This window comes from Zingiber officinale, chromosome 7B (genome assembly GCF_018446385.1).
Source record: "Zingiber officinale cultivar Zhangliang chromosome 7B, Zo_v1.1, whole genome shotgun sequence".
Classification (NCBI taxonomy): Eukaryota; Viridiplantae; Streptophyta; class Magnoliopsida; order Zingiberales; family Zingiberaceae; genus Zingiber; species Zingiber officinale.
In genome coordinates this window covers 114,697,123-114,769,211 of record NC_055999.1, presented here as the reverse complement: position 1 = coordinate 114,769,211, position 72,089 = coordinate 114,697,123, and the positions used below count along the sequence as shown (strand labels likewise).

At 36.8% G+C, this 72,089-nt stretch overlaps 2 protein-coding genes and 2 pseudogenes across 2 annotated transcripts in view; 3 read left to right on the top strand and 1 right to left on the bottom strand.

The window, feature by feature from the left end:
- The window catches only part of LOC122004691 (beta-galactosidase 11-like), a 4,313-nt gene extending 948 nt beyond the window's left edge, over nucleotides 1–3,365 (bottom strand). Inside the window, exons 1-16 of the mRNA XM_042559538.1 lie at nucleotides 3,198–3,365; nucleotides 3,022–3,117; nucleotides 2,820–2,932; nucleotides 2,671–2,737; nucleotides 2,280–2,372; nucleotides 2,062–2,202; nucleotides 1,882–1,976; nucleotides 1,671–1,776; nucleotides 1,502–1,586; nucleotides 1,307–1,425; nucleotides 965–1,132; nucleotides 713–888; nucleotides 507–616; nucleotides 323–432; nucleotides 130–237; nucleotides 1–23 (exon numbers count right to left, since the gene is read on the bottom strand). The exon at nucleotides 1–23 is cut by the window's left edge and continues 79 nt beyond it. Of these exons, the coding sequence (XP_042415472.1) occupies nucleotides 1–23; nucleotides 130–237; nucleotides 323–432; nucleotides 507–616; nucleotides 713–888; nucleotides 965–1,132; nucleotides 1,307–1,425; nucleotides 1,502–1,586; nucleotides 1,671–1,776; nucleotides 1,882–1,976; nucleotides 2,062–2,202; nucleotides 2,280–2,372; nucleotides 2,671–2,737; nucleotides 2,820–2,932; nucleotides 3,022–3,117; nucleotides 3,198–3,365 (1,778 nt within the window). The remainder of the gene's footprint in view (nucleotides 24–129; nucleotides 238–322; nucleotides 433–506; nucleotides 617–712; nucleotides 889–964; nucleotides 1,133–1,306; nucleotides 1,426–1,501; nucleotides 1,587–1,670; nucleotides 1,777–1,881; nucleotides 1,977–2,061; nucleotides 2,203–2,279; nucleotides 2,373–2,670; nucleotides 2,738–2,819; nucleotides 2,933–3,021; nucleotides 3,118–3,197) is intronic.
- Nucleotides 3,366–24,802: 21,437 nt separating this feature from the next.
- LOC122004089 (GATA transcription factor 15-like) lies at nucleotides 24,803–25,920 on the top strand. Its single transcript, XM_042559019.1, has 3 exons — nucleotides 24,803–25,030; nucleotides 25,121–25,228; nucleotides 25,318–25,920. Exons 1-3 carry the CDS (start codon nucleotides 25,007–25,009, stop codon nucleotides 25,588–25,590), a joined length of 405 nt encoding a protein of 134 aa, XP_042414953.1. The 5' UTR covers nucleotides 24,803–25,006; the 3' UTR covers nucleotides 25,591–25,920.
- A 16,153-nt stretch (nucleotides 25,921–42,073) lies between these two features.
- Nucleotides 42,074–59,110, top strand: LOC122004690 (annotated as a pseudogene).
- A 5,087-nt stretch (nucleotides 59,111–64,197) lies between these two features.
- LOC122004689 lies at nucleotides 64,198–65,813 on the top strand (annotated as a pseudogene).
- Nucleotides 65,814–72,089: the final 6,276 nt, after the last annotated feature.

Sequence of the window (72,089 nt, the reverse complement as noted above, 5' to 3'; positions counted from 1 at the left end):
AATGCCTCTCCTGTTAGTCCCACCTGATGAGAAACAAAAACAACAAACTCACTTAAATCCATTCATAAAAAAGGACTGTCCAGTGCACGAAGCTCCCGCTACGCGGGGTACTCGACATGAATTACTAACCTGGTGCTTCCATACTGCTTGTGACAGGTCTAGCGTGCCGGCATTGAGGCCTTGGATGACTACGCTATGCACACCGGAAACTCTATGTTCCAGGTACGCTCCGCTATCCTGAGTAATGGTTACTCGAGTTTGTAGAGCAATTGTAGGAGTTCTTAGTATTGTTAATAAAGAAATTACTGAGGTTTCATTTTACCGGCATTCCCACTGTCCCTCCCAGTATAGCAATGCGATTGCCGCCGGTTTTCAGATCCGCGGGTTTCTGGAAGACGAAACTCTTCTCGATCTTGGTTCCGTGAGCAGATCCTGAAATGATTGTGTTGAGTTTATGATCCTCAGCCAGGAAGAAGTTTCATGCTTTTAAAAAAGCACAAGGATACCTATGTATTCGCCGTTAACAAAGGTATGCATGATATGACCAAGGCTAGAAACTTGGATCACAGGGTGGATATCGTGTCGGAAAGGCAAGTCGTCGTCATTGAGCTTGAAGCTGCATTAGGAACACACCATAACAATCGAATCAGCAGCTATTACTTCAATTTCATTTCCTGTTTTTTTTTCAGAATGAGCATCTCGAGACTTTTACCTTGTTGCGTACCAAAGGTAATCTGTGGTGTCCTTAGTCATGTTATACAGTTCCATCAGCCCATTCGACTTAACACCCTTGGACGTCGGTACCACATCCTGGTACATCTCCCAATTGTTGTTCGCATTAGCGTCCTTGGAAGGGTCAAATGTCCTGGAATTGTGCTGAGCATTAACCTGCAAAAGTCGACAAAGGTGTTCAAACTACCCGCAAATAGTTCAAAGTTTGTGGTGTTGTAGTCTGATTAATTACCTGCTGGGTATTGTATACTACAGTCTTACAATCCGGAAGGATGCTGATGGAGTGGCGGGGAAGGGCGAATTCTGTGCCTCTAAAGTTTATTTTTCCATCGATCTTCGTATGTGTGTTTGTGAGGAAGGCAACACAGATTTTGTTCTCTGGTATCTCGTAAATCCGTGCCTGCAAAGTCCAAGACTTGATGTTACTTGCTGGTGGCATATCTTCAATGGAGCAAAAGCATTTCAAAGGTGGGATAGTTCCGATCACTGAACACTAGTCAGCTCAGTTGTTTGGATAGAATGCCCATCGAACATATCTCAGATGATCGATAAAGTGTGCTCTTCGTAGTTTTACCTCCAAACCAGCCCCAAACTTTTGCAAGGAGTAAGATCCCCAAAGCAATCCTTTCCTGGACAGCTTCAATGCAGCATGCAAGTCCCTCAGATGACCCTTTTTAGGCTCCTTGGGCAAGCCTAGATCACCATAAAGCTCCATCTTATATCGATCGAAAATATTCAAAAGATTAGAATCTAAGATATCGTTACTTACCATATTCATCGAGTGGGGCCTCGTCATAGTATCTGGTCATCACAAAAGAAGCTCCTGTCCTTCCAAAGTTTGTTCCGCCGTGATACTGAAATCAAGGTGAAAGTGCAATGTTTCATACATCAATGGCAAGCTACAGTGATGTTTGAACTATTTGGGATCAGCTACATACCATGTAGTAGTTAACGAGTGTGCCATTTTTCGAGAAGAATCGTGCCACGGAGTATGAAAGATCCTCTGCTGATCTTTGAGATGGTGGATCACCAAATACTCTATACCTGAAGGAATCGAAAAGGAGCTTCAGAAACACTACACGGCGCGATAAAAGTGTCGAATTGGATTGAAATTCTAGAGGACTAAAACACAAATGAGAACCAACTCACTGAGCAGTCCAGTTCTCAGTCCAAAGAGAAGGCTTGGTGGGGTGGTTTGGCCCCATAAACGTATCCCCACAGTTCCTTCCATTGCAAGCGTTGATCTAAATGTTCAAGAACACGTTTACATCGGTCAGAAACTGAACATGGAAGGGGACCTTCATCATATAAACTGTATTGGTCACTTACCACAGGGCCAGGAGCATCGTTCTGCTTGCACATCACCCAGGGAACGCCGACGTTGAGGCCAAGGGCCATGTTGGCTGCCCACTTTATGTATTCAGCCGAACCCGGAAGCGCTCGTGCTATGTTGTTGTATTCGTTCTCGATCTGATATAGTAGCCATTGATAAATTTTGACGAGAAAGAAACAAGAAAGAAAAAACCGTTAAATTGCATTTAGTGGACCTGAGCAAGAATGATGGGGCCTCCTTGAGGAGCAAACAACTTCTCATCCTGTAGCTTTTGCACAATCATCTTCACAAATTTCTCCATGTGATTCTGCAAGAGGTGAATCAAACTATTAAAATAATAATTAATTTTTAATTAAAATGATACTGTTTTAGTATCGTGTTGATATTCCAATATATAGTACCTATGTAAATTGGAGGAGAAACGAGAAAAGAGACAAAGAAGAAAAAGATTAACAACTATTAAGTTTATTGTTTGCTTTCTATCTGAAATACAGTCCGATACACAAAGCACCCATTAAAAGAGATTGTTTCCATGATTAAAGACACAAAAGGTATTGTTCCGATGTTCAATAATATCGAGTTTTGATAATTTACCGATCGAGTACCTTGAAAGCTTCATTGTCTGTTCGAAAGGTGATGTCCGGAACCTCCCTGAGCCAGTAGGGCAGCCCTCTGCGGTAAAATTTAGTGAGAACAATTAGAATCTAAAGCCATTGAATTACTGACCTACCGTGAAAATCACACAAAACCATACCCATGATTCCATTCGCCCTGTACGAAGGGCCCCAGCCTGAGAACCACATACATGCCTGCCGCTTGCACCAGCTTGATGAATTTCACCAAGTCGCAATTCCCTTCGAAATTGTACTGTTGGTTTCATTCAGTTAATTAATTATAATATAGCAAAATTATTAATTAATTAATTAATTAACTAATTAATTAAGCTAATTAATTACCTGACCATGCACGGGCTCATGGGCGTTCCAGAACGTGTAGGTTTCGATCACATTCAGTCCTCCATCCTTGGCCGACTTGATCAGATCAGGCCACATCTAGTCACAATGTACAAACAACTAGTCGTTCAACAAGGGCCTCTCTCACAATCATCGTAATGCAAGGTAAGATGACATACCTCAGCAGTGCTTCGAGGGTAATGAATTGATCCAGAGAAGAATATATCTCTTTTGCCGTTGATGAACAAAGAACGGCCATCGTAGGTCACTTCTTGATCTCCGCGAGCGGTCCTCGTGAGGAGCGTGAGGAGGAGGAGGACGGCGAAGAATGATCGTGAAAAGCCCATGACTATTCGACTTGGTAGCATAAGAAGTGTGAATTAAGTGGATGGACAATATGATATGGCTCAGCTCGTCATGTTTCGAGGAAGAGATGAAGAGAATTGGTTGCTCTTGAGGAGGTTTAAGAAGGAGGAGGAGGTTAAATCGATGAGGATTTTAAAAATAGCAATGTGCTCGATGTAGTTCCATGTTTCTTGGGACTTAGAATTCTAGGGGTGGGGGGAGTGGTGATGGTTCATTGTGACTGCCGAATTTTCCTCCCGTTCGTTGTTCCATTCTTTCTCTCGATACCGGTTTGAAATATATATATATATATAAGCCAATTGAATTTGACACATTAATTATTAGAAGTCTTCTAGCATTAATTAAAAATTTATACACAATAGGATCATATATTTTTATTAAATTATATCATACAGAATAATAAAGTTGAAAAATATAAATTATATCATACAGAATAATAAAGTTGATGATAATGATCGTGTCAATTCGGAATATCTAAGTACAAATTTGCATGACCAATATAGTCGAGGAAGAATTTCAAAAACCATCTTACAAACAATCTAGAATTGACTTGCCTTGTGTATTTAATTTAGACACAAAAATAAGTGAGATGTTATGAGGATATTTAAGTTCAAGATGCATCTAGTTAAGCTAAGTATCATATATACATATATATGGCATATGAATCATAAATTGATTAAAATTCAGGAAGACTTATGTACAAGTATGTCTCAATGATTATGATTAAAAATTATTTTCAAATATCATTTAGAAACAGCTTTTGAAAATCTAGCGTTACTTGGCCACTTATATAAGTAATAAGACACTACAAAATAACAATGATTTAGGGACGAAAATATGGGACGAATATTTTTCGTCCCAAAATCGCAACAACTTTGGTGACAAAAATAAAAATTGACTTAAATTACCAACAAAATCTACAACAAAATATTTTGGTCACCAAATTTCCAACAAAATATATTTTAGCTCCAGATTCTGGGACGAATCTCGGATTCGTCCCAGATTAGAAATTTTTTTTAAAAATAATTATAAGACTTAAATATGGACCTAGAGATATCGAAATTTTATGAAACAAGTTCCTATGAGTTTATATTATTCTTCTAATCATGAAAACGACCTCATCCATAATTTTGATCCAATAAATTGAGTGTGGTATTTTTTTAACACAAATTAAATTTTATAAAAATAAAAAATTATCACACTCAATTTATTGAGTCAAAATTATGGATGATGTCGTTTTCATAATCAGGAGAATAATACGAACTCATAGGAACTTGTTTCGTGATATTTTGATATCTCTAGGTCCATATTTAGGCATATTATTTTTTTTGTAAATTTTTTTTGAATCTAGGATGAATCCTCATATTCAAATAAAATAAAAAAATATTTTAAAAAAATAGAAGACCTAAATATATACCTAGAAATATCAGAATTTTATTAAACAAGTTTCTATAGATTTGTATTATTCTCCTAATCATGAAAATGACGTCATCCATAATTTTGACCTAATAAATTGAGTGGGGTAATTTTTTTAACACAAATTAGATCATATACAAATAAAAATTTATCACGCTTAATTTATTATGTCAAAATTATGGATGATATTATTTTTATGATCAGGAAAATAATACAAACCTATAGAAACTTATTTCATTAAATTTCGATATCTCTATCTCCATATTTAGCCATTTTGATTTTTGTAATGTATATCTAGGTTTCATGAACAATCTCTTAGAGTTTTGCTCTAACTCATAATGTATATCCATAGCCCTAAATATGAATATAAAGATATCAAAATTTTATGAAATAAGTTTCTATGGGTTATTATTCTCCATCATAAAAATGACATCATCCATAATTTTGAAATAATAAATTGAGTGTGGTAATTTTTTAAATACAAATTAGGTCTTATACAAATAAAAAATTACCGCACACAATTTATTATTTCAAAATTATGGATGATGTCATTTTTATGATCAAGAGAATAATATAAATCCATAGAATTTGTTTTATGAAATTTTAATATCTCTAGGTTCATATTTAGACCTTCTATTTTTTTTTATTTTATTTGATCAAGAGAATAATATAAATCCATGGAACTTGTTTTATGAAATTCTAATATCTCTAGTTTCATATTTAGGCCTTCTATTTTTTATTTTATTTTATCTGATTCTGGGATGAATCTTGGATTTGCCCCAGATTCAAAAAAATTTTAAAAAAAATAAAATACCTAAAGATGGACATAGAGATATTAACATTTCATAAAACAAGTTTTTATGGATTTGTATTATTCTCCGGATCATGAAAATGACCTCACCCATAATTTTAAGACAATAAATTAAGTATGGTAATTTCTTTTAACACAAATCAGGTCATATAGACATTTCATTTTTAAAATTTTTTATTTTATCTTATTTTTATTTTTATCCTAATCTGGGATGAATACAGGATTCGTCCTAGATTCAAAAAAAAATTTAAAAAATAAAAAAAATAAAAAAATAAAAGGCTTAAATATGGACCTAAAGATGTTAGAATTTCATAAAACAAGTTCTTATGGGTTTGTATTATTCTTTGGATCATGAAAATGACCTCACCAGTGTGGTATTTTTTTTAACACAAATTAGGTCTTATACAAATAAAAAATTACCACACTCCATTTATTATGTCAAAATTATGGATGAGATCATGTTTATAATCAGGAGAACAATACGAACTCATATGAATTTGTTTCATGAAATTATGATATCTCTAGGTCTGTATTTAGGCATTCAGATTTTTTTTGTTTTTTATTTTTTTAAAATCTAGGATGAATCCAGGATTCATCCCAAAATTCATCTTAGATTCAAAAAAAATTAAAAGGTCTAAATATGGACTCAGAGATATCATAATTTTATGAAACAAGTTCCTATGGATTCATATTATTCTCCTAATCATGAAAATGACCTCATCCATAATTTTAACATCATAAATTAAGTATGGTAATTCCTTAAATACAGGGACGAAGCCACCTAAGGGTTGTCCTGGGCTATAGCCCAACCCTACTCACAACGTCAAGGGAAAGAAAAACTAATTGATCAATTCCCTAATGCAAGTAAATACAACCAAGCGGAAAACGAGAGGAGCCTCGGTCAGCTTTGACAATGTTCAACGGATCTTATTGCTTTGCTCACCAAGAAAACAAAGAAGAGAAGAATTATAGCTAATTGTTATGGATTGGGAAAAAAATTAATCGGAAGAAGAGAAGAATACTATTGTTCTTGCTCGTGCTAAACACAATGACAAGGAAAAATTGTCGCTTAAGGGCTGAAGGAAACTTGGAAGAAACTTGTTGTTGAGCTGTTGACCGACCAACCAAAAGATGGTTGCTGCTACTGTTGAAAGCAAGGCGCTGCTTTTGTTGTTGAGAGAGGACAACAACAACTGCTATTTGAGAGAAAGGAAGAGAGGGCAGTTTGGGCTGCTACTATTGAGAAGAGGAGAGCTGGAGAGGGAAAGGATGCAGTTTGGTGGTTAGAAGAAGGAAAAAAATAGCAAAGTTGTTGTTGTCGTCCAAGAAGAACAGAGTAGAAAAGAGAAGAAGAAGAAAGGCAGCAAAAGAGTGGGAAAGTAAGCATCGTGAGGCGGTGAGAGTGGCGGTGCAACTGCATATGTGGAGAGACAAGAGGAAAAAAATCCTGGTTAAGTCATTTTAAATTGATAGAATCAATTCATACATTTGGTACAAATCAACTTCGAACAACATAATTTTTATCTTAGTGTCTATCCAATAAATTTATATTTTAAACATATTACATTCTTATTTCATTTCGTATTTGACAATTCAATTTTCTTCTGCTATAAGATAGTAACATACTAGGAATGAACTCAGATATCTTCTACAATACCCTTGACGAACTTAACCAACTCGGGATCAGCCCAGTCCATCTCTAATTCCTGGATCCATCCCTGCTTAAATATAAATTAGGTAATATACAAATAAAAAATTACCACACTCAATTTATTATGTCAAAATTATGAATGAGGTCATTTTTATGATCAGAAGAATAATATGAACCCATATGAACTTGTTTTATAAAATTCTGATATATCTAGATCCATATTTAGGCATTTCATTATTTTTTTATTATTTTATTTTTATTTTTTTCCCAATCTAGGACGAATTCAGGATTCATCCCATAATTCATCCCAGATTCTAAGATGAATCCTAGATTCATCCCAAATTCTGGAATGAATCCAGGATTCGTCCCAGATTCAAAAAAAAATAAAAAAAAATAATTAAAAAAATAAAAGGCCTAAATATGGACTAGAGATATCAGAGTTTCATGAAATAATTCCTATGGGTTCGTATTATTCTCTTGATCATAAAAATGACCTCATCCATAATCTTGACACAATAAATTGAGTGTGGTATTTTTTTTTAACACAAATTAGGTCTTATATAAATAAAAAATTACCACACTCAATTTATTATGTCAAAATTATGAATGGGGTTATTTTTATAATTAGAAGAATAATACGAACTTATATGAACTTGTTTCATGAAATTTCGATATCTCTAAGTCTATATTTAGGCATTACAATCTGGGATGAATCCAAGATTCGTCCCAGAATTCATCCCCAATTCTAAGATGAATTCTGGATTTGTCCCAGATTTTGGGACGAATCCAGGATTCGTCTCAAATTTTAAAAATTTTAAAAAATATATAAGGCCTAAATATGGACCTATAGATATCGGAATCATAAAAATAACCTCATTCATAATTTTAACCCAATAAATTAAGTATGGTAATTTTTTTAACACAAATTAGATCATATACAAATAAAAAATTATCACACTCAATTTATTATGTCAAAAATTATGGATGATATCATTTTTATAATCAAGAGAATAATGCAAAACCTATATGAACTTGTTTTATGAAATTCTAATATCTCTAGCTCCATATTTAGGTATTCTGATTTTTGTTCAACTCATAATGTATCTCTAGGTTTCATGAACAATCACTTAGGGTGCGTTTGGTTCGGGGTTATTCTTGATAACCTTGGTTATCCATCCAAGGTTATAAACAAAAACCTTGTTTGATTTAGGTATTTGATGATTCTCAAGTAATGTTACATGCCTGACACGTCAGCAAAAGGGTCATGTAGTCCGGAATCGGAAAACCTCAGAAAACTAAGGGGGCGTTTGGTACGCGCATTTTCCATTTTCATTTTCTGGAAAACGCGCGTTTTCTAAAAAATCGTGTTTGGTTTGCATTTTTCGTGTGCGTTTTCTAAAAAATTGGCTATCGTTTTCTAGAAAAACAGAGAATGACAAAAAGTCATTTTTTGTTTTCTAGAAAACACGCGTTTTCCAGAAAATGAAAATGAAAACGGTGCAAACCAAACGCACCCCAAGGTTTTTCTTGATTCCAAGGTTAACGAATTTTTTTTACCAAAAATACCCTCCGATAAGAAAAAACATGAAAAAAAGAGAAAAAATGTAAAAAAATTTTAAAATTTTAATTTTTTTTAAAATAAATAATTTTAAAAAATAAAATTTTTAAAAATGTTAAAAAATTTTAAAATTTTTTAAAAATAAAAAAAATTTATAAAAATTTTTAAAATTTTTTTTTAAAAAAAAAATTATAAAAATTTAAAAATAAAATAAAATAAAATAAAAATAAAAAAAAATTAAAAATAAAATAAATAAATAAAAATATAAAAACATTAAAAAAATAAAAAAAAACACATAAAAAAGTAAAAAAATATATAGGAAAAAGAAAAGTAAAAAAATATTAAAAAATAAATAAATAAATAATAATAATAATAATATTATGTATAGTTGATTTTGTAACTGAGGGTAATACGGTAAAATATTAAACTAAGGTATTCATTAAAACCTTCAAACAAACAAGTTTTTGTTGCATTACCTAAGTTGAACCAAACAACATTTGGTTATGTTTTATTCCCTATAACCTTGGTTATGTGATTATTTGGTAATCACATAACCAAGGTTATACATGATGACTTGAACCAAACACACCCTTAGAGTTTTGCTCAACTCATAATGTATATCGAAAACCCTAAATATGGACCTAAAGATATCAAAATTTTATGAATAAGTTTCTATGAGTTCGTATTATTCTCCTGATCATAAAAACGACCTCATCCATAATTTTGACCCAATCAATTGAGTATGCCAATTTTTTTTTAACACAAATTAGGTCTTATACAAATAAAAATTTACCACACTAATTTATTGTGTCAAAATTATGGATGAGATTCTTTTTATGATCAGGAGAAGAATACGAACCCATAGAAACTTGTTTCATGAAATTCTGATATCTCTAGGTTCATATTAGGCCTTTTATTTATTTATTTATTTTTTAATTTTATTTGAATCTGGGATGAATCTAGGATTCGTCCCAAATTTTGTAACGAATCTAGGATTCATCCCAAAATCTAGGACAAATCCAGGATTTGTCCCAGATTCAAATAAAAATAATAATTTAAAAAATTAGAAGGTCTTAATATGTACTTAGAGATATCAAAATTTTATGAAATAAGTTCTTATGAGTTCATATTATTCTCCTGATCATGAAAACAACCTCATCTATAATTTTAACCCAATAAATTGAGTGCCATAATTTTTTTTTAACACAAATTAGGTCATATACAAATAAAAAATTACCACACTCAATTTATTATGTCAAAATTATAGATGAGGTTATTTTTATGATCAGGAGAATAATACGAATCTATAGAAACTTGTTTCATAAAATTTTGATATCTCTAGGTCCATATTTAGACATTCTAATTTTGTTTAATTTTTTCCAATTTGGGACGAATCTAGGATTCATCCCAGATTTTGGGACGAAATTGGAGACAAAAATCCTTCATAACTAAAAAAACCCTAAAATCTACCCAAGTCATGATCCCTTTCCTTACCCCGTTTTCCTTCTCTTTGTGGTGGCGACGGTGATCTCCATCGATTGACTCGATAAGACCCACTCTCCCCTTTGCCCTCTCCCCTCTCTACGGCTGGCCGCGGCTAGCCCTGGCTGGACCCTGGCTCTACAGCCGCCTGTGGCTGGTCGTGGCCGCCCTGGCTGGCCATTGCTGCCCATGGCTGGGCAGTAACTTCAGTGGTTATTCTTGTTCTTGGTAAATATTTGTTAGTGTTTGTCTTTATCTTCATGGTTCTATCCCCTTTGTTTGTTGTCTTATGGGTACAATCATTGAGCCTCATTAATTATCTCTTTTTGTGGTAGATTGGAATATGGGTGCATGCTTGTTTGCATTTGAGATAGTTAAAAGTCGCATAGTAGCATTGACTGTTGCTGGAGTTTCTAGAATATTCCTCATCTACTTTGGAGTGTATTACTGGTACCTTTGTTTCCTTTGTCTCTTTTCCTAATATATTGGGATTTATTCGGTCGACCGACCCCTTGGCTGGTCGTGGCCGACCCCCTAGCTAGCCGTGGCCGGCCCCCTAGCTTGTCGGCTGGTCCTGGCTGGCCGATTGGCCCTGTTTGGGATAGCAGGCCAACCGTGACTCCCCATGCCAACTGGCTATTTCATTTCGCTTTTGTAATTGATTTTTTAACTTCATAATATTGTTTGTGCAGGTTTCATTTTGCCGGGAGCTTAGGGTAGTTGGTCACCTGTTTTTGGTATTTCTTTGTTCATTATTATATAATTATTTTTTGTTATATAGATTTAACCACAAGTTATTATGTGATTGTTGATTAATTGTAATAGATCCAATCTTTATATGATTAAAGTTCCTGTAGATTTTCCCAATGGCATGCTATTGGTTCCTTTATGTTATATTTAGCTTTATGTGAGTAATTGTTACTACAAGTACTTTGGTGTGTTTTACTCGTATCCTCCTTATTACAATCGTCAAAGTACTTGATAGTCACACCCTTGAGATTAGATATAATCCTTTTCCTTTAGGTCAACTCCATTATAGTAAGTGAACTCAGTAAGTTTCTTGCTCTGTAAATTAAAGAGAATTTAATTCTTGACACAATATAGTTATGACATAGTTCTATCTCAAGTAGTTATCTTACCCAAGGATGACTTTTTGCATCAATGGTGTATTTAGAAACAAAGGCAACTGAAGCAGTAACTAAAGATGACAAGAATTTGAGGCATCCATAATCCAGCAAGCTCAACTAGAAAATGTCCTAGAACAAGGAATTAGATTATTATTACAATCAACTAGCTGTGATTCAAAAGTATCAAAAGAAATACAATATAAATCAAACATTTGTTTCCATAAATAACAATTATTAATAATAAAAATATACATCACACCTCAACTAATCAGAGAGTAGCAAGGAGCAAGTCCAACATAATCTTAAGCATCAATGCAAACTTGTGGAGTACATATTGTTTAAAGAAATGTATAATGAATTAAAAATGCAAGCATTTTGAAGACATAATTTATCAAAAAAAATCCGAAACATAAAAATCTATGGTACCTTCGGTAGAATGTTCTTCGTTAGATATTGTCTTTCCAATCCTAGCCAAAGCCTCCTCTTCAAAGTGTTCTCGTCCTTCTAGTAAAATACTTAGATACTTGTAAATATTACTTTGTATTATTAGTTTCATGTTTTCCAATTCATTTTGAGAAAACCTTATTTCCATTCATAAACTTAGCTTGCTCAATTCATCAAGTCATTAAAAAGAAATTAAATGGCCATCAATGATTTTAGGATTTCTCGAGGGTAGACTTTTCTAAACCACTAGAGTGCTGGCAATAGCAGAATCACTGCAAAAGTAATCAAGCAGAAGTTAGAAAAACATAGAGCAAATTAAATAAGCTACTATTTTTTTTTGCATTTAAAAGATTGAAAGGATTAATTCCTAAAATATATGTTGCTTCATTAAGATTTACTCACTTGATCAATGTTAAAAAAATATTTGTATTCCTATAAGAGTAGTTGCTTAAATGAAAGATATTCCTATTTTTGAACATTCCATATACTCTTCAGATGAATGCAGGATTAGAGATGAACACATAAACTTTCTTGAAATTTGTTTGTCTAGAAATTATACAACATGCTAATTAGATTATATTGAGTCAAAATTATTACTAATCTTGTGAAAGATCAATTTATGTAGAGGTACTTGGAGCATACGTCTTCTGGTAGTGGAGTTCGTGGGAGGCAAGTAATCGCTTCCTCGACGAAGACGGCAAGCTGCGATGGCAAGGGAGAGGAGAGGCGAAGGGGCTTAGAGTTAGAGGAGCGAAGCATGCCATGACGAGGAGCACTATTAAGGTGAAGCAAAGGAAGGCAAAGGTAGATCAGTCTGACAGTGAGAGGAGTCTCATCAGCGTCGAGGCCAAGAAGCCGAAGAACATGAGAGGAGTCATAGTGAAGGGTCGAATTCTTCACCGTTGAGTTGTTGGAGTCGAACGCCTTATCGTTGAGTTGCCGGAGAATCGTTGGGGGTGATGGAGGCGAGTCTTTAACGAAGGAAGGGAGGGTTTTTTTTATGATCAAGACTTTGTGAAATATTTAGATTTAAGGAAATTAATATTTTAACCAAAATATCTATTGTCTTGAAACCCAAAAAAATGGAAAAAGATAACGGTCAGAAAAACCGTTGTCGTAGCCCTTATAACAATAATTTAACACAACGATTTTAAAAATCTATTGTCGTAGCCCCTCCAAACAATGCTAAAAGACAATAATTTTTCAAAAATCGTTGTCTTTGTTAAAAAAAACACACAAAGACAATGGTTTTTTTTTTTTTGTTAAAACCGTTGTTAAAGGCTCTAAAACAACGATTTCCCCTCAAAACGGTTGTCTTTTAACTGTTGTTGATTGTAGATTTTCTTGTAGTGGGGGCACCCAGGTCAGCATATGACCTTTTGTAGAAATATATTATAAGAGATCTCTCTACTTCTAGAATGCATCTAAAAGGAAAAAGTATAGAGGGAATTCAGGAGTGATCCAATGAAGGATCAGAGACTAAATAAGAATCAAGGGTTGTAAACAACGTAAATGATTTGTTCGATTTATTTGTTTGTATTATTGTCTTTATATTTTATTATTCCAAACTCGGGGTCCCTTGAAATGGGAAGAAGGCAAACACCAATATATATATAAAAAAAATCCTAAAACACCCCGCAACACTCTTAAAAGTAACACCCTTAACAAGAGATCAGGTCGGGTTAGGTCAGATATCAAGGCAAATGCCAATGTAAGTAGGGCCGATGAGGATCAAATTTGAAGGCAAGAGCACGCCTCCAACACAGATTGAATCCTCCCTACTACCACACCCGATGCTCGTCCCCTTACGGGAGCTTTTCTTCCACCTTCTGTAAATACGCTATGGGGGTTTTGATATGGTTAACCAAGTTAAGTTATGTCTTGTTGTGTTTAATGTCTTATGTCTAAGTGTGCAGAAACTTAGGCGCACAAGAAGTCGAGTGGAAGATGCGATGAGCTCAATTTTAGCAAAAAGGCTAATCTACCTCATGGAAGGCGCCTTCAATGGCTTGGAAGGTGTCTCACATGAACAGTGTCGAAGATACCTTCCAGCCTGTTGGAGGTGCCTTCAATAGTCGTTAGCAGAAGATAATTTTTTATCTTTGGCGGATAAAACTTATCACATTGGAGGCACCTTGGCCCTACTTGAAGGCACCTTCGAGCAATAGATAGAATTTTTTAAGAGCTATAAAAAGATCCTTAGAGCTAGGAATATAATTAACAACAACTCCTGTATAAGAGGCTCCTCCATCTACAACGAAGGAGAATTTTAGTGAGCTTTCATCTTCCTTGGATTAACAACCACCAATGTTGTAATTAAATAAAACACTGTAGCTTGCTTACTTATTTCCTTTTGTGTTGTTCTTCTTTAAAGTTATTATTAGTTAATTAATATTGCACCCTTGCTCTGTTTAAATAGTAAGAGATTTTATTTTAACTCTGATTACAAGCTATTCACCTACCACTACCCGGCCTAACGCAGACCTACAACTAGTATTAGAGCCCAACCATTTTATAAGGACTAACCACCGAGCGAAGTAAATAAGACGATATCTAGACTGAGTATCTATCCATCGAAATTCCAGGGGGAGTTCACCCTATGGAAAAACCGAATAGAGGTATTTTTAAAACTGACTTTAAAGTTTTATTAATAACCAAATATGTTTTTGAAGCTCCAAAAGATCAAAAAGACCTTTGGAGAAGAGTACCTTGGGAAAAAAAGAGCAAGCGAACTTTATGGCGAATGGACGAGCTGAATTCTACCTGCTAAGCATGCTGCCACCTCAAGAAATTAGCGGGATCGACACCTACGAATCAGTAAAAGAACTTTGGAGAAAATTCCTAGAGCTACACAAAAGAACATTTGAAGTAAAGCTCATGAGACGAGACCTTCTCTGAAACCAACTGATAAACCTCCGGCTAAAAGAAAGACAGTCAGTAGCACAATTGCACGCTAAATTGAAGGAACTAATAATCAGACTCACGAATCTCAGAGAAAAGGTAACAAATTGAGATTTTCTAAGATACGCATTAAATGCTTTTCCAAGGGCACCCGAATGGTCCTCAATAATCGACTCCTATTATATTTCTAAAGATCTAAAGTAAGTACATTAAAAAATTTATTTTCCACTTTAGAATTTCATGAATCTAGATGTGTAGAATTAAAGGAGCCAAGTCAAACAATTGTCCTGAAAGCAAGAACAGATGATTCAAACTCTGAAGCATCCATTGACGAAGACAAAGTAGCGTTAATGGTAAGAAAGTTTAGTAAATTTATTTAAACTAATAAATATTATAAGTTGCAGGTGGAAAAGTACCTTGGGAGCAAAAGGAAATGCTACAACTGCCAAGAAGAAAGGCACATTAAGGACAACTATCCTAAACTGAAAAGAAGGAGAAAGACAAGGACAAAAGACCAACAAGGTCGAAGCACAAGAACTTGAAGGCAATATGGGACGAATCATCGTCATCAGAATCGAAACTAGAAGAATACACCAAATTAGCCCTAATGGCAGATCACCAGAGAGATGTCAGATGCCGAAAGTTCCTCAGAAATGAACATCAACGAAGGGAGAGGATCTTTAGAAGAAAATAGTGATGAAGGGGGAGCATCAAAACATGAGATAAGTGAGGTGCGTACATTACCTCCTGAAAAATCATTTCAATTTATTAAAATGCTCTCCAAAAATATAGTGAGATTAGAAAAAGAAAATACTAAGTTAAAATTAAACTTAGCAAATTCATTCCTTTTAGACATGTATGATAACCTCAAACTGGAAAATGAGGAATTAAAATAAGAGATATAAAAATTAAAATCAAAAGGAAATCTTGCATGTTCAAATACATATGCTCCACAAAATAATTTTGATTTTCTAGAAGATTAAACTAGTATTTACGATTTTATAAGGGTTAAATTAGAAAAATATCTAGAAATCATATAGAAATTTTTTTATTAATCAAGCAGAAAATAATTTATTTTGGATATCAAAATCATGCTTAATAAATTAATTTTTATGCATGCGAGAAAATTAATTTACTTAATTTATTTTCTTTGTAAATTCAATTATTTCGTTAACCTTCTAGTCATATTTTCTTCTCAAAATTTGATCTTTAGAAAATGAAAATATTATCTACAAAGAGATATTTTTAAAATTTTTTTCACCATTATGTTATTTTCTATGAATTTATGAATGATAATGACATCATGAAAATTAAAAATATCTGGAGACTTATTTTTGAAAACTTTTATTTTTTTTACAATAAAACATGATGTTCTCTATCCAAATAATTTTTTTTTGATAATTTAAAATATTATCTGAATTATTACAATTTTTCCTAAAATAAAGTTTTTATTATTAAAAATTACAGAACATTATTTTTAGAATTTTTAATTTTTTTGGGATAAATATTAAGTTTTACATATTCAAGAAAATTAACAAATTGTTTAGAGTTGAAAATATATTTTTAAGATTTGTTTTCAAAAATTGGGTTGCTTTGCTAAAATAAATCATTTCTATTATATTAAATAATATTTTTCTATGAAATTTTTTCTACTAATCGACCTTATTCTATTTAAATTAGACAATAATTTTGAAGATTTTTTGAAACTAAAAAGTAATTTTTAAATTATTTTTTTCGAAACAAAAGATTTAAATTGGTAAAAATATAATATTTTTAAAAATTATTTATGAAAAATATTAGCCTACTGGTAATACCTATTATGTACCCCTAAGAAAATTTTTCAAAATTTCTAACTATTTATTTTATTTTTTTCTATTTTTTATGTGACCAAATAGGGAGAAATAAGTATGAGTTGAGAGGGAGTTAGGATATTTTTTTTAGAAATTTTATCCTTATACTAATTTTGTAATATTCTTAATTTTGTAATTTACTTTATTTTATTATATTGTATTTTTTAAACCCTAATTTTAACTTGGGTTGATGTATATCAAAAAGGGAGAGATTGTAAGTACACTATAGTAGTTGTGATATGGTCAATCAAGTTAAGTTAGATCCTGTTGTATTTGATGACTTGTGTCTAAGTACGTAGAAACTTAGAAGTACAAAAAGTCGAGTGAAAGACATGGCATACGAGAATGATGACATGGGAATAGAGTTGACAAGCTTGGTGCTATTGGCGCAGCGGGACCGGCACGAGGGGGTGAATTACTGAAATAGAGAAATAAAATCCTTCCTCGATCTTCAACTCAGATTAGTAGCACACTTATGAAGTTAAGCAATTAATAAATAAATAAAGACACAAAGGAATTACTTGGTTACAACCTAGGCGGTTGTTAATCCAAGGCAAAGGAAAGTGCTAAAAGATCTCCTTCGTGTAGGCGGAGAAGCCTATTACACTTTTCAAAAGCTCAGGAATATGCTAGAAAATGAAAGCTAGAGTTGATACATATTTCCTAGGTCCGGAGGTCCTTTTATAGCTCTTGGAAAATCTTATCCGTAGCTTGAGGGCGCCTCCAGCGAGGCGTAGTGGATAAAGCTTTATCCACTGCAAACAACTACTTTGACTGGCCGAAGGCGCCTTCCATGCTTATGGAGGGTGCCTTCCATGCTTATGGAGGGCGCCCTCCATGCTTATGGAGGGCGCCTTCCGCCTGAAGGTGGCAGAGGCACTAGCACGCCTCGGAGGCGCCTCCAACCCTTGTTGAGGGTGCCTCCAGCAGTCTTCATCATCTTCTTTCGCTCTTCTGATGCTCCGATCGCCTGGGTGAATGTGGCCAATCGAAATAGAGCTCACCCGAACCCAATTTTTGGCATTCTCCTCAAGTAGGCTTCCGCTCCGGCTTCTCGTCGCTCGAACGTAACGTACGTTCTTCTCGTCCACCTGTGTACTCTTCCACAACACTTCGTCCCTTGGATGCACCGAGCCCGTTGGCCCCCTTCTCGTGTCATCCTTCTCGCTATTTGAGTCTTCCGCTCGACTTCCTGTGCTCTTAAGCTCCTGCACACATAGACACAGAGATCAAAACAAAACAGGACCTAACTTAACTTGGTTGATCACACCAAAGTAATCACGGGGTTCAAGAATCTCCCCCTTTTTGATGTGCATCAACCCAAGTTTAAGTTAGGGTAATAACAAACAAGTTGCAATAAAAGAAATTGTAAAACAAACATTTTAAGCATAAAGTTGCAATAAAAGAAATTTCAACATCAAGTATAATTCAAATTGATTTATCAAAATTTAGACTGATAAAATAGAGTTAGAAAATTTAAAATTTGATAAAAGTTTAAAAATCCTAACTCTCCCTAAACTTGTACTAACTTGTACTTATTGCTCCCCATTTGATCACAATAAAAAATAGGGTACAAAAATAAAAAATAAGTTTAGAAATTTTTTAAATTTAAATTTTAGGGATAAAAAAAACTTGATTTTTTTTTAAAAAAAATTAAAACAATTTCTAAGTTATGAAGTAAACAATTGACAAAGATTGAAAGCATTATCTTAATTAGTTTCACAAGCTTATCAGTTTGTCAATTAAATATTCAATTCAATAATTGACTTCCAAGCTGTGACGAGGCACTAGACCTTCTTGGTTATTGGATCATCAACCATTTCTAGATAAAGTCTCTTAAAGAATTTAAACATTTAATTTTCTGAAAGCCTTATATCCAAAAAAAATTTAATTTAAGTACGATTTTGGATCCCAGTATATGTTCCTTCCTACTGGGTTAGCTAAGAATCTGGGGGGTACATATTTTCTAAGAATTCTTCTAAGTTGTCCATGATATTTTCTAATATACCAGTTTAACTTTCCATAAATTCTAAGTTTTGACTTTTGAAAGTTATTTGGTTTTAAGCGTGCATCTTTTTTTAAACTTTTGATTTACATTTTCAATTTATCATTTTCTAACTTTAAATTGTTAAATAATTCTAAGAGACATGTTTTTGCCAAGTTCAATTTTAACTCAACATTTTCTTTTTCTAATTTTACTAAATCTTTAGAAAGAATTTTAATAAAATTAAAAGATTGCCTAGGAGATAGAGCACGTACCTTACTTACCTCATTTTCTGACGCTCCCCCTTTATCACTACTTTCTTATGATAACCCTCCCCTTCATCGATTTTCATCTCTGAGCTGGTTTTATCTTCTATTTGATGGTTGGCCATTAGGGCTAGTCTTGAGAAAGCCTCAACCTCAGACTCAGAGGATCATGATTCATCTCATGTGACCTTCAGGTTCTTGTATTTGGAGGATGTTGGTCTTTTGTACTTTTCCTTCTTCTTTAGTTTAGGGCATTCATCTTTGATGTGCCCTTCTTTGTTGCAATTGTAATAGCGAACCTTCTTTTTGCTTCGATAATCCTTATTTGTCTGTGATTTAAATTTATTAGATCAAATAAACTTATTGAACTTTCTTATCATTAGGGCATCTTTGTCTTCATCAATTGATTTTTCGGAGTCGGAATCGTTCGTTCTTGCCTTTAGGGCAATGTTCTGGCTCGGTTCTTTTCTTTGCCTTGCACACCGAGATTCGTGTAATTCGAAAGTAGAGAAATGACTTTCTAAAGTACTTATCCTAAGATCCTTGGATATATAGTAGGAGTCTACTATAGCTGTTCATTCAGGTGTTCTTGGGTACACATTTAATGCATACCTTTATACATCTCGATTCGTTACCGTTTCTCCGAGGTTTGATAATCCGGTGATTAGCTCCTAAAGTCTTCCGTGTAATTGTGCTACTGACTCTCCTTCTTCCATCCGGACGTTCGTCAGTTGATTCCGGAGCACGCCCCATTTCGCAAGCTTTGTTTCGGAAGTTTCAGGAACTTCTTCCAAAGTTCCTTTGTTGAGTTGTAATCTCCTATTCGATTTACTTCCTGGGGTGGAAGTACGCTGAGTAGGTGGAATTCGGCTCGTCGATTTGCTACAAAGTCTGTTAGCTCCTTCTTGGTCCACTGATATTCTTTTTTTTCTTCTCCTTGGGGGGGTTTTTGGAGCTACAAAATCGTATTTAATTATTAGTAAAATTTTGATGTCAGTTTTGAAGAATACCTCCATGCGTTTCTTCCATGACGAAAATTCTCCTTCAAATTTTGGTGGATAGATCATTGGTCCAACTATCGTCTTGATTGTGATGCTTCAGTCAGTGGTTAGTCCTTCTGAGGCGGTTGGACTCTGATATCACTTGTTGACGCAGCAGGGCCGGCAAGAGGGGGTGAATTACCTGAAATAGAGAAATAAACCCTTCCTCGATCTTCAACTCAGATTAGTAGCACACTTATGAAGTTAAGCAATTAATAAATAAAGAAAGACACAAAGGAATTACTTGGTTACAACCTATGTGGTTGTTAATCCAAGGCAAAGGAAAGCACTAAAAGATCTCCTTCGTGTAGGCGGAGAAGCCTATTACACTTTTCAAAAGCTCAGGAATATGCTAACAAATGAAAGCTAGAGTTGGTACATATTTCCTAGGTCCAGGGGTCTTTTTATAGCCCCTGGAAAATCTTATCCGTAGCTTAAGGGGGCCTCCAGCGAGACACAGTGGATAAAGCTTTATCCACTGTGAACATCTACTTTGACTGGCTAAAGGCGCCTTCCATACTCATGGATGGTGCCTTCTATGCTTATAGAGGGAGCCCTCCATGCTTATGGAGGGTGCCTTCCGCCTGAAGGTGGCGGAGGCGCTGGCACGCCTCGAAGGCGCCTTCAAGCTTTGTTGAGGGCGCCTCCAACAGTCTTCATCAGCTTCTTTCGCTCTTTTACTGCTCCGATTGCCTATGTGATTGAGGCCAACTGAAATAGGGCTCACTCGAACCCAATTTTTGACCTTCTCCTCGAGCAGGCTTCTGCTCTGGCTTCTTGTCCCTCGAACGTTGCGAAGATTCTTCTCGTCCATCGGTGTACTTTTCCGTAGCACTTTGTCCCTCGGATGCACCGAGCCCGTCGGCTCCCTTCCCATGCCATCATTCTCACTAGCTGCGTCTTCCGCTCGACTTCCTATGCTCCTAAGCTCCTGCACACTTAGACACAGGAATCAAAACAAAACAGGACCTAACTCAACTTGGTTGATCACACCAAAATAATCACGGGGTCCAACAAGTGCGTCCGAAGGGCGAGAAGCTGCAAAGAGTACACCGGCGGATGATCAGGATGTGCGTGGCATATTCGAGGGACGAGAAGTCGGGGAGGAAGTTTACTCGAGGAGAAGGTCAGAGTTGAGTTTGGGTGAGCTCAACTCCGGTTAGACAGAGCATCACCCAAGAGAACAAAGATCAGCAAAAAGGTTGATCTGCCTCATGGAAGGCACCTTCAATAGCTTGGAAGGCTCCTCGTATGAACAATGTCGAAAGCGTCTTCTAGCCTGCTGGAGGCACCTTCAATAGCCGTTTGTCGAAGATAAACTTTTATCTTCGACGGATAAAACTTATCACATTAGAGACGCCTTGGACCTACTTGAAGGCGCCTTCAAGCAGCAGATAGGATTTTCCAGGGGTTACAAAAAGACCGTTGGAGTTAGGAATTAAATAACAACTCCTGTATTTATTTCCTAGTATATTTCTGAGTCATCAAAGAGTGTAAGAGGCTTTTCCACCTTCAACGAAGGAGAATTTTAGTGAACTTTCATCTGCCTTAGATTAATAACCACTTAGGTTGTAACCAAGTAAAACACTGTAGCCTTCTTATTTTCTTTTATGTTGTTCTTTTGTAAAATTATAATTGCTTAATTAATATTGTATCCTTGCTCTAGACTGTTCAAATAGTAAGAGATTTTCTTTTAACTCTGATTATAGGCTATTCACCCCATCTAGCCAGCTTAACACGGACCTACACCTTCAAGGTCCCCTGATTAGTTGATCTAGCTTTTAGGGGCCTAGGTTCAGGCACCTATAGATACGAATAAAAAAGCAAACGAGCCTAGTAGTTATCATCAATCCAACAAAAATTACACCGATTTTACTAAGAATCACAATCTCAAGTCTTTCACATGTGCCCAACGATCAAATTAGGATTTCATCCTCTTACCCAAAAGCTAAACTTCCAAGACTTCATCATTTACCCAAAAGTCTCACCTCAAAGACTTCATGATTTGCCCAAAGATCTTGTTTTTAAGACATCATACATATTGGATGTCCCACATATCATTTTTTTTTTATCATTTAAGCTTCGTGTGTAACTTGCTAAGTCCTCGCAAACTCAATGATAGATCAAATACATAGGCAAACTTAACTTAAATTTTTTATTTTGCATCAAAATATCTTAACTGAACTTGATGACTTTAGTGTTGATTCCATCAATAAGTACACCATTATGGCAAAAAGACGAATACGCTCAGCCCCAGCGCCTCTATCAACCCGTCCCAATGCCAACACGGAGGAGGTAAATCACGGGCGGCTACTAGCCTTTGGAATAGTGACTAACACATAAGGGAGGTATTTACCTCGACTTTACCGAGATTCGAACCCCAGATCTCATTATGGCAACACTTCATGCGCTAGCCACTAGACCCATCCGAGGGGTCAAAACTTTACTTGAATGCTGTTGTTGGGGATCGAACCCGGGTCACACATCAATAAGTACACCATGTAACCTGAGTGGGTTGATTAGGTGGTTGGACATAACAGTAAGGTTTGATTAATTTAGCCATGCAAGCTAATCGAGCATTGTAAGAGCATTCACATCAATTTTTCTATCACTATATCTAAAATTTAGGATAAATAATTCACTTTATTAAATTTAGACAATCATTTTTCACTGCACACTATATCAATTGCCCTAAAATTTTCATCATCCTTAATTTTTTATTATTTTCTTCTCTTTCTTTTATTTTTATTATTATATTTATGGAATGAGTGGAAGGAGAAAGATTAAAAAGAATGAGTGGAAGGAGAGAAATTAAAAAATATATATTATTGTATTTTTATAGTAGAGGTTTTATTTTCTAAATTTAAAGAATCACTATTCATCAAATCTAAATTTAAGAAATGAATAGGGTAGTTGATGCAAAGGTTTTTTAGCTATCCTAACCAAAATTTAGGGTAAAATCTTTGAATAGGGTAGCTGATGATAAACTATTTTGATGGATAGAATAATCAGATTGAGAAAATCATGTAGAATGGATCAATCGTTCAAGCCAATTAGAGCACTGTTTGGTTTAAGTTATTATACATAATCTTAGTAATATGATTACCAGGTAATCACATAACTAAGATTATAAGAAACAAATATAACCTAATGTCATTTGGTTCAATTTTTGAAATATACTAATATTTGACAAAAATCAAAGGATAATTAAAAAAAAATGTTGATTCCGAAATCACATAAAACATCACACTTTCAAGGTAATCACATTCTGGATTATATCTCCCTATCTGTTGATGTGGTGGGCATGCTCTATTACTTAAGAATCATTTATTCTTAAACTAGATAAAATTAAATAGCATAACCTTAGATAAATAATTAGGGTGTGTTTGATTCAAGTTATTATGAATAATCTTGGTTACCTGATTATCAAATAATCATATAACCAAGGTTACAGGAAAAAACAAAGTCAAATATTGTTTAGTTCAGCCTTTGGAATACTCATTTTGGGAAAAAAAATTAAGAACTTTTTTGTTAATATTAGAATCACGTAAAATTTTACACTTCCAAAATAATCATATTCTAGATTATCTCCCTCATTTGCTAACATGATAGGCATGTTCTATTATCAATCACTCATTTCTTAAACCAAACAAGATTAAATAACATAACCTTACACAAATAACTAAGATTATCAATAATAACTTTCAACCAAATATCCCTTAAGTTATCAACAATAATTTCTTCAATCAGACATGCCCTAGAGCAAAATTGGTCAACCAGGTGCTTCAATTGACAAATCAAGCACACTAGCTAATTAGTTTACTCGATTGAGCCAGTTATGTAATTAAGATGAATCAAACAAATTATTCATTTATAAAATGTTATTTTATTATGAAAATTCTTCCTGGCTTATCCTCTATATAGCTAATAAATTTAATAATAGTCATTTTCTATCTATTTATTTCATAAGTTAATTATAAAAATATATATATATATTTCTCGTTTATTTATTCTTTTACTTAGCAATAACAATTCTATTAAAGAATTTATCATTTTGTTATTATCAGTATTTTGTCAATAACTTGTTAAGAAGTTTAGGTGGAGTTACATTTCCTTGAAGGAAAAAAAAGAGACAAAATTAATTTTTTTAATAAAATGATCACTTAAAATTATAATAAATAATTAATTGGATATACTATATATATATATAAGTCTATCTGTTTTTCTTTCAGTATTATCATTGCACCTTTAGTTAAATTTGTTACAATATGCTCAAAACTACTTAAATATTAATAAAAGTTACTAATGGAATAATTTTGATTAAAACTATTATAATTGAAACAGATTTAGCTAAAATGTTATAATATTAACAACTTTAATAATAAACTATTTCAACTTAATAAAGATATTATATATAGAATACTTTTATATAAAAAGTCCTTTTTCTAACTTATTTAAAATCATTTCAATACGGACTATAAATCATGTTATATTAGTATAAGAGTTATTAGATAGCCGTTACAATAATTTTAACGTAATTTTAATCCTATTAAAGTAATTTTAACTAAATTACTAAAAAAAACAATATATAATATTTTAATTTAATTAAATTAAAAATAATTTATTTTAACATATTTATTTATTGCAGTGGTATTTGGTAGCTATTACAATATTACTAAATAAGAATATTTTCAAAAGTAAAAAATATGATAAATATCATTTTATTATTATTTTTTTAAAAATACTTTTTAAATAAAAATATCTTTTATTTTCACCATATTATATATATATTTCGTTTAATTCTCTTTTATTTAAAAATAAAAATAAAAATAAAAATAAGACGTTTTGAGCGTCCACTATTTTTTACTCGCCTATAAAATACACTCTCTATTGTTTTGCCTCTCCACTGTTTTCGTTTCCCTCCACTCCGCCGTCGGATCCGCTTTCTTCTCCCTCACGTTACAGTCAGGGGAAGGGTTTCTTCTTCTTCTTCTTCTTCTTCTTCTTCCAGGCGCTCAATCAGCTGCAGTAAGCATCAGATCTGAGCCACCTTGCCGCTTGTTTGAGCTCCACGGTCACTAGGTTGAAGGCGATGGACGATTCGAGCCTGGAGATGGTACTCTGTTCGTGTTCTTTACCTTTTTCTTTGGTGTTTTGGTTCGCGCTGAGGCGATTCATCCGTTTCTCGCTTCGATTCGTTGCGCAGAGTCCGGGATCTGTAGATCCGAGCAGCAGCGGCTGCGAGCTCAAGAGCTGCGAGTATTGCCGGACCACGACGACCCCTCTTTGGCGAGCTGGCCCTTCCGGCCCCAAGGTGTGATTTTGAGGCTTGATCTGTTCTTGCTTCCTCTTGTTCTTCTTCTCCCCCATTCCTGACGAGCTGATTGATCGATTTTCGGTTAGTCCCTCTGCAATGCGTGCGGGATCCGGTACAGGAAAAACCGGCGAGCGCCGCCGGCGATGAAGAAGGAGAAGAGAGAGACCACGGCGAGCTCTGCAGCCGCTGGCGGCGTGGAGAAGTTGAATAAGGTGCCTCTCAAGCTGCAGGTGCTAGGGTTAGGTTTGTGGGACCAGAGGTCGACGATCCAGAAGAGGCAGAGGTGGAGGAGGAACATGACTGGGGAGGAGGAGCAGGCGGCGGTCCTCCTCATGGCGCTCTCCTCCGGCTTCCTATAAAACCCTAAATCGCTTCAAAGCAGCTGCTTTACGGCTCCTAGCCGACAAAGCGATCTCCTTTTTGGTGGAAGCAGATGCTGCCAAAGGGCAAGAACACCTACTCGCTTGCCCCGCTACTAAACAACAACTCCTTTTGCAATTTGCATGGCTCAACCTGTAGATTTTTTTCCCATGTAACCTTAAATTTAGCTTTTCTTGATCTCATGAACAAGCAAGTGTTGGGGAATAACAAGCTCCATGTATACACCATGTTTGTTTTGATCTCGAATCCTCTCATTGTTTCCTCATGTGCTTCATCTTCTTGTTCTGAACTGCTTTCTGTGATGATGATATCTGTTTGTTATGTTTGTTTGTGACTGGGGCAGCAGATCTAGCAAATTGACAGTTAGTTGAATCTGTTGGAAGAAACATTTATATTCTTTGTGACTGTGGCACCATCAGCACTGATGCTTTGCTGTGCACAACATCCTCCATGCTTGTCCAGGAGCATCCTGTTTCTCTCTTCGTTTGAGGTTAAAACTCCCACATGATAGAGATGGTGATGATGATGCCAGACGATGTGTGTATTTCTTTCTCAACGCATCAATGAAATGATGAATTTTTCAGTTGTAAATATCCATTTTTTTTTGGATATTTACAACTGTTGAAATATTTTAATAGAGACTAATTGTGAAGGAATGAGCCCTCATTTCATTAGAAAAGCAATTTCACACAAACTGATATTCTTTAAGCCACATCCCCTTCACCAATTTGCACTAGTTGACTCAATTGGGATAAGTTTATATAACTTTATTTACCATTGGATAATGCTTCTAATTGACTGTAGCATAGTTTGATTGACTCAAATCTATATAAGTTCATAATCTTATCCACTAGTGGATGACAATTAAGTGACTCCAACCTTTTTTTAATTGACTTAGATGGTTATTGTTCTGAACCTTATCCTTCCAATAAAGAGTTCTTGAATCAAAGACCTTTTGGTTGATCTAAGGTACTTTGTCAACTAAATTCTCATTTAATTGACTCATGCCAAAATAGAAATAATATTTCCATTAGAAAAATGTCTTTAGTTGACTACCGAGTTAATCGATTGAAACAAACTTTTAGTGTTTGAGAGATCTCGACTTAATTCAAGATTAAGCTCATTTATTGACTATGACCTATAACATTTATAGTACATGTATGTATAGAGAAAAATTCTATCTAAAAGTTTGAGATAACAATCACTCGTAATTTCTTAACTCACATATATTCATTAATGAAACATATTGTGCTCCTAATCAATTTTAGCCTTTTGAGCATCTTTTTAACATTTATTAATCTTTCCATCGACCAAGGCCTTTTAAACTTGTATTTGCTAACACTTGTTAATCTGCTCATTTGCCAAATATCTCTTGAATTTTGCTTCTGCTAGCACTTGTTTACTTATTCATATGCTAAGGATCTTTTAGGCTTTGGCATTTGCCCACACTTGTTAGATTTATTCATTTGTCATTAACCTCTTGAACTTTTCCATGTTCCAAGCACAAATTTTTCATGTATTAAACAGCTCTTAGATGATCAAATTTTAAAAAATCTATCATATGGCGAGTCAAGATAGGCCAGCTTGCCGGTCGATGAGAAATCCTTAACCCATCAAAAATAAAAAAAAAGTAGAAAATATTAAAATTTTTAAATTTGGATTGTGAATTAGACTAGCTAGTTTACGAGCCCATTGAATTTTTTATTTTAATTTTAAATTAAAAAAAAATATTCTTCTCAACACAAGCCAATCCGAGCCCGTCACAAGCCAGTCCGCTTAGGTCTTCAACCTCCACGATTGACCCATTTAGGTCCATTTTTAAATAGTTGATAAAATTTCAATCTAATCCGTTTAAATTATTTGACTGGACAGACCAATTCGACAGACACAATTCAAATTGACGACACTATCAATAATCATGTCCTTCAATGACATTATAATTATTCTAGGCAAAAGTCAAAAGAGTACTACTTTTTGGAGTCATCAATGTAAGGTAATAGGTTGCTAAACACGCAAACACGCAGCGGAAAAACCTATTACCCCAGAAGATCCATGCGAAGGGAAACAAAACTTTATACTAAGTTAGATCTAAAACATGATGAAGTATACCTTTGTTGCGTGCTCACGGACTCCCGACAGCTCGGATCTCAGCACGAACACACGCTCGCGCCTCTATGGTATCCACACGAACAAGGGTTCGTTTGTCTCACAAACTCACTAGATGGAGATGAAACTACCTAAGGTTGTGCTAGCAACCGTGAGAAGGTTTCAGCTAAGAGGAGAGGAGAGGAAGAAGCCACTGAAGAAGTATACAAAATGAAGAGAAAATTGCTTAAGTATTTTCATCCAATGAAAACACTTAATTAGCATTAATGACCTTAATGAGTATTTACACTCCATTAAGGATTACACTTGTAACTCCTCATTTCAAATGAGTGTAACTCCTCATTTCAAATCAATTTCGAAAATTGATTGAAATAAATTATTAAATTTCGAAATTTAATAATTATCTCCATTAATCCTCACTTGAGTCTAACTCAAGTCTCCTCACTTGAGTTTAACTCAAGTCTAATGCACTTGAGTCTAACTCAAGTCTAATTCAATCGATTCTTACTCAATTAATCCTCATGCAATTCAAATTCAATGAATGACTATTTCATTAATTCAAATTGACTCCTTGAGTCTAATTTGAATTGGACTTAATCTAACAATTAGATCCAATTGAGTCCAACTCAATATGTCCAATTCGGATTAGACTTAATCCAATGATTCATCATATGAATCCATTTCCAAATCTACTTGTTCTTTGTGTGTGACCCAATAGGTTCTCGTAACGTTGGCAATGTACCTAAATCAACATTTAGATACATAAGCAATGAGTGGCATCTAGCAAGGCATCATTGCTACCCAAGTGACGAGAAGGTCAAGATCCGACCTAACATGTCCGTGGCTATTATCTTGTATGACTTTGCCCCTCTATCCTTGATATCTAGGTTGATCAATGAGGCATAGACTGTGTCATCCTCTTATCAACCTTTGTGTTTCTTGATCTCTAAGTAGACACATTCAATTAAATAAGCTCAATATCTCATATTGACTCATTTGAGCATGACATGCTTTTCTTGTGTCCTACTAATCAAGGGGTCCACTGATATCGCTTCCGTCATATGGAAGGGATAGATCCCATCTACATCACTCACATCCCTCTGCATAATTCATTACATACCCAGTGATCAACTTTATTGTCCACTTTGTTACAGGTGACGTTTGCCGATACCAAAGTACACAACTTCTTCTGTAGGGAACCGTAGTGACTTCAGGTCAAAGGACTATTCATACCAATAGTCACATGAGAATGTTTATGACACCCATATAACGATCCATGAAATATTCTCATGGCGGGTCATTCAGTATATAATATATACTCATGTGTCAACCTGATATCTCATATCCATGACTTGTGAGATCAAGTCATCCGTTGACCTACATGCTAGTCTCAACGCATTAATATTATCCTTGTATATTAATGCTTGACTAGGAATAGTTAAGAGTAGTGTTCTCTGCAATATCTCACTATCAATTCAACCAATTGATATATTGTAGATAATAACCTACTACCCAAGGACATTATTATACTTATTCAATTGGCACTGAATTGAAATAAATATAATAACCAACTTTACCTTTTATTAATAATGATATATGATACAATAATGTGCCCTTTACAATCATCTCAAAATTGGTACTAGGGCTAATACTAACAATCAAAGGGGAGTCTCGCTTTGATTTTTTTTTTTTGTTTTTTTGTTTTTATCAAAGAGGCACTTGTTCCCATTGTTATCTCTCTTATATTTCTCACCTAAATACTCAACCAATGACGCGCTGTAGTAGCTACAAAATCGTAGCTGCTACAACGCATACTTAACCTGTTCCCCGTATTCTCTGTCATGCACTTGCACGATAGCTCTTTCCGTGATAGCATTCGGGTACTCTTAGTTCGCCAAGAACAACTAATGCTTTGTTGTTGGCGTTGTCTTCTAGTTGTATCCTGGGAAATAGACGTCTATCGTAACCTCGAAGCACTATAGGAAGGGGACGCCTCGTGTCTTGGCATCTCAGCCTTATGTATTGGCGACTGTTGGTGCAATATCCCTCAGGTCAAGGCTGACCTGGTTGACCAAGCTTGAGTCTTGGTTTCAGTTTCGGTGTTTGACAATACAAGGTTGATTAAAGAAGAGTCAAGTAGGTCAAGGAGTGACCAGATACTTGACTGGGAAGTCCTAACTGGGATGTTAGGCAGATTAGAAAGTCCTGGTGAGTGAAGCCAGGTAGAAGGAAGTCCTGGTGAGTGAAACCAGGCAGAGGAGAAGTCCTAGTGAGTGAAGCTAGGAAGATTGGAAGTCCTGGTGAGTGAAGTCAGGCAGAGGAGAAGTCCTAGTGAGTGAAGCTAGGCAGATTGGAAGTCCTGGTGAGTGAAGCCAGGCACGGGGAAATCCAGATGGGTCAAGGTTAACCAGACATCTGGTGAAAGTCCAAGTAGGTCAAAGGAGTGACCAGATACTTGACATGATGAAGAAAAGTCCAAGTGGGTCTAAGAGGTTGACCGGACACTTGGTGAGGGAGTCCTAGCAGGTCAAGGGTGACCGGATGCTAGGCATGATGAACCAACAGGTCAAGGCTGACCAGATGTTGGTTTGGGAGGTTTGGGACTTGGTTTTGGGCAAAAATCAGTAGCCGGATCGATCAGCCGATCGATTGGCTGGAGCCCAATCGATCGGATGATCGATTGGTGTGTCCCTGCGGCAAGCCTTCGTCCCAATCGATCAGTGGATCGATTGGGAGGCAGTCGCGAGCACACAGTAGCCTTCTGGATCGATCAGTGGATCGATCCAGAGGTCCCAATCGATCAGTGGATCGATTGAGAAGGTGCTGTATGTCGCGATAAGCCCTGGATCGATCCACCGATCGATCCAGGCGAATTTCCAGAGCACAGAGGCACTCTGGATCGATCCATGAATCGATCCAAAGCCTCCCCTATCGATTGGGAGCAATTCAATCGATCGGGATCCGACCGTTGGCGCAAATAAAGGCCGTTGGCGTGCGTTTTCTTCGCAAGAACTTCACCGATTCATCTCAGATCACTTCAGCGCTTCCACAGCTTCTCCACAAAGATCAGATCGCCAGTTCTTGAAGGTTCTTGGAGGTTTTCCAAGTCAAGAGGCGGATCTACAGCTGAAGAAGAAAGCTAGGGTTAGGGTTTCTATACTCATTGTAAGCTTTTGCTTGTATTTGTGTATCCTTTCACTTTCTTCTTGTAGTGTGAACTTGTAGGGCTTCTCCGTCTTCGGTAGTTACCGAAAAGGAGTGTTTATTAGTGGAGGTGTGTGTGTGTGTGCGTGGATCCTTGGACTAGTCACCTCTTGTGAGGTGGATACCAAGTAAAATCCCAAGTGTTAGCGTTGTTTGTTTTTGTTTCTTGTATTTCCGCTACACATCTTTGAAGAAACAAGCAACGCCAACCACGAAGCACGCGACGAGCTATTCACCCCCCCCCCCTCTAGCTACTTTTTGGTCCTAACAAGTGGTATCAGAGCGAGGCCGCTCTTCACCGGAATCATCGCCGGAAGGGGCAAACAAAACAAGCAAAGCTAGAGGGTGAAGAAGTTGGAGCAAATTCATCAAAGTCAAATAATTCAAGAAGCTCAACTTCAAGATGCAATTCCAAGATGGATTTGGATTTGACACAAGGGTGGCTCCACCGTACATATCTACAAGCTTCGATCTTTGGAGATCAAGGATCGAGAATTTCTTAATGGTGGAGATAGAGCAATGGTTTGCTCTTATGGAAGGTTTTGAAGCTCCAAAGAACTCCAAGGGCAAAGCTCTCAAGAAAAACAAATGGAGTAAGGAGCAACTCCAAAGATGTGAGGCCAATGACAAAGTGACCAAGCTTTTGGTCAATTTATTGCCAAGCAACATCTTGGAGCAAATTGGAGAGTTTGAAGATGCCAAGGAGCTTTGGAGCAAATTGGCAAGAATTCATGAGATCCCCTCCACTGTACCAAATCAAGAAGAATCCAAAGAGGGCGACTCAATGGATCAAGACCAAGAAGAGGAGGACTCCGAGGTTGAGAGATGCTCAACCTCCGAAGAGGAGGTCCAAAAAGCTTCATCCTCAAAGGAGAGTAATCAAAAGAGCAAGGAAGGAGTATATTCCTTGTTTCATGTATAAGAGGATGAAGATGAAGAAGAAGGTGAAGCCTCCACCTCTAGGATTGAGGGGGAGCAATCTTCATTGACACCGGAACAAGAGCAAGAAGAATCCTCCACATCCGGGTCAAGAGAAGAAGAGGATGATGTAGCTTCCACCTCCACGAGTCAAGCAAAATTAAATGGAGGAGTATCATCTTCGGATCAAGAGGAAGCCTCCACATCCACATCACATGGAAAAGATGCCACCCCTACAAGCAAAGGTATAAATATTTCAATAAATAATAAAAATCATATCATATGTTTTGAATGTAGGGAACATGGGCATTACAAAAGTAAATGCCCTAAATTGGCCAAGAAGAAGGGCCAAGTGGCACAAAAGGGCAAGGAGAAGCCCAAGGAGACTATCCCCGGAACAAAGAAGAGCAAGGAGCACATTGTGTGCTTCTCGTGCAATAAAAAAGGGCATTACCGAAGTCAATGCCCTAAGGGGAAGAAGGTGATCAAGGCTCAAGGAGGAAGCTCAAGTCAAGGGGGAGCCTCCAAGGTAAAAAGAAAGGTAACTTTTATTGAGCCTTCGCCTTTAAATCATGGTAAAAAGCATGATAGGTCTAACTTATATCATTTTAATGCTATTTACCATGAAAATAGGAAGCATGATAACGTTAAGGAAAAACATATAGCTTTTCATGCTAAAACTATCACACCTAGGGTTAGGAAGGTAGATGAAAATCTAGGCAAGAAAACTAAGGGTTTTAGTTATAGGCCTAGAAATAAAAATGCTCATGGGTTTAATGAAAAACCAAAATCTAAGGATTTAATGGTAGAAAATCAAGTCTTGAGGTCAAGGCTTGATAAAATGGAAAAGACCCTAAAAAGGATGGAAAATATCCTAAAAGGGCAAAATGAGCATAGCCTAGGTCTAGGAGCACAAAGGTCATCCAATGGCCATAGAGGTTTGTGATACAAACCCAAGGCTAAGAAGGATGTGCCCTCTTACCATAGGGTTCCATATAGCTATGGAACAAACCCTAGGTCTAGTGGTCAAGTCAAGAATACTAGAGAGGTCATCTCTAAGAGTATTTTTGCAACAAATGTGACTAAGACTTCTAAGAAGTCTAAGAAAGTCACAAACAAGGTCACAAGGGAAGCAATCCCTAGGGTTGACCTAGAAAAGGTGACCAAGGCTTCTAAGAAGCCTAACAAGGTCACTAGGAAGGTATCTAGGGAAGTTATCCCTAGTGAATACCTAGAGCATCCAAGGAGCACCAATAGGTTTTGGGTTCCTAGGAGCATCTTCTCTACCCCATAGATGGGTTAGGGAGTGTCAACTCTAAGAAGAAGGATAGTTAACCAAACTTTGAAGAAATTGACACTCAAGGAGCATTTTCAAGGTTATTATAAACCTTTGAAAATGAAAAGGATTTATATTTACTCTTTGGAAGAGTGAAATGTGCCAAATTTGAGAAGTATTGATTTTAATCTTAATTGGCACAATTTAGGAAACATAAGAAATACCAAGTTGGGACTTTGGTATTTTCTTAGTAATTTAAGGCAAATCTAAGTCTTAATTTAAAGTGCTACTCTTGTGGCAAAATGAGATATGCCAACATTTGAGGAATATGCTTGATTTCAATAGACATAAATTGATCAAGAGAATTAGAAATGCCAATTTAGGTTTTGGCATTTTCTTAAAGCACTTTTGGGTAATCTAGGTTTAACTTTAACTTAGCTAAGGTTTAAGAACATCTAGATAGATAATCTAGGTATTTTATTTACACTAAACTTTGCCATGATTGTTTACCCATTATATGTCATGACATCATGTTTAGTTTTGTATTTTGCATTCATTTGTTATCATGAAAAATACAAAAATACCATGTCATGTCATACATACATCATGTAGTTATAGGAATCTTTCTTTTGAAGGCTATTTCATTTTGATGTATGCCATAACATTATCATGCATTATGTTTATTTCCTTAAAAATTAAGGACAAATATTTTTACCAACAAGTGGTATAAACAAATGGCATTTATAAACAAGTGGAATCAACAAGTAACATCCTTGTTGGATGTGTACCACTTAAAATGCCTAGAAAGATATGCATGATCCCTAGATTAGGGCAAAACCAAAATTTACATCTCACAAAGACCTATAAGATGACTTGTATGTGTTTTGTACACATTAAATACAAGTGAGATGTTAGGATGATGAACAAAACTCAATATATTGATTTAGTGCATTCTTTTGAGTTCTAAGTTCATCAAAACACATAGTTATGTGTGTTCCCATCATTGGGAAAGCTAGTATACAAGTCATGTACATTAAGCCCAAGGAACATGATGGGATATTGGTTTGAAAATGTTTTTAAAATGATTTTTGAAAACCTTGGTGAAGGCTATCTTTTGATAGTAATCACCATTGAATAGTTAGTCACAAACTTGAAGAAAATACTAAAGTTTTTACAAGTTTTCAAGTTTGTGTCAATCTTTGAAAATATGATGTATTTTCTTAGAAAACTATTTTTCCTTGATAGTATATACCCTAAATAATGTCTACACAAATTTTCATAATTTTTGGATTTTTGTAGAATTTTCTAGGGGTTTCTGAAGTTGACTGAAATGGAATTTCAGCAACTATCAGAGCTCCAATCGATCGGGCGATCGATTGGAGTACCTCAATCGATCGGGCGATTGATTGAGGGAGGTTCTCCCGCGAGCAGAAGCTCGCTGGATCGATCAGCCGATCGATCCAGGAAGTCTGAATCGATCAGTGGATCGATTCAGACCGGTTCAATCGATTGGAACCAAACTCCAATCGATTGAAGTTGCTGATTTTGGCTGGGAAAGCCTGATTTCGGCTGGGAAAGCCTGATTTCAGCATGTTTGAACCATGATTAGTCTATGCAACCATTCCAAACCCTTAAAATACATTTGTATACATAAAAAGGGTGTTTTCATGTTGAAAACAAAGATGGATTAGTTAGGGAAGACTAAATTGAAGTTTAGGTTGAGGTTTGTTTCAAATTTTGAATATTTGAACCTCAAAAACTTCTAAATTTGGGTTTCCTAAAGGTCTAGGGATTCCAAGTCATTGTTAGTGCAATGACAGAAGTTACCACCATGTCTTTAGGGGGAGGGACTCTTTAAAGACATGAAAATTATTTTTCATGAACCTTGGAAGGTGGTTAACCTTCTTTTAAGAACATGCTCAAGGTTGAGCGTTTGAATCTTAATGGGAAGTGGATATCCTCATTGTACAAGTGGATTTAAGTTGAAAATGCTCAAGGATGGACATTTGACTCAATAGGAGGAGAATGTAGGGTTAAGGATAATGAAGGGTATGGGGCTTTCATTATCGTGTTGATCATAACGAGTGAAGTTGTGAACAACGATGCGCAACTCTTCAGGGGGAGAGTTATCAACAAGTGAATTTGTTGATGTGTGTCCAAACATGGGGCATGGGTTGATGTGTGCCAATAGGGGGAGAATGAAAGGGAGTAAGTTAGGCCTTCATACCTAGGCAGTACCTAGAGGGAGTTTGCCCTCTTAGGAGGAGAATGAAGGGTTTAACTTATGTAGTCATTACCTAGTGGCATGAAGAAGGTTTAGGCTATGAGATTAGCCTAACTTACATGTGGTATTATCAAACATCAAAAAGGGGGAGATTGTTGGTGCAATATCCCTCAGGTCAAGGCTGACCTGGTTGACCAAGCTTGAGTCTTGGTTTCAGTTTCGGTGTTTGACAATACAAGGTTGATTGAAGAAGAGTCAAGTAGGTCAAGGAGTGACCAGATACTTGACTGGGAAGTCCTAACTGGGATGTTTGGCAGATTAGAAAGTCTTGGTGAGTGAAGCCAGGTAGAAGGAAGTCCTGGTGAGTGAAGCCAGGCAGAGGAGAAGTCCTAGTGAGTGAAACTAGGCAGATTGGAAGTCCTAGTGAGTGAAGCCAGGCAGAGGAGAAGTCCTAGTGAGTGAAACTAGGCAGATTGGAAGTCCTGGTGAGTGAAGCCAGGCACGGGGAAATCCAGATGGGTCAAGGTTGACCATACATCTGGTGAAAGTCCAAGTAGGTCAAAGGAGTGACCAGATACTTGGCATGATGAAGAAAAGTCCAAATAGGTCTAAGAGGTTGACCGGACACTTGGTGAGGGAGTCCTAACAGGTCAAGGGTGACCGAATGCTAGGCATGATGAACCAACAGGTCAAGGCTGACCAGATGTTGGTTTGGGAGGTTTGGGACTTGGTTTTGGGCAAAAACCAGTAGCCGGATCGATCAGCCGATCGATTGGCTGGAGCCCAATCGATCGGACGATCGATTGGTGTGTCCCTGCGATAAGCCTTCGTCCCAATCGATCAGTGGATCGATTGGGAGGCAGTAGCGAGCACACAGTAGCCTTCTGGATCGATCCAGAGGTCCCAATCGATCAGTGGATCGATTGGGAAGGTGCTGTATGTCGCGATAAGCCCTGGATCGATCCACCGATCGATCCAGGCGAATTTCCAGAGCACAGAGGCACTCTGGATCGATCCGTGAATCGATCCAAAGCCTCCCCTATCGATTGGGAGCAATCCAATCGATCGGGATCCGACCGTTGGCGTAAATAAAGGTCGTTGGCGTGCGTTTTCTTCACAAGAACTTCACCGATTCATCTCATATCACTTTAGCGCTTCCACAGCTTCTCCACAAAGATCAGATCGCCAGTTCTTGAAGGTTCTTGGAGGTTTTCCAAGTCAAGAGGCGGATCTATAGCTGAAGAAGAAAGCTAGGGTTAGGGTTTCTATACTCATTGTAAGCTTTTGCTTGTATTTGTGTATCCTTTCCCTTTCTTCTTGTAGTGTGAACTTGTAGGGCTTCTCCGTCTTCGGTAGTTACCGAAAAGGAGTGTTTATTAGTGGAGGTGTGTGTGTGTGTGCGTGGATCCTTGGTCTAGTCACCTCTTGTGAGGTGAATACCAAGTAAAATCCCAAGTGTTAGCGTTGTTTGTTTTTGTTTCTTGTATTTCCGCTGTACATCTTTGAAGAAACAAGCAACGCCAACCACGAAGCACGCGACGAGCTATTCACCCCCCTCCCCCCTCCAGCTACTTTTCGGTCCTAACAGTGACATCTTGGTATCATATCTCGGCATCTCAACCTCGTGCCTCAGCATCATCTCAGTCTCAGTATCGACGTAAGACATCTCAGTCTCGACCTTGGACATCTCGGTCTCGATCTCAAACATCTTGGCCAAATCTTTGAGTCAACCTAGCTTTCCAAGCATCTCTTCCATCCTACTTAACAACATGAGATTATCAATTCAGGTCATTTCAACAAATCTAATGGTGATTTTGAGTATATTTCAATACAACAATTATCTTTGTAATCTTTGGTGAACAATCTTCATTATGGAAAATTGTTCAACAATTATAAAATTATAGTTGCTATAACTGTTATAGCAGCTATGATGTTGTAGCGGCTATAACATGAATATTAGATTACTAAATCATAATTGTTATAATATGTATAACTACGGACGGAACCAAAGGGGGGCGATGGCGGCCCCCCTTCTCAAATTTTAAGTATAAGTATATGATGTATAGGAATAGGGGGTGAAAGAGAGGCGAACAGGAGACAATGATATGGTCGGCTCTTCTCAACATAAAATGCATATATTTAGTCCCCTCCATATGAAATTTCTGATTCCGTCTTTGTATAACAGTATATGGTTTTATAGCGGCTACATTACATGATATGAATTTGGACGACCTCTTGTGATGATTCGAAACAAATACCGTGTGTGTTTTGTGTTTTATTTTTGTAAATTTTCAGAAAGAGAAGATGGATAATCAGCTCTAAGCCTGGTGTCCATTACACGCACGCTGCCCGACGGTCAAATATCTCTGTTCCCCCATGCGTCCATTTCCTTGAGATAGAAAGAGACCAGCAGAGCAAGAGGGTTTTAGAGTAATGCCCAACAATGGTAGTAGATTGTATCATCCGTAGAAATTATGAAAAAAAATTAGTTATATTATTGAATCTAAAATTGAAAAATACAGAGTATAAAGTCTTATATAGTTTAGTTAAGAAACCCTAAACTCTAAATATAAAAAGAAAGAGATCAAATTGCCCTAAAAATTATAAACAAATAAATATATATAATCTAACATTCCCCCTCAAACTCACGATGTGACAATCAATGTGACTTGATAAATATTGAGAGTTTGTCAGATAAGAAACGAAAGCGTGAAGCAGAATGTGACTTGGTAAATATATCAGCAATCTATAATTTTAAAGGAACAAAAGGCAATGTGATGGTGTCAATCTAAAGATGGTAACAAGTAATGTGACAATCAATTCTAATATGTTTCGTCCGCTCATGAAAAACTGAATTACGTGTAATTTGAATAACACTTTGATTATCACAACATAATAGAGTAGGTTGATGAAGAGAGATACCCATATCCGTAAGCAATCAACGCAACCAAACTATCTCACAAGTAGTTGAGGCTATGGTATGATACTCAACTTATGTGGAAGATCTAGAAATAACTTCTTGCTTCTTACTCTTCCAAGAAATGACGGAATCACCAAGAAAAATGTAGAAGTCAGTGGTAGATTTACGATTCGTAGGATCACCAACCCAATCTGCATCAGAGTATGCACACAGTTAAAGAGATGAAATAGAAGGAAATAAAAGGCTTTGAAATTGAGTACCCCGAAGATACTTGAGAATACGAAGAACAACAACCTAATGAACTGTGGTTGGTGCAGCGACAAATTGACTAACCACATGAACAAATCTGCAATATTTAGACGAGTCACAGTGAGATAAACCAAGCTTCCAACAATAATTCTGTACAAATTAGGATCCGACAAAGGTGAGCCATCAGATGAAGAATATCGAGCATTAGTCTTAATAGGAGTATCAACGACTCTATTATCAGTAAGATGAGCACGCTCAAACAGATCAGATATATACTTTGACTGGGATAAAAGATAACTTTTCAGGGAATAAGCAACCTCAATGCCTAGAAAGTAGCGTAGTATACCCAAGTCTTTCATAGCAAAACGACGAGCCAATTTAGACTTCAGGGAAGCAATTCTATCAGAATCATCACCAGTAATAATCATGTTATCAATATATAATGATAAAAGAGTACAACCTGCACTTGTACATCTAACAAATAATGTTGAATCATGATTACTAGGATGGAAACCAAGCGAAGTAATCACTGTAGAGAACTTTTCAAACCAAGCACGAGGTGCTTGTTTGATACCATAAAGCACTTTACGAAGCCTGCAAACTTCACCAGGCTGGTGTGAAATACCAAGAGGAGGTGTCATATAAACTTCTTCATGAATACACTATTTAGAAATGCATTCTTGACATCCATATGAGATATTCTCCATCGACGAACAGAAGCAATAACAATCAGAGTACGAACAGTCGTTATTTTTACAACAAGAGCAAATGTTTCCTCATAATCCATGTCATACTCCTGAGAATAACCGTTAACAACAAGACAAGCTTTGTATCGCTTGATAGATCCATCAGATTTAGTTTTGATCTTATATACCAACGAGAACCAATAGTGTATTTTTCTAGTGGCAATGGAACCAAATCCTATGTATAAGTCTGATGCAAAGCAGTTAGTTCCTCAGCCATAACACTTTATCAAAGTGGGTTACAAATAGCTTCTCTATAGGATATAGGTTCAGAAAGACAATGAATAGATGCAACAAATGAAGCAAAAGAATGAGAATAACAAGAGTAAGCAAAATCTGGCAGTTTAATAGACTTACAAACACGAGTGGATTGACGATGGTGGACAGAAGGATCATCCGCAACCTCAGGAGATGATTGGGTAGTGGCAGAAGGAGGAGCATGGAGCAGATATCTCAGGAACCAAAGTACCAAATTTAGTTGAGCTACCAGTAGGAGTTGTGGGTGAAACTTCCTCAGTGTTATTATTGAAAGGATCAATACAAAGTAGATCTAACTTTGTCTTTGTGAACTAGCCGGAATAGAAAAGAATGGAATATGCTCATGAAACACAACATGACGAGAGACATACAATTTTTGACTAACAGAATCAAAGCAATGATATCCTTTTTGAGTAACACCATAACCCCAAAAGATACAAAGAGCAGACCAAGATGCTAATTTATTATGCTCGACATGTGGACGAAGGACAAAGCAAGTACAACTAAAAACACACAAAGAGGAATAGAGAGGAGCATGCCCGTACAATTTTTCAAAATGTGACAAACCTAAATTGTGTGAGGTTGGAACTCTATTAATCACGTGAGAAGCGGTAGAGATTGCTTCCCCCCAAAGGTACTAGGAATACTGACAGATAATAATAATGAACGGGTTATTTCAACAAGATACCTATGTTTTCATTTAGTGACACAATTCTATTTAGGAGTATCTGTACAAGAGATTTGATGAATAGTACCATCAGAAGCAAGTAATTATGAAAAATGATTCGAAGTGTATTCACCCCAAATTATAATAAAAACACTTTATGACATTAGAATATTGAGTTTTCACAAGAGCTCTGAAGTTGTTGGAAATGATAAGATGATCAGACATGTGTTTCATAAGATAGACCCAAGTGTAACGAGCACAATCATAAATAAATGAACCATAATATCTTGACCCCCCTTTTGTAGGAATAGGAGAGGGTCTCCACACATCAGAATGTATAAGATCAAATAGAGCAGAAGAAAAAGAAAGACTTTTAAAAAAATGGTAAGGCAGAAAATTTAGCCAGTTTACAACTACTACAATCAGAAATATCAAAACTTTTTAAATATCCTAATACTCCTGTAGAAGCTAAAAACTGCAAATGAGATGCTGAAACATGACCTAAACGAGAATGCCATAAATAAAAATCAGAAGATGAACGATTTAGATGAAAAGATGATAAATCCACACTCGAAGCTACAACTTCTGGTACTTTGAGTTGATCTAAAATATAGAGTTCTCCTTGCCTATGACCTGTCCCAATCAGCCTCTGAAATTGCAGGTCCTGAATATAATAATTAGATGAAGAAGAAAAGACTAAGTATTTAGACTCATATAATTGACTAACAGAAATAAAATTTAAAGTAAGACTCGGAATATAAGAAACATCAGTAAGAGATAAACAAGATATAACAATTGAATCGACACCTACTAATGACATAGGAGTAACAATAGATATGATGAACAGGGAGAAAAAGAAACAAAATATGATGACATATGATGGGAGGCACCAGAGTCCAAAATTCATAAGGATGAAGATATACCTGAAACACCAGACGATGACAAACTTATATAAGAGGAGGTTGACATGACAAAGGCCTGAGCAAGGAACTGTTGAAATTGCTTCAACATATATGGATCAGATTTTCATGAAGTATCTGTACGACTAGACATGATAACAAAATGAATAATGCTTAGAATAACCAAACTGTAAGGATACACATCTGTACGATCTATAAAAACTAGTGTTAGGACGACCCGTGGTCACATAGAGAATTCGAGACAAAAAGATGTCAAACGTAGAAATTGGCAGCATAAGACGTCAGTGTCAAAATCAGTAGAAAATGACGTCAATGCCAAAATCGGTAACATAGGACGTCGACACCGAAATCAACAGCAAAGAGCGTCGGTGCCGAAATCAATAGCATAGGATGTCGACACTGAAATCGACAGAAAAGAGCGTTGGTACCGAAATTGACTGAAAAGAGTGTTGGCGTCGAAATCGACAGGACAGGTCGTCGGTACCGAAATCAGTAGGATGTGGCGTCGACGCCGAAATCAGTAGAAGCAGTAGGAGACAACAACGACAACAGAAAACAATAACAGAGGGTGACATTAGATCAAAGAAAGAGAACCTAACTCTGATACTATTTAGAAATTAAGAAAAAAAATAATCATATTATTGAATTTAAAATTGATAATTAAAAATATAGAGTTTAAGGTATTATGTAGTTCAGTTAAGAAACTAAACTCTAAATATAAAAAAAAATTAAATTATTCTTAAAAACTATAAACAAATAAATATATATGATCTATGAGAAAACGACAAAGGGGAGGTTTTTGAAGCTTTTCTAGGATTCTTAGATTATTCTGAAGCAAAGGCGGTTCCTTTCCTTCGATGAATCACTGTTCTTGTTCATTTGGTAGAAGAAGAAGAAGCTTTTGGTGTTTTCAGCTTTGTGCTTTGATGGTTGTAAGGAGTAATTAGTAGCTAGTGCTGACGGCGTGGTCGTGGAGATGTGGTTTTGCCAGTCGCGACTTGGGTAAGAGGAGGCGGTGTGGCCGTGCAAAGCTTGGCGTCGTCATTGCATGAAGCAGTTAGTGGAGAGACAGCGAGCGTTTGCTACTGCCCATAGCCTCTACCTCGGCTCCCTCCGGGCCACAGGCGCCGCCGTCCTCCAGTTCGCCCATGCCGAGACACCCTCACAGCTCTGCCATCACCACCTCCCGCCATTCACACCCTCTGGTTTCTCTTCCCCATCCACTGTACCACTCCCATCCTCGCCTCCTCCTCCACCTTTTATCCCTGCGCCGCCGCCGACAGCACCGCCTTTGTCGCGCCTCCCAATGAGCCCTGAATCCGATAAATGAACCTCCTCGGAGACCACTTCCCCGATCCTCCCCCCACCTCGCCTCCGCCGCCATCCTACTTGAGCTGGGACTTTTGGGACCCTTTCCCCATGCCCCCCTCCTCCTGGTTTGTGACCGAGGAGCAATGGGAGGAATCCACCATCACCACCACTGTCTCCTTGGCGCCAGCCATGTGTTGGATCGAGAAGCGCTAGAGGGGGGGGGGGGGTGAATAGCGCTCGTGGCTATTTCGTTCGATTATCGGAAAACTATCGGAGTTAAAACGTGCAGCGGAATAAGCGGAAATAAAATAAAGAGACAACACAAAGAGACAGGTCGATTTTACTTCGTTCGGAGCCTAAGTCGACTCCTACTCGAAGGCCCGCGATCCTTGATCGCTTCCGGTGGGCAACAACTATAAGCTCGTTAAAGGATTACAATTATGAGTACAAATAAAAGCTATAAAAAATTATACCGACAACAAGAAATGCTAATTCTGAAGCTTCGGGTCGTCGGGCACTTGTAGTAGCACTTCGGAGCGTCTTTTGGAGCAGCGTGTTGATGAAAGATCACTTAGAATTCGTTGTGCTTTGAAGCTGCACCTCAACTCTCCTTTTATATGCGGTTCCGGGCGCCTGGATCCCTTCCGGGCGCCTGGAGTGTGACGTGGCCAACCAACCAGGATGCTCCACGTGGCGAAGTCGCGGCAGGGATAAAGTTTGGTCCCGGGCGCTCGGACCTCCGGGCGCCCGGATCCATCCCGGGCGCCCGGACAGCCTTTTTCCAGCAGGCTCCTCACCTGCAAACAAAGGTTAGTCCGAGCAAAATACCCTGCAAGACAGTGTTAGAATCTGATAAAACACAGTAAATAATAATTGACAGTCTTCGGACTGTCCGAGTCTGACTTTGGATTTCCAACCGGAAGCCCTAGGTCGACCCGACGCCTACTGTTCCCTCTGCGGGGAACGCGTCCTCACCTACTCCACTCAGGAGATTTACCTGTTGCCAGTCGATCCTCCAGATCGACTGGACTTTTGCTCAGCACTCGATGCTTCCGGACTTTCTGCTGGACATCCGCTTCCCCGGCTAGTCCAGTCTTTCACCTGGTTCGCGACACCAGGACTTTTCACCTAGGGTTACCACCCCCTAGGACTTTTGCCTGAAGCCATCGACCTGCCAAGACTTTCCGCATAGGGTTACCACCCCCTATGACCTAGGGTTACCGCCCCCTAGGGTTTTCCCTTTGCCTAACCGCAGCTAGGACTTTCCTGAAATCCTCAAGTAGACTTGTTAGACTAAAAAACATCTTAACTTTGAATTCTTTGCCGTTATCAAAACACGAGTTCGATCGTCGGATGCTTCCCGCACCAACAATCTCCCCCTTTTTGATTATGGCAACACGAATTCGAAGTTAAGTAAACAAGCGAATAGATAGTCATTTTAAACACAGGCAAAATTTGCTAAGTATAGATGAACAAGGTAACTAAAGTAAATTTTGTCCTATATACTCCCCCTTAACTTTGGCTCCCCCTTAATTTTTGCTCCCATTGAATTTTTTTATGTTTACATTTTTGCTACTCTCCCCCTTTGCCATAATTAAAAAAAATGGGCAATGTGTAAAGAGTTGTACATGATTAAAGTTAGCAATATTCAACAGAGTTTGGAAGTTTAAGGTCAATTGGAATTTAAGTTTTTAGAACAAGATTATTTTTTTAAGTTCAGTTGGTCCTTAAGTCCAAGCACAAGTCATGTTTATATATTAGGTATCAGAGCCATAGAGAACAAAACATTCTTTAAAAAAGAAATTGAGTATCCTTTGCCAACTGTCTAACCTTTAGCTACTTACTGATTGTCTATATGACAATAGCTTTTACCAGGTTAGTCAAGTTAAGTTATTTAGGTCCAGATAGACTTGACTAGAGCTGGAGAACTTTAACTTGATTAATGTTTATTGTATATTTAACGCCCAGACTCATATTGATGCACAAATATAAGCATTCTTGAGTCCAGGCTATACCCTATGCATCTCACGCCATTCTATATTTTTCAACCACAATCAAGGTAAACCTAGGTGTTTTGTGAGATGCTCTGGCTTAATTCTAGGGGAACATGATATCTAGGGGGAAATCCTAGACTAAACCCAACTTTTGAAAGTCTAGTAAGATTGGAGTTTTGAAAACTGTTTTGCCTAGAAGTTATAAAAAAAATGTGACTAAAAGACTAATTAGATTAAGGTATAGTCAATCAAGCCTGAAGTGAAACCGTCCATTAGACTAAAAAGTCGACATAGATAAAAGAGTCATAATAGAGCTGCTACAAGCTATACTAGAGTCATAATAGAGCAACAGTAGGAGCTACTGAGATGATGAGGGAGGTGGTCCGGAACCCAGCGACCGGAGTAGTGTCAGGATCTCAGTGTGACGAGCCCGATCGTCCTCTCGTAGATCTCGACGCAAGTCGGAGAGCTCCTGTCGTACGTCTCGTCGTAAGTCGGAGACCTCCTGTCGAACCTCTCGTCGAAGATCGGAGACCTCTCGTCCCATGGACTGATGAAACTCGGAGTTCTCGTGCTGGAGACTCGACATAGCCCTCTCTAGTCCGGAAACTCGATCAGCGAGAGTGCGAGGAGCTGGATGTGGTGCTCGAGGTGGTGGTGGGGCGGGAGCAGCCTCCTCGGGAAATAGTGCCAACATGAACTCATCATGCTCTGCCTCCTCTGCCTGCTGGTGTTGTGCCCCCCTACGCCAGGACATGGTACCCTCATCGTCTATATGGATATTTGCTAGGGAAAAGTTCCTAGCTCCTATGATGTCAAACTCGGTCATGTAGCGGATGTCACCTCTGGTGACATCAATGTGTAATGAGGACATGTACGCTGTCAGAATATGACAATAAGGCATATGTACTCGTCTGCTGATCACGTATCCAGCTGCATAAATGATAGTGGAAAAGATGTGAAGACTGATGTCTATATCTAACCTCTGACACAGGGCATAGAGCAGGAAGGAGTGGAATAGACGCATCACCGCAATGTCATGAGTGGTTAGCGGTAGAATACAAAGTACTAGAACCCTATAAAGGGCGTAGTCCTGAATTCTAAGGTTAAGTGACCTAAACTGGGTCTCAGTGGGATCACGCTGGTCCTCAAAGAAGAACGAATAGATCGTATCGAGGGTAATATGTGAGTAGGAATCTCCAAAAGGTAGCTCCCTAGGAGGATAGCATAGAAAGGTGCACGGTGACTCTCGTAATCCTAGAAACTCACGAATGGTGGTGGGAGATAATGTGATATCTGTGCCAGCTGCCCTAGTGGTATAGGAGTAGTCGTCTACTTTCACTAGGTTGTTGTAAAATTCGGCACATAAACTTATGTTTACTGCGCTGGTGCACTCAACTAGGTTTCGCAACCTATAGTGGTTTATAGTCTCGGAGACTATAATACAAGAGCGTAAAAAGAACGATCTGTCTATACATTTGGTTCTAATGGCCATGTAATTTGTTGACATAAACTTAATCCTAAGTTCGTCGGTGGGAAACCTAGGGTCAATGCTAGGGGTAGAGGGCCCAGCACCAGATTTAGTACGCTTCCTAAATTTGAAACTAATATTATACTAAGGAGGAAGAAAAGACAGAAAAAAAAAATAAAAATGAATTTTAGGAGGGGATAGAAGTTTTACCGAGGAGCCATTGTTAGAAATTTTAGAACTGACGACCTCGGTTGAGTCACAACTTCGTATCCACCACGGAAATTTTTTTTTAATTTTGACAGTCTTCGCAGGGAAGCTAAGAAGAAGCTTAAGGAAGACTTGGTGCAAGTGTAGGGGGCGCCTCCTGCCCCCTATATATAAGGGAGTCCGGGCGCCCGGGTGTGTTCCGGGCGCCCGGGGTCGTGTGAGGCGGGGCGCCCGGGATCACTGCGGGCTCCCGGGGTCTGAATACCGGGGGCGCCTGCCCCCGGTTTTTGACCTTGGTATATATATATTATTATTTTTATTTTTATTATTAATGTTTTAATTTTCAATTTTTAATTTAATTTCAAATTTTAAATTTTGAAATAATTTTGAAATAATTTAAAATAATTTTGAAATAATTTAAGTTTAAAATAATTTTGAGATTTAAAATAATTTTGAAATTTAAGTTTAAAATAATTTTGAAATTTAAGTTTAAAATAATTTTGAAATTTAAGTTTGAAATAATTTTGAAATTTAAGTTTAAAATAATTTTGAAATTTAAGTTTGAAATAATTTTGAATTTTAAGTTTAAAATAATTTTGAAATTTAAGTTTAAAATAATTTAATTTTAAGTTTTTAAAATAATTTTGAAATTTAAGTTTTTAAAATAATTTTGAAATTTAAGTTTAAAATAATTTTGAAATTTAAGTTTCAAATAGTTTTGAAATTTAAGTTTTTAAAATAATTTTGAAATTTAAGTTTAAAATAATTTTGAAATTTAAGTTTAAAATAATTTTAAAATAATTTTGAAATTTAAGTTTAAAATAATTTTGAATTTTAAGTTTAAAATAATTTTGAAATTTAAGTTTGAAATAATTTTGAAATTTAAGTTTGAAATAATTTTGAAAAATAATTTTGAAATTTAAGTTTAAAATAATTTTGAAATAATTTTGAAATAATTTTGAAATTTAAGTTTTTTTTTTTTTTTTGAAATTTAAGTTTAAAATAATTTTGAAATTTAAGTTTTTTTAAAATAATTTTGAAATTTAAGTTTTTTTTTTTTAAATAATTTTGAAATTTAAGTTTTTTTTAAAATAATTTTGAAATTTAAGTTTTTTTTTTAAAATAATTTTGAAATTTAAGTTTTTTTTAAAAAATAATTTTGAAATTTAAGTTTTTTTTTTTAAAATAATTTTGAAATTTATGTTTTTAAAATAATTTTGAAATTTAAGTTTTTTTTTTTTAAATAATTTTGAAATTAAAGTGTTTTAAATTATTTAGTCATCTCACCCGATCTAATTTCTCAATCAGGGAATCCTATAATTTTTTGTGAAATGAATTGAGGTTCAATTTAAGGGTTTTGTTTAGTCTTGTGTTAGATTCAGATTTAGCTTTGGATTCAACAAGTAAGGATTCTTTGGATAAACTTCTGGGCTATGGTGAGTCACAAGGAGCTCATTAAAGTAACCATGCCTTCGAGGTTTTCCAAATAGTCCTACCCATTGAACTTAATACTAAAACTTGGTCTAACTAGTTAGGATCCATTTAAGGGTAGCTTCGGTCAGTTCCACTTGGCCAAATGCACCAGGTCGAAGCCATATCTTCCTAGACATGCGATGCCCAAGTTTCCCTAACGTACTATCATCCAAAAACTTCACCAGTACTGTGGTTCAAGTTAAACTTATCCCGTTTTAATCTAACCTTAACTACCCTGCCGGGTAATCCATTCTTGTTTTACCCATTCCGGGTAAATTAGGTTCAGTTACCCTGTCGGGTAGTTCAGTTGGAGGTGCCAGCTAGTTTGGACCCTCCTTCTATTTTTCATTTATAATTTTGATTTGTTTAATTTTTTAATTTTTAATTTTTAATTTAATTTTGAATTTTGAATTTGATTTTAGATTTTTAATTTAATTTCAAATTTTGAATTTTGAATTTGATTTTAGTTTTTTAATTTAATTTCGAATTTTGAATTTGATTTTAGATTTTTAATTTAATTTCGAATTTTGAATTTTGAATTTGATTTTAGTTTTTTAATTTAATTTCGAATTTTGAATTTTGAATTTGATTTTAGTTTTTTAATTTAATTTCGAATTTTAACTTACGATCGTTTTCATTTTAGCTTTCCCTGGATCACGGCCTCGATATGGTCTGTCGAGGAAGTATATTTGATCCTTCGGAACCCAGTATTGGCCAAGTCCAATTTGATTTATCAATTTGGACTTGGGGACCCATGCTTGGACTGATTTACTACTTTGTTTGTTTATTAAGGATAAATACGATTTATATTTCTTTTTACTTTTATATCCTAGTCCAGTTCTATTGTAGACGGCTCTTTGTATCCCAAGAATTAGATCCAAATTCTTGGAGCCCAGAGAGAACTTTTCTAAAGTAATTTTTAAATCATTTAACTGATTTTTCAGATTTGAATTTTCTTTCTCAAGTTGTTGTACTTGAGTTGAATCTTCAGTTAAAGATTTTGAGTTAGTTACTCCTTTAAGAATGGTTACTTTTTTTAAAAGTGACTTAATTTTCAAATTTGACTTGGCTAATTTGCGAAGTAAATAATTGACTAAATTATTAAGCCTAGGAATACTTACAGCGGAGTCTGGCCCTTCGGAAACGAATGCGGATCCGTGGCTTTGCTCGGAGTCGGCTTCTGACTCGCTCTCGGATTCGCTGATCTGGTCTCGGGCCATCAATGCGAGTAAACTCGTTTGGTCGAGTTCGTCGTTTTCGTCCTCCGAAGAAGATTCGTCCCAGGTTGCCTTTAGGGCCTTCTTTCTTCTTTGCTTTTTAGCTTCCTTTTGATTGGGACAGTTGGCCTTGATATGCCCTTTCTGGTTGCACCCGTAACATGTGACTTCGAACTTTACCTTTGAGTTTTGTTAGGCCTCCCTGGATTGGACTGCCTTCTTTAGATCTTTCTTGTTGAAGCCCTTCTTCTTCTTGTAGAGCTTCTTTACAAGATTCACAAGTTCGCTGGTCAGTTCATCTTCTGAATCTTCTGAGTTTGGTTCATCTTCTGATTCCGATTCAATTTTTCGCCGTCCTCTTGATTCCCGTGTTCGATTAGTTCCTACAACCAAAGCAATCCCTTTCTCGGATGGCTGTGCATTAGTTTGTTCATGGAGTTCGAATTCACTGAATAATTCGTCTAATTTCAAGGAGGACAAATCCTTAGAGACTTTATAGGCATCTACCATTGATGCCCATAGTGTACTCCTAGGGAATGATTTAAGGGCATACCTTATTATATCTCTGTTTTCTACCTTCTGTCCGATTCCATGTAGAGAATTCAGGATATCTTGAATTCGGGCGTGCAAAGAACTTGCCGTCTCGCCTTCCTGCATTTTCAAATTATATAGTTTATTTAGTAACAAATCACGTTTACTCACCTTGGTTTCTGAGGTGCCCTCGTGTAGTTCGATTAGTTTCTCCCATAGTTCCTTTGTGGAGAAGAATGGACCGACTCTGTTGAGCTCTTCTTTGGTAAGGCCGCACTGGATTGTGCAGGTGGCTTTGGTGTCGGCTTCCACCTTTTTGATAAATGCTGGCTCCCAGTTTTCACAGGATGTAGGCTTACCGTCTGTACCAGTTGGTAGTTGCAATCCTGTTTTTACGATCATCTAGGTGTCGAACTGGATCTTTAGATAAATTTCCATTCGCCCCTTCCAATATCCGAAGTCTTCTCCGGAAAATAATGGGGGACGAACGGTGCTAAATCCTTCTTGTTGGGCCATTTAGATCTAAAAAAAATAGAAACAACAAGATCTATTCCAAGACTAAGTCTTGGATTAGTAGTGCGGGAGGAAGGAAAAAATAACAGGCTCAGGTGGTATTGACCAGCTTTGAGAAGAAAATCGATTCGTAAAAAGATATTAGAATATAGCTATGAGGCTAAATTCTAATCGACTCCGAACAAAACCACGAAAAACTTGTCTCGAATAGTGGTTGCACTGATTCAAGACTACCCCGCTCTGATACCAATTGTTGGATCGAGAAGCGCTAGAGGGGGGGGGGGGGGGGGGGGGGAATAGCGCTCGTGGCTATTTCGTTCGATTATCGGAAAACTATCGAAGTTAAAACGTGCAGCGGAATAAGCGGAAATAAAATAAAGAGACAACACAAAGAGACAGGTCGATTTTACTTCGTTCAGAGCCTAAGTCGACTCCTACTCGAAGGCCCGCGATCCTTGATCGCTTCCGGTGGGCAACAACTATAAGCTCGTTAAAGGATTACAATTATGAGTACAAATAAAAGCTATAAAAAATTATACCGACAACAAGAAATGCTAATTCTGAAGCTTCGGGTCGTCGGGCACTTGTAGTAGCACTTCGGAGCGTCTTTTGGAGCAGCGTGTTGATGAAAGATCACTTAGAATTCGTTATGCTTTGAAGCTGCACCTCAACCCTCCTTTTATATGCGGTTCCGGGCGCCTGGATCCCTTCCGGGCGCCTGGAGTGTGACGTGGCCAACCAACCAGGATGCTCCACGTGGCGAAGTCGCGGCAGGGATAAAGTTTGGTCCCGGGCGCCCGGACCTCCGGGCGCCCGGATCCATCCCGGGCGCCCGGACAGCCTTTTTCCAGCAGGCTCCTCACCTGCAAACAAAGGTTAGTCCGAGCAAAATACCCTGCAAGACAGTGTTAGAATCTGATAAAACACAGTAAATAATAATTGACAGTATTCGGACTGTCCGAGTCTGACTTTGGATTTCCAGCCGGAAGCCCTAGGTCGACCCGACGCCTACTGTTCCCTCTGCGGGGAACGCGTCCTCACCTACTCCACTCAGGAGATTTACCTGTTGCCAGTCGATCCTCCAGATCGACTGGACTTTTGCTCAGCACTTGATGCTTCCGGACTTTCTGCTGGACATCCGCTTCCCCGGCTAGTCCAGTCTTTCACCTGGTTCGCGACACCAGGACTTTTCACCTAGGGTTACCACCCCCTAGGACTTTTGCCTGAAGCCATCGACCTGCCAAGACTTTCCGCATAGGGTTACCACCCCCTATGACCTAGGGTTACCGCCCCCTAGGGTTTTCCCTTTGCCTAACCGCAGCTAGGACTTTCCTGAAATCCTCAAGTAGACTTGTTAGACTAAAAAACATCTTAACTTTAAATTCTTTGCCGTTATCAAAACACGAGTTCGATCGTCGGATGCTTCCCGCACCAACACCATGGTCCAACTGCCTTCCACGGTTCGCGGCTACTCCGACGGCTCATCCAGTTCACTACAATGATGGTTGCGCCAAGGGGCAAGAAGGATCTCTCCGAGCTTGTTAAGGAGGCCGACGAGTACTTCCTCAAGGCCAAAAAATATTTTTCAAATAACTTGGCATACAGGAGAAAAAGGTACAATATTATGAAAAATAAACTCATACAATAATATTAAAATATTAAAGCAGTCTACTAACGAATACGTGACAATTGCATTCTTTGAGACACTATGTTCTAAAAACGCTGTAAAATTGGCTCATTGTCGACAGTATTAAAAACATCTTTCTCGATATTGACTACCAAACTATCATTCATCCATTCATCTCCAATCTTGTTTCGCAAATATGTTTTGACAATATTCATTGCAGAAAACACTCTTTCAACAGTTGTAGTAGCAACTGGAAGAAGTAAGGCTAGCTCAATCATCCGATAAACCGAAGGAAGCACACGGTTCTTCATTGCTTCAATCAATTTCTTTGCAGGAGCTCCCAAATTTGAAATGCCTTCAGACAGTTCATTTGATTTGACGTCATCAATATATGTTTCAAGCTCTTGTTCAACCAACATACACTCATTCCAAGAAAAATCATCCTAAAAAAAATGAGCCAGACGCACTAATTTCTGTACATCAAATCTAGAGAACGAGTTCCTAGGATCAAGGCATGACATATAAATCAACAAATCTGTAGTTGTTTCAGAGAAACGACTATCCATCTCCTGTAGAATAATATCGATAACCTACAATTTAAAAATCAAACAACAAATGTAAAAATTAATAATTATGTTACTGTTTAAAAGAATTTAATTGATAGTAAACAAAAATAGAATTATGAAGTTACCTCACAAAAGATTTCAACATGGTAGTAGTGATAAAAATTAATATTTTTCCATCTCTCTTCAAACGACTACGATTGTTGATGTTATCTGTCATATTAATTATTTCAATGGAACGAGTGTTACAAAACTTCTCCACATCCTCAAGTAAAATACCCCATCCAGAATCTCTCAACTTTTGCAATTTGCATTTCACATTATTGATCAAATGCATCGCATTCACAATATTTTGATCTTTCTCTTGTAGAACGATTGACAAATGATTTGTGATTGCCAATATACGTTTCATCAATAGTAGAATAAACACAAATTCATACCTCTCCATTCTTTCAACCAAAGTTCTACTTAAACCCTTAGAAGAACGATCACCATCATCAATCAAATTTTGAAGAACCTCTATATCAGATGGCCACATTTGTTCAATACGACATAAAGTTGAATGATGAGACCCCCATCGTGTATCTCCAGGTCTAGCTAGACTAGTTTCTTGGTTTAGTCATCTACCAGAACTAATCTCTCCTCTTTCAAGAAGTTTAACTTTTCTGTCATGTTCAAGTTGTCGAAGTTTGTTGGCCCATTTGCAAGATGATGCAGATGTGTTCACAATCGAACCAACAATCCACATGAAATCACAAAAATATTGATTTGCTTGAGCAACAGCCACAACCACTAGCTGGAGTTGATGAGCAAAACAATGAACATACAATGCATACGGATTTTCTTTCATTATTAGTGACTTTAAGCCATTAAATTCTCCAGACATATTTGAAGCACCATCATATCCTTGACCCCTCAATCTCGCCACTAACAAACCACACTTAGCAAATAAAGAGTCGATTGCCTCCTTCAAACAAGCAGCTGTAGTTGTTGCAACATGAACTACAACCATAAATCGTTCAATCACCTCTCCATGTTTGTTCACATATCTAATAACAACTGTCATTTGCTCTTTCATTGAACAGTCATGAGCCTCATCAAGTAGTAAAGTGAACCACCTATCTCCAAGATCAGCTAGAATAACATTTGTGGTCTCAACTGCACAAGCATTCACTAATTGCTTTTGAATTTTTGGGGCAATCATTTGATTATTTCCAGGTGCATTCATTCCAACAACTGCCGCAACTTCTGGACACTTTGAGCTGTACCATTTGAACAATTCTAAAAAATTTCCTCTATTGGATGATGTCGAAGACTCATCATGTCCCCGAAAAGGCAATCCTTGTAACAACAAAAATCGAATTACTTTTAAAATGGAAGTCAAGTGTTTGCGATAAGCAACTTCAAGCTCATGTTTCCCCGATGAAAATGAATACTCCACACTTTGTCTTTGATTCTTGAAACCCTCAAACTATATTCTTGCCTCATTGTGCGCACTACCAACTCCACCTACATGCTCATTGAATTTTTCAATTGCTTTTTTCCAATTTATGAAACTAGATCTCGTAAACACATCATTTCCTCCAAACCCTATATTACTAGGTCTAAAAAGATAACAACAAAAACAAAAGGCTGCATCCTTTGAAACACTATACTCCAACCAATCATGGTGTAACGACCCGCCTTCTACTAACTAGGCTGTAAGGCCGATCGCTACAGTTATGCTGTGCTAACTATTCCAAGACCATTACTAAAGACATGATGCGGAAGCTGTACTAATTGAAATTTTTGCTAAACTATCATCATTTCTTGGTTCTACATGTGCTAAGGTAGGTAAACTAACTATTCATGACCTGTTTTACCTTTTCCATGGTCAAGGAACTGAACTTAGACATTTTCCCGCCGATAACAGACCTCCCGATCGATCCATTGATCGATTGGAACGTCGGATCGATCCAGTGATCGATCCAGCCGGCTACTGCACGCGGAGCATGGGTTGAATCGATCCAGTGATCGATCCAGCACGCTACTGTGCTCGGGCAATAATTTGGATCGATCGGCTGATCGATCCAGGATGGTCAATCGATCCAGTGATCGATCCCAGAGCTCTCTGTTCGCGACAGAAATTACTGGATCGATCGGCTGATCGATCCAGGAGCCTACTGTTCGCGGTACGAACTCCCCAATCGATCCTTCGGTCGACCAGAAACCCTCGAATCGATCAGCTGATCGATTCGAGTTTCTGATTTCGTGCCAAAGGTCTGATTTCAGCACTTGGGCGTGCCGAAATTTCACATATGAGTTATACACTACATGAGGAACATTCTAATGACCTAAAACTAGTATTCTAACATAGTTACTGACAATTTAAACCCATCTTCCATGAGTTAAACATGCTAATGTTTAAAAGTGCATAAAAACACGAAAGTTAAAACTAATGAACTGTATAATGCTATAGTAGGTGCTACATCCCTAGAGGATCTTTTGATTCCAGTTCCTGCCACACACATCATCCTTTGCATTGTCCTCCAGCTCCCTCTGCTAGTTCATCTTTCCTTTACCTTTATCTGCAGTATAAGGAAAAATAGTATCTGTAAGCTTAAAGCTTAGCAAGAAACCATCTACCTCACAAAAACATGCAAGCGATGCAAATATGCTTTACAAATCATGTTATTTGAAAACATGCATTGAGCTTATTAAAGCATGGCATACTGACACATGGTATACACACTGAAACATGGCATGCATCATAAACTAAGCATATAATCATATCATAGCATCAACTAGAATAAACTATGCTGAAAACCGAACTGAAACTGAAACTATACTTGAGCTAAACTAGTGCTGTTCTGATGCTATAGTCACATATCTGAATAAACTTTGAAAACTAATAGATATAAGTGAAAATACATAATCATGCTGTTTGGGCCCGGCAACTGTACTTGCTGTGCGCGCATCCCTAACTAGACCCGGGTTTGCAAGTCCCGAGTTTAGTAGGGTTAGCTAGGTTATCTAAACCTAGGGACGACTGTGGGAGTCCAACCCAATGGATATATGATCCAGTACAGTGCCACTGAAAATAAAATACTGAATATAGCTAACTGTTTTTAACTTGCTGTTTCTAGGTTATCTGAACCTAGAGCTAGGTTATCTAAACCTAGAGGCGACTATGGGAGCCCACCCATTGGACCGTAGTCCCATCGAAGCTAAAATAAACTGATTTGCTGTTTTAAACGCTTCTAATGCATTTAACTGAGCTATTAAAATGCCTAAGTTGCATCTTTTTACTGATCTAGTTACTTTGTCGGACACCTAGTGTGCCCCAACTCTCCTCTTTATTAGGGAGATCACCTTTAGGCACCCGACAACGTCTACAACCCCAAACTGAAGAGGGTAAACGTGTCCGGCCCATCTAAAGGCGCTCAACTAAATCCCTAAACCTGCGAGGAGGGTTAAAAACACCCTACATGTCGACAAAACCTGCATAAAACTAAACTAATACACAGAAAATCCAAACGGAGCTATTATACTGCAGGTGAGAGGTTTCTTACCTTGTGTGGTAGATTTCTTACAAATCTAATCGCTAGAAATTCCCGGTGGAGATGATTTCTCGACGATTCGCTCGCGTCCACGTGCTCTACTCGCGGAGGGGAACGTCCTTGTGCTGAAATCGTCTCCGGAAAGTGTCCTTGGGGCCCTAGAGAAAGAACCTTAGATCTTCCTTGGTGTGGCGCCGAGAGAAGGAGGAAGGGAAGAGGTGTTCGGTGTGAGGGTTTGGAGAAAGAAAGTGGCGTGAGGTTTTGTGAGGAGAGGGCTGCCGAACCAAATTAAACCAAACCCATCTTAAGTTCTTAATTTATATTAATTGGATTATTAAACCCAACTCCAATATAAACATAATTGGTTCCTCTTTCTCTCAGCACGGCCCTGCTGGGTTCACCGGTTACTAAGGCTAATTAAAGGTTTAGCGGGCCCGAGAGGTTCCGGGTTCGATTCCCGCTTAAGCCTTTTTATTCTTCTAATTATTTTTGCTACTTCTGCTACTCGGAAAATTCCGGAAAAATATCTAAAAATTCCAGAAAATCACAGAATAATTCTAATGCAAGTTTGAGAATTTTCGGGCATTACACATGGTATTTAAACCAAACCTCTTTGAAATATATATTGTCTTTACCCATTTTTTTTCTTGGAAAATTATGGCCTCGAGGTTGACAAGGGCCCATAGCAACATATTCTTTTCGAATACGATCTCTAGCACCAACATCATACTCTTCAATCAATTTTTGTAAACCAGGATCAGCAACAATTTCTACTTCACTACTCAGATTTTCAATATTTTCAAATAAAATTTGCGGAGGAGTAGGAGGAGGTGGTGGTGGTTGTGGTGCAGGAGTAGATTCTTCATCCAGAATGTCAGACGATTCAATTGAACTCCTAGGCTTCTTTGCAAAATATTTCAACATTTTCTACAAATTATAATGTATGGGAAAAAATTATCAACATAAAGTAATGTGAACAATTTAACAATAACACAAATAAATTATTTAACATCATTCATCGAAACAATTCTTTTAAAAAAATAAAATTAATTTAGCATAAATTATCAATATTCACAAATTACAATTAACTAACAGCTAATAAAAAAACTAATTACATATTCGGAGTTTATACAAAAACTAAATTACAAATTATCCAACCATTAAATATACAAAATCTAAAATTTTCAATTATCCAACCATCAAATATAAAAAGCAACTAAACATTTAAACAATCAAAATTTTAAATTGTTAATTGTATCATACATTATAATCAAGAAACAATCAAACAATTATTAAAAATATAAAATAAAATAAAATCCAGTAATCCACTTACCTGAAGGCTGAAGGCTTCACCTTTGGGCTTTGGCGCTTTGCCGCTTTGATCAGCACTCGGTAGAGAGAAAAAAAAGCCTTTGGACATAAGGCTTTGTCGCTTTGGTCGGCGCTCGGCAGAGAGCAAAAAAATAAAGGGCAAGATCACAAGGTTTTGTGAGCGGCGGAAACCAAAAACGGAGGAGAATCAATATGTATAAAAGGGAAACGTGTCCTCAGGAGATAAATAAAAATATAAAAAGTAAATCTGATTAGGGTAAAATATGTATCCTCAGGAGATAAATAAAAATATAAAAAGTAAACCTTTATATATATGGAAACGTGTCAACGTGGACACGTAGACGTGGTTCACAATTAAAAACATGAATTGGTCTTCGTCTCTTCGAGACTTCGACTCTTCGTTTTCTCTGCGTACCGCTCCGCTCGTGTTTTTTCTCCGACTGCTGGCTGCTGCGAGTGCCTGTGAAGTCTGCGAAGAGTTTCTTACAGCCCCGAATTTTTTTTTTTGCTCCTTCATCCTTGATGCTCCAAAAACCTATCTTGGCTTGTCCTCTAACCAAGGCCTTGCAAGTGAGCTCCATTGCTCTTGTTCTGCCATCTTCCTAGAAGACTACAGATTTCCTTCTTCTTCCTTGATTCAACAATAACAACAGCCTTTTCCCATTAGGTGGAGTTGACTGTATGAATCCTTTTACATCATTGAGCTCTATTTTCTACTATATCATCATCTATATTTAAATAAATTTTATCTTGTTTTATTATTGCTAACCAAGTCTTTTTTTTTTTGTCTTCCTCTTCCTCGTTTGATATGCTTGTTTTCTTCCTTGATTCAACATTGAAAAAGGATTCAACAACGAAAAAACAAAGTCTTTGTTTTTTTTTCTTCCTTGATTCAACATCGAAAAAAATAATGTATGAAAAATGAGTATCTACACTAGAATTTGAACATTTTGCACTGGTCCTGGAGGTCTGATTCAAAGATCAACAAGGGTGACTTTACCAGGTTCGAGAGATATGGGCAAGATATAGAGGGGAAAATTGGAGGAATTAGAGTTGGGATTCATGTCAGCCATACTTCCTCGGAGAAGCTTTTTCCTTGGGAGAAGAAACTGTACCTCGAAGTGAAGGTAACAATGACTGTCTCCAACTTCTTTTATTTACATGCAATTTCCTTTTCAAATTGCAGTGCATTATCTTTACTTTTACAGGCCTTTGGATAATTGTGACCCGGATCTCATAGATATTTCGATTCCATCCAACAATGATGCTATAACTTCAATCCGATTGGTTCTTAATAAATTAGTGTCCGCAATTTGTGAGGGTCACGCTAGCTATATTTGTGATTAAGTTAATTTTAGGAAGATTTTTTGTATTCAGTTTTTATTCTTGAATAAATTTAAAAAGCAAAAAGGTATTATATTACATGATTTCTTGGTATCCTATGTAAATTCTTGATATCTTAAATATACAATTAATGAATACTATTTTTATTCATATTGGTGAGTTGAAAAATTGATAGAGATGGTTGAATCAAAATGTTTTCTTTTTTGAAGTTCAATTTCTACTAGCGGGCAATCCGACAAGAAAGACCATGTGTTCTTATTGTTGGATCAGAGCTTAGGCAATTATTTATTAATTTTGGGTTTTGACATTAGTTGTGAAACTCTTCCCGTTCGTGATGTGAGCGACAACATTAATTGAGGCACATTGATGGAAAGTCTCCATGTCTAAATCCTTTACCGTTAAACCAATCAACTGTTGGTGCTTAGGCAGTTGTTTAATGCCTGGCAACACAACTTTTTTTTTTCTACTTCTTGAGTTTGCTCATCAATTATCATCTTCTTACATATAGAATTGGTCAAATCTCTTTCAAATTGCTTGAGATGAAAATTTACTAGACGACCATTAATCAAAAGAGTTCGAGCTATCAGGAAACCACTAAATTTTCATTTTTTCCCTCCTTACTCCATGTTGTTGGTTTATTTAGACAGTCAAGTTTTTTGACAGAATGCTGAGGTGACTAGGGCAGAGTGTGAGAGGAGGGTGGCTGAACTGAGGAGGTAAGAGGCAAGGGAGTGGATTTGGTGAAGGTGGAGAAAAACAAAATCGAGATTGAGAGGCTGAAGTCCCCAGATGATGGTGGCCTCTCAAGCAATTAAGGCCATCACCTCTGAAATCATTAAGCTTAGGGAATCTGAGTTTTTTCTGCAGCTTCTTGAGCTGGTCAATTGGTAAGCCTTGTTTGTTCGTTTACATGGATGCAACTATCAAAGGGAGCTAGAGTTTTTCCTCGTCGCCACAAACAATGAACAGTCAAGGAGAGAAATCAATATATATATAACTACTAATAATCCATATCATCAATTAGGCCAAAAGCCTTTTCCACTATATGATTTACCATCCACCATATAATACCCTCAAGCAATACATCCAAAAGGAGTAACTCAACATCCAATATAGTCTATTAATGCTATGTCATATTATGCCTTATATCCACTAGATTCAAATGTTTCTAATGTGTTATCTTCAATTAATATCAAAGCTAGCTGCAATATGAATTATATGGCATGTAGCAAGGTAAATAACTATGAGGTGAAGCTACATAATCAAATACCATATAATTTATTTTTTTCGCTATTAAGTTCAGTTACATAGAACACTTTCATCTATGATGATCACACCATTGATAACCCGAGTGTTTATCTATTCTTTTTCAGGGTTGTCCAATTTGGAAAATATAAATCTATCATTCACATCAGTAACTGATGATGGTTTGAGGAAATTGTCAGGATTAACCTCTATTAAATCACTCAATGTGGATTCTCGCCTGAAAACAGATGCAGGGTTAGCCACAATGTCTAGTAAGATCTGTTCAAGTCTTCTATTATTCCCTAATATTTTTTCTCGTTCATTATACATTAATATTTGAACTTACGCTCTCAACTTATGTTAATATGACCAGTAAGACGTGACATTAGTGTTTGCAATTGAGGTTCTCAACTTATGCTCTATAGCTATCGTCTTTAATATAGAATATAAGTAGTAAATTGCATGATTATGTTTCGTAGCTTGTATAAATTACAGGCTGCCCCAAACTTTTTGTGCAACTTCTTTAGTATTTATTCAGTATGTTCTCTTTTCTTTTATTATCCTTGTTTTCAAATATCTCATTCTTTTTCTTCTTTTCCCTCCCTTGCATCTGCCAAATAACCATCTTCAAATATGTTTTTACTATGGGAGTTTTCCTTAGATGCTCTTTCATTAAAGTTCATTCTAATAATACCTTCCCAGCAATTAATGTTTGTGCGGCGGAAGCGGTTCAGATCGTTAGAGGGAAGAGGTGAATAGTAACTTACAAATAAAAAATCAATCTATTTCTCTTGCTAAAAATCTAACAAGGACACACACATTAATTAGAGAATAACACAAACATAATAAGAAGAGGTCGAATTTTCTTGATTACAACCCTTGGGTTGTTAGTCCAAGACTATGAAAAGTTCCAATAAGATCTCGTAGGAAATGATCCGGAGGCAGAGAAACTTCTTACACCGATTGAGTACAAAGGAAATAACAGAATTGCAAGACAATGCCTTCGAATGTGTGTTATCTTTGTTTTTCGAACTTCAGTCCTATTTATAGCCTTCATTTTGATATGACTATTTGTTGACATGACACTCTCTGGTTGACCATAGGTTTCCCGGTCGCTTGTATTCATCGAGACATGATCCACTCTGGCAACAATCTTCTAATGGTTCTGGATGACTCCTCGCTCTTTGGTCGCCTGAAGGCTCTGTAGTCGCCCAAAGGCTTGCTGATGTGGACTCTATCCTGATTCGTTCAGCAACAACTCTTGCTGATGTGGCGATGACACCCGGTCGCCCAGAAAACTTCAAACTTAGACTTGACCATTTTGCATTGTCTCGATCGCTTTATGCAGTCTTCCTTCCCGCTCCTCATCCCTCAGATATATCGAGCCCTTCCGGCTCGCTCTTGTGCGCCCTCGTTCTGTCAGAGTACTCTTTTGTAGTTTTTCGTGCCTCGGATGCACAGGGTTCGTCGGTTCCTTTTTCGTGCCATCCTTTTCGCTTGTTTGCGTCTTCTATCAATATTTGTCGTCTCCGATGCTCCTTAGACATCGAGTACATGTATGTTCTCTCAAATCTCTGTACACTTACACATATAGATCTAATTTAAACTTATTTGACAACACATCAAGACACAACTAAGGATTTAACAGATAATATAAATATTAATAAATATGTTATTTACCTAATCAGTAGTTTCATATACAGATATTGACCCCACTTGGATCTTTTTGGTGCTCGTATCACAGACTTCGGCACCAACTATTTGAAACGTATGTGAATAAACCTCCTAATATGTCCTCTCTTTTCTATCTTTCCAATTTTGGTATTTTGCTTTATGTTTACTTTTAGCTCTTCTAATTCATGGCTACTAATTTCTTGACGTGAAAAAAGAATGATGATAGACTAATAGTTGGAGTCTTACTTGCTAGCCTTTGTCAGACTTTTATTTGTTGCTTTATTGAGCTATACTTTAGATATATTTGTTGTCTTGTAGGGGGCATCTCCAATGCCAGAATCTCAAAAATAAGATTTTTGGGTTTTTTAAAATGCCACATCATCATTACGAAAAGCAAAAAATCTTACTTTTTTCTCCGCTAAAAAATAATCTTCAACAATTTTTTTTTAAACCTTATACTAAACAATTCACATAATTTAAAAAAAAAAATCCTAATTACTTTTTAATGAGTATATATATATATATTCTACCCGATGATTCCTGTGCTATGGGTGCGTCATTTGTCTCATAACTTTTTTTTTCATAATCTTTTATCATAGTAGTATCCCGTTAAAATTAAAGAAATCACATATGCATCTTCTATTTCTTCTAACATATGCATTATCTCCTACATAATTGCAGCAGCTATGATTTTCATAACTGCTACAACTATAATTATTTTTCATTTTTCATGTTATAACAATTACAATTTTGTAACTGCTACAACTATAATTATTTTTCATGTTGTAGCAGCTACTGTTGTGTAGCTGCTATAATTACTACGAATTCGTAGCTATTATAACTATGTAACAAACTTTTGAAAACAATAATTTTTTACTTAAATATCAGAATGAGACATTTTTTTTGAATTATAGATATCTGAACGATCTTCCATTTAAAAAAAAAAGATCATCTCATTATGATATTCGAGTCAAAAGTTTATCTTCGGAAGTTTGCTACATAATTATAGCAACTACACATGTTATAGTAGTTACTATGTAGGAATTACTATATAGTAGCAATTACTATGTTGTAGCAGCTACAACGTATAATAGTTATTACACAGTAACTATTACAATGTTGTAGTAACTGCTGCAACGCTTGTAACAGTTACTACACAGTTGTTGCTACAACGTTGTAGCAGTTACTATACAATGTCTATTATAATGTTGTAACTGCTATACCACCTTTGTGCTAGTTTTTAAAAATAAGTATCACAGTGACAGTCATTGTTGCATGTAATCAAAAGAGAGAAAATAGAGAATTTTTAGAAAAATGAGAAAAGTTATTGCATGCAGATGAGAGAGTAATTAAAAAAATAGATTTTGACTGCGTTAGATCGCCTATGGTGTCTCACATAAGGTCGGACAAAGTATCATTCCTCTCTCTCTCTCTCTCTCTCTCTCTCTCTCTCTATATATATATATATATATATATATATATAAAAGAATGATAGCGTGCCCACTTTTATACGAGTGGTTGTGGGTTGTCTGACGCGGCCAAAATTTAATTATTTTAATCCTTTTCTCATATGCATGCAATTACTTTCTTCTCTCTCCTTGCATGCAAGGTGGTGCTGACCAGTACCAAGGTAACCAACTACGTTGGTTCCGACACCGCTAAATCAGCACTATCCACCTTGGTACTGGTTCGTAAAATTCAGTACTACCTTGGTGTTGATTTATGATCCAAGTACTGGTTTCCAACACCATTTGGTGTTGATGTTGGCCTTTAAAGACTAGCTCCAAGATGATGTAGTCCCAAAATTTTACATTGGATACTATAAGATAGTTTACATATATAAATAATCATTGAGGATAGAAAATAAAATTATAAATTAGGTATTTATAATTATTATGGTGAAATTAAAAATCTAGAATTACTTTTCCCATTGAATATTTTCGAATCACTCTCCTTGCTCTTCCCTCTATCTCCTCTTGATTTAGAACGGTCGAATGGGGTCCTCAGCGGCCGCAAGCTCCAACTTATCGCACTTTCCATCAGGAGTACGAGCACAGAACACCAAGAAAAGAAAATACAACCTACGGAGGGTAAAATACATATCCACTCGAACAGTAGTCAGTCCCACTCATACTTGAGCTTGCTCAGGAAGAAGATAGATGACCCAAGTGAAAATCTTAGCCATCTGGCAACACAATGACCGTTTTGTATTCTGGATTCAATTTATAACGGGAAAGGGTAGGTCGAGCTAGCAGAGCGTAAATCCAACGAGGTAAAAAATTGAAAGGCTGAGGTGGACCAAGGAAAAAGTATTGTTTCTTCCCGCCCTGGAGAGAGGTAGGAACACCCGTCATGAATTGAATGTCAGGACGAGCCTGGCTTGGCCATCATTAGTTGGAAAAAATAATGAAAAAGGAAAAGCGAAATCAGTGTGCTTCAAATAGGTAAAGATAGTGTAAAAACTAGTCAGAAATGAAAGGAGTTAGGACTTAGTTGATTAAGGAGTAAGGAAAAGTAGGAAGATTGGAAAACATAAACATCCTTCTAACAGTTGCAAGGGCAGCCGCTCTGGATGTGATGCTTGTACACGTGTACTCCACAAATGTGATCATAGGCCCATCAGAATATCGAACGGTTGGATGATGGTTACGTAACAATGGTTAACGCCGTGACTTATTTCGCGTAGGAAAGTCGGGAATTCCATGAAGATGGGTTAATTGCTGATAATTTGAGTTCATCTCATAGTCAGAGCACAAGAAAGTTATAGAATGGCCAGGCAGCAGCTTGGAGAACCAATCATGTCGGAGATTCCGTAGTGAAACGGAATCTTAATCTTGATTGTTCAGTTGACCGAGATCTAATTTTAGTCAACTTCATATTTCAAAATAAGAAATTGGTCAACTCAGCGCTCACTTTAGATTGAACCACTTTCAACATTACAATTTTTTTTTTTTGTATTTTCACAAAGAGAAGATGGACAAGTGTCATGCCCGTTGCCCAACGGTCATATTTCTCTGTTTCCCTGTGCGTCCATTTCCCTGAGTAGTTTCTTCAGCGCGAGACAACGACAATGCAGTGTGTCAGGCAAGTGGAGGTTTGAGAAGCTGTTCTTTGAAAGGAGAAGTCTCGAAGCGCAAAGGAGGAGCTTTTCTAGGGTTTTTAGACTTTTTCTGAAGAAAAGGCAGTTCCTTTCCTTCGATATGAATCACTCTTCTTATTCATTTGGTCGAAGAAGAAGAAGAAGATTTTGGCGTTTTCAGCTACAGGCTGAAAAAGGAGCCAGCTTTGTGCTGGCGGCGATGGTTGTGGAGATGGGGTTTTCCAGTCGCGGCTTGGGCTGGAGGAGGAGGCCGGTGTCGCGGTGCAAAGCTCGGCGTCAGTACATGAAGCAGCTAGTGGAGGAACGGCGAGAGTTTGGTGCCGCCCATAGCCTCTCTACCTCGGCTCCCTCCGGGTCACAGGCGCCGCCCTCCTCCAGTACGCCATTCGCATCCTCTGCTTTCTCTTCCCCTTCCACTTTACCTCTCCCATCCTCGCCTACTCCTCCATCTTCTATCCCTCCGCCGCCGCCGCCGACAGCTCCGCCTTCGTCGCGCCTCCCAATAAGCCCTGGATCCGATAAATGGACCTCCTTGGATACCAATTCCCCGATCCTCCCCCCGCCTCCGCCGTCATCCCTCCTAGAGCTGGAACTTTGGGGCCCCTTTCCCGTACCCCCCTCCTCCCGGTAGGCAACCGAGGAGTGGGAGGAATCCACCACCACCACCACTGTCTCCGCAGCTCCAGCGACCGCCTTCCACGGTCAGCAGCTACTCCAACGGCTCATCCAATTCGCTGGCAATGGTGGTTGCGCCAAGGGGCAAGAAGGATCTCTCCGAGCTTGTTGAGGAGCTCGACGAGTACTTCCTCAAGGCGACAGAGGCAGGAAACGACGTCTCCTTCATCCTCGATGGTCCAAAAACCTATCTCGGCTTGTCTTCTAAGTAAGGTCTTGCAGGTGAGCTCCATTGCTCTTGTTCTGCCTTCTTCCTAAAAGATTACAAGTTTGCTTCGTCATCCTCGATTCAATATAAAAAAAAATAATGTAGGAAAAGTGAGTTTCTACACTAAGAATTTGAACCATTTTCACTGGTCTTGGAGATCTGAATTAAAGATCAACCGGGGTGACTTTGCCAGGTTCGGGAAATATGGACAACATATAGGGAGGGAAATTGGAGGAGTTAGAGTTGGGATTCATGTCAGCCATACTTCCACCTTGGAGAAGCTCTTTGCTTGGGAGAAGAAACTGTACCTTGAAGTGAAGGTAACAATGACTGCCTCCAACTTCTTTTATTTACATGTAATTTCCTTTTCAAATTGCAGTGCATTATCTTTACTTCTACTAGCCTTTCGATCCCCGACAAGAAAGACAATCTGTTCTTACTGTTGGAAGCTATTCCTGTTCATAATGTGAGCGACAACATCAACACCTATTCCTACAATTACTAATAAGGATATCCCTTCTACATCTACCACAGATAACTGTAAGTGTCAGTGCACAGACAAAACTACTTGCAAAGGTTCTTATTTACTAAACCAAGAAGTCTCATGTTCAATAGCATTGCAGGAACTGCAAGTAAACTAACAATTCTCAACGAGCTCTTTATCTGAGAGACTTTTATAGAAGACGTAGATATACCAGAAGATTTACTTACTCCTACATATTTGCTCCACTTGATAAACATCCAACGAGACCTCGACTCTCTAATCTTTCGATTAGAAAAAATAAAAATCATAGTTGAAAACCCAACAAAATATTGGGAACGAGATAAAATCTATTATAGATTAGCAATCATAAACTCAGATCTTACTATCAAAGCACAAGATTTAAGATATACACATCAAACAATTACTGGCCTTCGGGGCAATCCAAAGATCCACTTCTAGGCATAAAAGCCTAGATTTTATTGTAAACAAAAGATCAGAATAGAAACGTGGATAATCTAGAATAGTTTTCAACTATAAAAAGGATGGATATAAAATCAAATAAAGCCCAACTCCTAAACAATATAAAAAACTTAAAACGGTACTCAAATTTTGACATGAAATCAAAATTCTGACAAGTAAAAATGCATCCTGATTCTATAGAATGGACCGCTTTCTCGTGTCTAGAAGGAAACTTTGAATGACTAATCATATTATTTGGACTTAAGATAGCACCTCAGATCTTCCAGAGAAAATGAATGATATATTTAGAGATATCTCTCAATTTACATGTGTATGTATGTTGATAACATCTTAGTTTTCTCAAAAATAAAAGATGAACACTATGCTCATCTTCACATGGTCTTCAATTTATTTGAAAAACATAGTCTTATAGTATCTTGTAAAATGTTGAAATTAGTCACCAAACACAGAGAATTTCTAGGAGTAGAAATCGGACAAGGGAAAATTTCCTTTCAACCCCACTTCTAAAATTCTTACTTTCCTTAACAAAATGGAAGACACAAAAACTCTTGGACCATTTTTAGGACTCCTTCATTACATCCGACATTACCTTAAAAGTATAGGTAAAAATCAATGAACCATTATACAACAAAATGCCAAATACAAGACAAAACTATTTTAATCAATAGAATATTAAATTAGTAAAACAAATTAAAGCAATGGTTAAAACTATTCTGGTCCTAACTCTTCCACTAGGCACTGATTATATGATAATTGAAACTGATGGGTGTGAATTAGGATGGAGAGGAGTGTTATTCAGAAAAATTTTAAAATATGATCACTAAAGCCATATGTAGATACGCTACGGGAAAATACAAAGAAAATGGTCCTTTAACTTTTCTAGATTACGAAATTTTAGCGGTAATTTATTATCTTCATGCATTCATGTTTTTTATATGCAACAAGCAAGAATTTGTTGTCAGCAAACAAATGGTTCAAGGATAAAATTAAGCACAACAAGATGGTTTAAATTTACAAACACAATCATAAACAGAGGATTAAAAATTCACTAGGAACATATAAAGGGAATAAATAATTTTCTTGTGTATACCTCATCTAGATTTATACATTAACATCACTTAATGATTACAGGACATATGGATAGACAGAAGAAGGTAAAAACGTTCACAATGAAAAACCATGAGATTTGGAAATTAGAAACTACAACAGTTGACTAGACATGAGGTATTTTTCCTTGAGAGAAAAACTTGACAATGTACAAAATTGTCTTCTTGACAATATTTGAACATTCCTACAATCCTAGGAAGTATCAACTACAAAATTGCTATCATAAATGTTTTATCCAATTAATTGCTATCATAAATTCCTAAATAACACTGTAGAAACCAGAAGCCAAGCAATTCTCTTGCTATATAGTCTTTTCTAGAACACAAGTAGGAATTTACTATGACTAGGAAGAAGTTAAAATAGTCATACAAGGGTGTGAAAAACCATCCTTATAAAGGCTTTACTCCTTAGATAAAGCATTTACTCCTGCTAGGGCAATAAGACAGACGGAAAACTTTAGTCAGACAAAACTTATGTGCAAGCAACGTTGAGCCTGAAAAAATAGACATACAGTATTCATGTCTTATTTATAGGCCCAATTACTTGACTTTGGCTCAACCTAAAGCCAAAACAGTCATTACTTCAGAACAGCGAACTTCAGAATTAATACTTCTGGGTTTCTCCAATTGTATTCCTGAAAACATTTCTACATATATTTGTAGTATGGGAAAAAAAATTAACTTTTCAAACTTTTATGGACTTATGTGAACTACTCAAAATCATTCAGACAAGCCCTCCTGAAGTGACAATCATATATGAAGCTTAGTTTAGTTACAAACATAAATGTCAGAAGATCGATAAATCCTATGACAATTCAAGATTTGTGGTTGTCAATGTCAACTCCTCTATTCCTTTCGAAAAGTCAATATTGACTATGAAAGTATGTCTTGCACAACTTCAGAGGCAAACTAATTACGTCCTTCACACTTATGGATTACAAACTCCTCCTTCATAAACTATAGATCCATGACTTGGATTCAGTAAGAGCTTTTCCAAAGAAACTGGGCACTATTCTAGCTCAGGCACTTGGAGAAGAAATGTTTAATATTTGTACGTTCGAAAGCTCCCCACTAGAGTGGATTGATTTGAAAATTGAATCAGCAGATATCTAGTCAAAATAGATATTCGAACTTGAAGAATATCTCTCAGATTTAGAGCTTGATTGAGCAACACTCTTTGAGCTAGCAAACCAACTTAAGCACAGGAGTGCTTTTATCCAAGGAAGTAACTGGCTATAGAACCGGTAGGGTGATCTTTCGAATTATCTCCTAGCCAGTGAAACTTACTCTTAAAAAATCTATTTCCCAAGGGATATGGACACTCAATTATGTCCTTTCAACTTTACTACTCAACACATAACCCTAGGTCAGTATTACCAAAAGAAGGTAGAAAATGGCAAGAAAGGAATTGGCCGACTCAATAAATTCCGTTAGAGTATACTTAGAAGTTTAACCCGGAGCCAATAGCTCGGGAGCCCCATCACTAGATTCCATCATAGAATAGAACTTTCACAACATGATGGAACTTGAAGAAGGCGTAAGCAATGGCGCCATCACACCAAAAACGTAAGTCATGACGTTTAACAACACTATTTCTCCAACAACTTTCTTCATTAGAGGAGACTTTATTTTTAACTGATACCCCAGCCTCTACTTTTTCCCTACTAACTCTTTTTTTCCTTAGTGGACAACTTATATTTCCACTTTCTTTGTTCCCAACTCATCCTGAGTGAACACCTCATCTTTCCTTTATTCCGAAACAAGTTCTCCTCTTCCTCTATAAATATAACTCTTCTCCTAGTTCAGAAAAGGGATTCAAGATCATGCAAGAAAAACCAGAGCAAGCATTAGGAGTGTGTGCAAGTGTGCTTTAGATTTCTGTAAGTTTGCTTATGTAATTTTCTTCCTGTAATTTTCTTCTTGCAATTTCCTATGTAAACTTGTAAGTATCTACTATCTAAGTTCCTTTCTAAGTAAGGTTTGTAAAGGTTTACTCTTTCTGCATATTTCAATAAAAGCTTTCTTTATGAAGAACTAAATCATTTTGCTAGGTCATAGAAGGTTCTATCTTGTTGTTTTTATTTTCAAAAAATTTAATCTTATAAAACTTCATTAGTCCTTGTCTAAGTAACCTTGATGTGAATAGTAATTATATAACGAATAAATACAATCTTGAATGGATAAGTCTTGTGTAGGCTAAGGAAGGAAGACAATCAACTTAAAAATCCTAAAGATAGCCGGGACAACGGTTAAATCATGTGAGTTCCTTTATAGGTGAGATTCACTGAAGTAAATAAATTAAGTATTAGGGTAGAAGAATAAGGTATCCTCTCTCTTGACCAAGTCCCGCAAAATAAAAATCCAGAAAACACCCCAAAACAACTCTGAATTAACTCAAACCAACTTCTGCAACACCCAAACTTAGCATTCAATCAGAAACTGGTTTTGGTAAAAACATTGAAAAACTTTAATGATGTCTGAAAAACTCCAACGGAACCTATGAAATATTAATCGGTTGTTTGGATGTTTCTCTGTAAATATTTTTCGATTGATAATAGTCTATTTTCTAATAATGTTGTGTAATGTAACGAAGTTAATAATGCTATAATAGCATTGTTTTGTTGAACTAAAACTTGGTCTCCTTTTTCGATTAGTTCAATATACAATATCGGTTTTCTTTTGTCTTAGCAAATTGTTTAGAGAAATCTAGGGCTTCTTTGTAATGAGTATTCTCATAGTGCATTTTGTTATTTTAAATTTGATTTCCTCAAGTATTCTATCTAAGGGTTTTAGTTCACTTTTCATCTGAATTTTATATGTTGTAATTAAGTCTTTAATTTGAAGTAAAATAGTTTTACACTAGAGTTCAAAATTTTTCGATTTATTTTCTTCAATAAGTTTTGAAAGGCTTAAGATTTCTTACTAAGTAGATTAAGTTGATAAATCTTCAATTTAACAAATCTTGTGATTCTTTCAGAAAGTCTATGTTTCTTTTTAAGTCGCTTATTTTTTTGAGTTTGTTGGACTAAAGTATTGAATACTTGTTCCAATAAGTTTTTAGTCTGTTGTTGAGATTCTAAGATATTTCCTATACTAAGAAGTAAATTTGTGATGTGTTTAGGTGGGGATCATCATTATGTAAACAATTGGCATATTTCCAAGATCTGACATAGCAGCGATGTTTATGTTGGTTAGAAGTAATAATTTTTCTAGCTAGAAAGTGTGAAGCCAGGTCAAAAAAGTCTATTCTCTGAAAGTTGCGGAAGTCTAGAACTAAAAGACATTCATGGTCTAAAGGATCTTTAATGCTCTGATACAAATATTTCAGGGGCTTCGTTGGAGTTTTTAGGCTTCGATTTAATATTTCAGGGGCTCCATTGAAGTTTTTAAGCTCTATTCGGGGTTTTCAGTGTTTTTACCAAAAACCAATCTTTGTTTTTTGGTTGAGTGTTGAGTCTAGATGAGTCTGAGTGTTTTAGAAGTTGTTTTGAGTTGATTTAGAATTATTTTAGAGTGTTTTTTGGGTTTTGATTTTGAGTGACTAAGAGAGAGGATACTTATTCTTTTATCCTAATACTTAATCTATTTACTTTTAGTGAATCTCACCAGTAAAGGATCTCACAATTGAATCGTTGCCCTGACTATCTTCATGATTGTTAGGTTGATTGCCTTCCTTTGCATGTACATGAGTTATCCGATCAAGATTTTGCTTATTCTTTATATAGTTAGTGTTCATATCAAAGTTACTTAAACAAGGCAGATTTAATAAGATTAAATTTTTTTAAAATAAAAATAACAAGGCAGAGCCTTTTCTATGACCTAATAGAACGATTTAATTTTTTATACGGAAAATTCTTATTGAAATATGCAGCAAGCATAGACAAACCTTATTTAGAAAGGAAAGGAATGTAGAAAGTAGATGCTTACAAACTTACATAGAAAACTATAGGAAGAAAATTACGTAAGTATAAAAATTTAAAGCACACTTGTACACGCACTCACCTATACTTGCTCTGGTTCTTCTTGCACGATCTGTGATGCCTTTTCTGAACTATAAGAGGAGTTGTATTTATAAAGGAATAAGAAGAGCTTGGTTCGGAATGAAAGAAAGTTGAGGTGTTCATTTAGGATGAGTTAGGGACAAAGGAAGTAGAAATAGGAATTGTCCACGGAGGAAAATAAGAGTAAGTTGAGAATAAAGTCTTCTCCACTGAAGAAAGTTGGTGGAGAAATAAGTGTTGTCAGACATCATGACTTACATTTTTGGTGTGATGATGTTATGGCTTACACCTTCTTCAAAGTTTCATCATGTTGTCAAAGTTTTATTGTTTGATGGAATCTAGTAACAGGACTCCCGGTAGCTCGGGCATGAGTGTTAGCTCTAGGTTGAGCTTCTAAGTATGCTCTAGCCGAATTTACTACTTTGGCTAGTTTCTTTCTTACCCATTTTTTATCTTCTCTTGGTAATGCTGATATAGGGTTGTGTGTTCAGTAATAAAGTTGAAACGATAGAATTGAGTGCTCATATCCCTTGGCCAATAGATTTTTTAAGTGTAAGTTTCACCGAATAAGAGATAATTGGATGGATCGTCCTACTGGTCACATAACCAGTTATTGCTTTGGACAGAAGCAAGTCAGTACTTAAGTTGGTTTGCTGAGTCAGAGAGTGCTGCCCAATCAAGGTCTGGATCTGAGGGATATTCTTCAAGTTTGAGTTGAAGGCCATTCATCTCATGAATATCTGTTTTTGAATAGATGTCTTGCTGGTTCGATTTTCAGATCAATCCACTTTGGTAGAGAACTTTCGAACATTCAAATGATGAGCATTTCTTCTTTAGGTGCCTCAACTGTAATACTGCCCAGTTTCTTTGGAAAATCTCTAACTGAATCTAAGTCAT

What these genes read in the sequence shown, in the direction of transcription:
- LOC122004089 (XM_042559019.1), top strand. Translation starts at nt 25,007, where the DNA reads ATGGACGATTCGAGCCTGGAGATG. An exon ending in ACGATTCGAGCCTGGAGATG is followed by an intron (nt 25,031 to 25,120) that starts GTACTCTGTTCG and finishes TTCGTTGCGCAG; the next exon opens with AGTCCGGGATCTGTAGATCC. An exon ending in CTGGCCCTTCCGGCCCCAAG is followed by an intron (nt 25,229 to 25,317) that starts GTGTGATTTTGA and finishes ATTTTCGGTTAG; the next exon opens with TCCCTCTGCAATGCGTGCGG.